The 72089-nt window shown below is 36.1% G+C and overlaps 1 protein-coding gene across 1 annotated transcript; it reads left to right on the top strand.

Annotated features, from left to right (window-relative positions):
- The first annotated feature begins 13257 nt into the window (after positions 1–13257).
- Positions 13258–34372, top strand: ATP6V1G3 (ATPase H+ transporting V1 subunit G3). The gene is made up of 3 exons (XM_005540334.5): positions 13258–13369; positions 25033–25133; positions 31258–34372. The coding sequence occupies exons 1-3, from the start codon at positions 13288–13290 to the stop codon at positions 31429–31431; spliced, it is 357 nt and encodes a 118-aa protein (XP_005540391.2). The 5' UTR covers positions 13258–13287; the 3' UTR covers positions 31432–34372.
- Positions 34373–72089: the final 37717 nt, after the last annotated feature.

The raw sequence follows: 72089 nt of genomic DNA, 5'->3' as shown, positions 1-72089 counted from the left end.
ATGGCAAAGTTAAATTTTATAAGAATTTCCTTGCTGAAACCAAAGCTAGGAATTTCTGGCAGAATAGTGTAGAAGCTTTTTGGAATCAGGAAGGCTTTTCAACTGTGGAAGTTCAGGGTTCACAGGGAGACTTCTAAAGCATGAACTCAAATTCTCAAGTCAGGCTCAAGACCACACTGTTTTCATTAATCCCTCAGATTGCAGATGAATGGACAGAGTCACCTGCAGTCCCTCCACTTTACATTAGATAGTTGTTTACTGGTCCCTAACAGCAGCTGCAGAAATTGGCCTCCTGGTAATTGGAGACACAAGAATAAGGGCAGGTAGTTGTATCTGAAGACTACGTTACAATTATGATAAGGACTTCGTTCTCTGTTACATTCTTAACACTTAGAACAGGGCCTGTTGTGTTGTAATAAATACCTGTTGAATGAATGAATAAATGTGGTGCTTACATTGTGATAGACACTTAACTACTTTTTGTATATCCCTGTATTTAAATTAAAAGTTTACAATCACTCTCTAGTTTAGATATCACACTACCCAGTTTACAGATAAGAAGATGAGCCTCGGAAAGGCTACGCAATTTGCCCATGCAAGAAATAGAATTGTTTGATTCTAAAACTCTTATAGCTATGCACTTTCATTGCACCTTATCCTCAGTCTTAAAATCAAGGGTTATTAAGGGACTATTTTATAATGGCTCCAATGGTCACAAAACTAAACTGACCTTTGTTTATTCATGCATTTAGGCACCCCATATTTATTAAGTGCCTACTAGTATATGTCAAGGGTATTGCCAGGTTCTGGGATGTTATAGAAAAATAAGTCATGAATTCCCATCCTTAAAGAGCTGGCAAGGACCACCCATAAATTAATAATGATAACACAGAGGGCTTAGCACCCTTTTAGAGAGATGTACATGGTGTTGCGGACATGCAGTCACAGGAGATCTATATCCTCTTTCTCCAAAAATGTCAAGAAAATAATATGAATTAAAATGACACAAGACTGAAAGTACTCTGATGGATTCTCATGCAGAGATTCAACTGAGATTATCAAATGATAATGTCTTTACTCACATATACTATTGCCCCACTCTCACTTGTCATTTCCAATCCTGGTAAGCTGTCATTCATCCCCTTTTCAGGTTAAAAACTGTGGTTTTGTTTCGGGTTTTGAAAATCGTGTGTTGAAATCCTCTATTCTCAGATCATTCATTTTCCAATCTTTTGATCATTTTTGTTGTTCCCTCTATATCCATCACATTCACTTTAAATTATGGAATCCAAAATTAGAAGCAGTTCTGTAAAAAGCATTGGAACAATCACACATATCACATAAAAGGGGAACTCTCCCACCATTCTACTCCTGTTTATGTATCCCGGGGTTATGTGAATGAATTGCTATTTGTATAAGCAATTCTTGAATCACATATAATATTTTTGATCCCTTAGCAATCCCTTAAATTACAGCAAGTATAACTTTACTATTTCCTCTTTCTCTTTTTAATCACAGTCCTCCAGCCTCATCACAGCTTCCAGATTTTCCCTGTCTTTAGAAGTGTCGCATGTTATAGATTTTAGGTTCACCTCTTAGAAAATCAAAAATAGTTTAGTAGAAGAAACTAGCAAAAGCAAACGCACAATCAAGCTGCAGTTTCTAATTAAACAAATCATTAATTCTGATGTATTTCCTTCTTATTTATAGTAAACAACCAACAACATTTATCTATCTATGCAAAAATACTTGCCCCACCTGCATTGTGCATTGTTTGCCTTGGCAGTCAAAAAATAAAGATGCGTTATGGGAGTTCAGAATTCTAAAAGACCATGATATTGTTTTCTAAAAATATTAAATTATTATTTCAACTGTCAGCAAAACACTTCAGAAGTTTTTCATAGTTACAAGAGTTGGCTAGAAGTACAGATACACATCTTTATTCAACTATTTTCTTAGGGTTTGTCTCTGGTTTGTAAATGTAGTTCACATAAATGTTTTTTCTAAATAAAGAAAGGAAGAAAAAACCTCTGATAAGAACACTTTATCATAGCCAATATTTTTGTATGTCACTTTGGTGCTACTGTAATATACAATATTTGCTACAGTTGTTAATTGTATGGCTAGATGGATAGGCGGCTAGATGGATAGGCAGCTAGAAAGATAGATAAAGAAGAACTAAATGTTTTATATCCCAGATATTTTTCTAAGTGCTTTTCATATGTCAAATAATTTCATCTTCACAAATCAATTACTTTAAAGTTCAGGAATCATAGACACGAGAAGTTAAGCCACTTCCACAAAGATGCAGGATAAATAAGTGGCAGAATTAGGTTTACGAGCAGAACTGTCAAATACAGTATGAGCCACATATGTGATTTTAAACTTAATAGTAGTCATACTAAACAAATAAATTGAAGGGTTGAACTGATTTACAATTCATTTATTTAGCCTAACATATCTAAAATATTATTATTTCAACATGTAATAAATTTAAAAAATTAATGAGATATTTTTACATTCTTCTATGCATGCTGCATTTTAAATATTCAGTGTCTATTTACACCTTATAGAACATGTCATTTTGCACCAGCCAGCTGCATTTCAGGAGCTCAGTATGCAGATGTTACTAGCAGCTACTATCTCGTATAACACAGCCTTGGAGCCTGAGCATTTGTGTTTGTGTGTGCCTGACATTAATCAATCTCAAGCTTTAAAATGATGAATGTTGCTTATTGACGTAGTGGACATTTGTTATACAAATACACATCAGATCTGAATAACAATGCACATGTTTATGTCTATCTTGACTTCAGAAGGTGCATCATAAGCACAAGCTGATAATTAATGATTGCCTACCTTTGACAAGACTGGGAACCAGGTTCACACAGATGAGCCCAGCCCTGGTCTGGCTGCCAACATTTCACCACGTACCATCATTTCACTCTGCGACATCAGGTTCCCTTCCTCCTCCTTCTCCAACTACTACCCATTTCCATCTGCTTGGATGTGCAGCCCCCCTACTCCAGGCTGTTCTTCTACCAACCTTTTTGTCTGAGCTCCTGAAGCAGACTCTCTTGAGTTTTAAGTGGCTCTGAATGTTCTCCATTCTCCAGTATGCTTTCATTTTCTTTTTTTTATTAGACGGAGTCTCACCCTGTCACAAGGCTGGAGTGCAGTGGCGAGATCTCGGCTGCCGCAACCTCCACCTCCCAGATTCAAGCAATTCTCCTGCCTCAGCCTCCCGAGTAGCTGGGACTACAGGCACATGGCACCACACCCAGCTAATTTTTGTATTTTTAGTAGAGATGGGGTTCACCATGTTGGCCAGGATGGTCTTGATCTCTTGACCTCGTGATCTCCCTGGCCTCGGTCACCTAAAGTGCTTAGATTACAGGCATGAGCCACCACGCCTGGCCCTAGAATGCTTTCTTACATCCACTGCTGTGACGTGTTCTTTGGCCATGAGGAGATGGCATCTTTGAGGCTAAAGTCACAAAACAGAAAGTATCCGAGAACATAGAAAGAGTATATGAGGACAGGGCTTATCCCAGGGAAAGGCTGTACTAAGTCTGACTCTTAGCACCTTCTCTTTGATGGCTTATCTCCCTTTTATGGACATTTCCTGAACATTTTCCAGGGTCATCAATGGGTAGCTCAACTGAATGTTCCCTCTTTCCCTTTCCCGTATACCCATAAAAAAACAACTAGGTTAAGGGAGAATTTTGATCTGTCCTAAAAGATCTAAAGGCTCATAAAAGGGTAGCCTGGGGGAAGGGTGAAAGGAAAGAGGAACACCTCCCGCTCCTTCCCTCCCTGAAAGAGTTTCTAGTGAGGGAGGTTATGGAAAGATGGTCATAGTCGAGCAATCTCAGTTCTCTATAAAGACAAGCTGGAAAACACCCTCTTCTCACCAGGATGTGAGACTTAGGTCTCACTTGACGAGCTAAGTCACCAAAGAGCAGCTCTTTCTCCAATTCAAGAGCATGGTGCCCAGTGGACTGCTTCAATGATACCTCAACAATGATTCTGGCACTGGGATGTCTCAATTTCATTTCACCTATAGGAACCATCTCTGAGTTTATGCAGTTTCAGATTCTATTTCAAGCTTATGTTCTTAGTTCTTAGCTTTGATAGAGGTAGTAAAAAAGCAGAGAGAAGATAACTCCAGTAGCTAATGATGATGGACACCCACCAAAAGTTTGGATACCATGGTTCACCTCCAACCACTCCTACCACACAGAAACACTCCAAACTAACTGCAGAATATCCGGTATTTTCCTGAGAAAATCTATAAATGCTTTATTCTTAAACTTCTTAAGGCATTGATAATTTTCTGAAAACCTGAAAGGCTGAATTTGTTTCTTCAACTTTAAAACTCATAAAATTACTGCATACAGATTTTTATAAGCAAATGCAGGTAAATCAGACTTTACAGAGCTGCTAAGGGTTTTCACTTGTATCTTCACACAGGCAAGCTATAGACTTCAGAACCTAACATGGCTTCATAAGTTATAAGTTGACCCCAGGACTATCAGTAAGACTACCTGTAGCAGTTCCTATTATTTTCTTTACTTCAACCACTCCAAAAACTGGCATTCATAACTACAATTTATTGGGAATTTTCACTATGCCAGTTATTACAATAGACATCTTTTATTTATTATCTTTGATACTGACATAAAATTTTAAAGGTAGGTATAACTATAACCAATGAAGATGAAGAAACAGACTCAAGACAAAGTAAGCAACATTTTGGAGGTTATGTGTCTACAATGCAATGTAGTCAAATCCTAAACCCAAAGTGAACGCAACATGAGTGACTTTTCTCCGTGATGCACCACAGTAATGATTATCTGAGTAAAATCTTCAGGAAGAAGTCCCTCCTGTGATAACTGGCCCAGACTTGTAGTGTTTTCTGTTTATTTGCCTGATTAAAGAGATAAGTGGGCCTGAAAGCATAAGAACCGTATTTGTTAGAGGATTGTGTTTATAATTATACTGGCAATGATTAAGGCCTAACATATGGTTTATCCTGGAAAAGGCTTCATATGAACTTGAGAATACATATTTTTCTGTTGTCATGTAGAGTGCTTTGTATATATTTCATATAATCAATCGATTTATGGTATTCTTCAAGTCTTCTATTTCCTCATTGATCTTCTGCTGGTTGTTATATCCATTATTGAAAGTGAAGATGAAATTGAAGTCCCTAAGTATGATTGTAAACTCTATTTCTCCCTTTAGTTTTGTCAATTTTGCTTCACATGTTTTGGCATCTATTATTAGATATTTATGTGTTAATAATTGTTATATATTCCTTATGGATTATATTACTTATCAATATATATAGTATCCTTCTTTATCTCCTATAACCTTTTTTCCTTAAAATTTCTTTGATCCAATAATATTAAGCCACTCTGGATCTCTTTTTGTTACTACTTGCAATGGAATAGCTTATTCTATCATTTTACTTTCAACCTTTTTTGGTCTATAGATCTAGAGCAAGTCTCCAGTAGACAACATATAGATAGATCATGTTGTTTATATTTTCTGCAACATCTGCCTTTTAATTGGAGGATTTTAATATGTTTACATTTAAAGTAATTACTGAGAAGGAGGTACACACTTCTGCTATTTATCTATATGTTTTCTGTATGTTTTATGGTATTTGTTCTTCATTTCATCCATTCTTCATCTCATCCATTTCAGATGTTTTTTATTTCTCATTTCTGTATAATTTTTAGTTATTTTCTTAGTTGTTACCTTAGGAATTAAAATTAATATCTTAAACTTATGACAATCTAGTCTGACCAATAGTAACTTAGTTTCAATTGTAAACATCCTGCTCCCATACATCTCCATGCCTTCCCCTTTACATAGTTACTGTCACAGAATGCATCTTTATACGCTGTATGCCCTTTAACATAGATTTATCTTGACTGATTTATGCTTTTGCTTTCTTTTAATCAAAGAGGAAGTAAAAGCATTCTAAACCAAAAAACAAACAAACAAACAAACAAAAAAAACAAAAAACAAAGGTTAAAGCTTTTGGTGGTGCTCCTCACAGCCTTCTAGCAAGAACTGATCAGGTAGTTACATGGTCAACATGAACAAATGAAGTGTTTAACAGGAAAAATCTTCACTGGCCCAGTAGGAATTTTCTTCTGTTTAACAGAACATAACATCACAAATGATTTTAGACTATAGGTCATTGACTTAGGGGAAAAACAACTGCACAATTCAGATGGTAATAGAAAAAACTTACTCAGTAATTGGTGCCATATAAAAGACAAGAAGGTTACACAATCATTTCTGGTATGATCTCGGCTTTATATAATGTCTAACAATAGCTAACATCCTTTAAGCACCTATAACTCGTATTTACTATATAATATATTTTTCATATTTGATCCAATTTAGTCTTCATGACATACCTTGACATACATACAGCTTTGTCTGTAACATTTCACAAATGAGGATAAAGCATTACCTCATGCATGAGATGGTCAGAGATGCCCTCTCTGAGTTAGAACACAATGCAGGGGAGGAAACAGGCTGTGTTGATATTAGAGAAAAGCATTGCTGCCAGAGAGAAGTCCACAAGTTTTAAGGCAGTAGCATGTCAGGTGTGTTGGAAAAAGAGCCAGGAGGCCAGAGTGACTTGAGTGGAACAAACAGTGGCAAACTTTGATGCCTTGGTAAGGATCTACCTAGCTGTTACCATAAGTGGGCTGGGCAATAATGATAAGACTTGAACAGAGGAATGACATTGTTTTGACTGTTTCAAAAAGAGTATCCTCACTATTACAATGAAAAAAGATTAAACTAGAACAAGAATTAAAATAGAACACGGGTTAGAAGACTATGGAAAATCATCTACTCAAGAGATGATAGTGGCTTTGACCAGGGTGGTAACAAGAAGATGGTGAGAAATAAAATTCTGAATTTATTTTGAAGGAAAAGTCAATAGGATTTTCTGAAGGACTGGCTATAAGGAACAAAAGACAGAATAACTTTAAGGTTTTCACTTTGAACAAGTGTATGAACAGAGTTACTATTTCCTGAAATTGGGGAAAACCGTGAGATGAGTCAATGTGTTGGTGCTCAGGAATTGAGACTGGGAAAGTTCAATGCCTTTCACATCTCCAAATGGATAAGAATCTGACATTCAGGGGACAGATACAAAATGGAGATTTAATTTATGAATCATCAGCACATAGATTGCATTTGAACCCATGAGCCAGGATGAGATTACTCAGGGAGTAAATTTAGATTAAAAATGGGAGTGATCCATAGACTGTATCCTGGGCAACTTCAAAATTTGCAGACACTTCTCAAAAGAAGACATTTATGCAGCCAACAGACACATGAAAAAATGCTCATCATCACTGCTTCACTGCTCATCTGAGAAATGCAAATCAAAACCACAATGAGATACCATCTCACACCAGTTAGAATGGTGATCATTAAAAAATCAGGAAACAACAGGTGCTGGAGAGGATGTGGAGAAACAGGAACACTTGTATATTGTTGGTGGGACTGTAAACTAGTTCAACCATTGTGGAAGACAGTGTGGCGATTCCTCAAGGATCTAGAACTAGAAATACCATTTAACCCAGCTATCCCATTTCTGGGTATACTCCCAAAGAATTATAAATCACGCTGCTATAAAGACACATGCACACATATGTTTATTGTGGCGCTATTCACAGGTAGTTACATGGTCCAAGTCCAAAGACTTGGAACCCAAATATCCTCCAATGATAGACTGGATTAAGAAAATGTGGCACATATACACCATGGAATACTATGCAGCCATAAAAAAGGATGAGTTCATGCCCTTTGTAGGGACATGGATGCAGCTGGAAACCATCATTCTCAGCAAACTATTGCAGTAACAGAAAACCAAACACCACATGTTCTCACTCATAGGTGGGAATTGAACAATGATAACACTTGGACACAGGAAGGGGAACATCATACACCAGGGCCTGTCATGGGGTGGGGGAAGGGGGAGGGATAGCATTAGGAGATATACCTAATGTAAATGATGAGTTAATGGATGCAGCACACCAACATGGCACATGTATACATATGTAACAAACCTGCACATTGTGCACATGTACCCTAGAACTTAAAGTATAATAATAATTAAAAAAAATAAAAGAACCAGAAAAGTAGACTGAATGGGAGTAGCCAGAGATGTAGAAGGAAAATAAAACATGTTGGTGTTCTGCAATGTATGTGAAAGAAGCCTTGCAAATGAATCAACTAGGAGTGGACACATTATATGGAATAACAGCAACTCCAGAGATGCTCACGCCTACCCTTCAAAACAACATTGTATATCTAGGATTACATATCCATTCTCTTGAATAAATACCCAGATACCTCAGTGGAACTTTTTGAAGCAAATTTGGTAGAACAGAGAGTAGAAAAAAAATATGCAATTAGACAAAAATCTCTGAACAACTTCCTTAGGATAGAACTGTATAGATTTCCCACAGAATCCATATCCCAAAAAGCAATATTAGTATTCACCAGAGATGGGGAAGCCATTAATTACTATAAAGGAAACACAAAATTGGCACCTAAAGTGACAGAATTCTCTCACTTTATGAAAATAATGAGGAAATATTGCCAGTTGAAGTGGAATCTCTCTATCACTTGCACAGTCCAACATTTCTATTACATTTGGAATGCCTCTTGTAATCCCTATAGTGTACATTTCATTATAGCTATTTTATAATGCTTCACGTTGAAGGCAATGATGGGAAGTCTTAATCAAGTTCATAATTACTAGCTATCCAGCAGAGTTTAGGTATTTAGGTATTTTTTGTGGAATGCATAAATGGGTGGTAGGTTTTGCAGATACTGAGAAGAAAAATACACCGAATGAAGATGCAATGTGTTCTTCAAGAAAAGTATAAGAAAAATAGAAGTCTGCATAATCCAATACTGGGAACAGACAATGGTAGGATCTATCTGGAAAGTAAGCAGCATAACCTCAGAATAGTTAGGAATATTTTCTTTCAACTCTAAGCAGTTACTATATTTAACTAAAATATTTTCACCATTATTATTTTTTACCACACTAATTGCTAAATACATCCCTGTTCCTTAGACAGAAGAAGTGTCCTGCCTTTCAAAATGACAGTTTGAGATACAGCAGAATCCTCATTTAAGTTTCTCATAACAAGTGGACTTCTTTGTTGTCCTTCAGCTGAAAGAATCAATGTAATTTTTAAAAATGATTTGTTGCCCACTATGTGCAAGGCACTGTTCCAGGGACAACCGCAAGCAAAGCACAATATTTATCCTCAAAGAACTCATAGTTTGTGAGTAAAAAAGCACAAGTGATGCTTGAGAAATGCCCTATGAGAGATATACATAAAGGATTTTGAGATGTATAAGCTAAAGAAGGAATCCAATAGGTCTGACAGGATCTAGAAAGTTTCATCCTTTAAAGTAGACATTGGAAATGGATTTTGAATGATTTATTTTCTAGGCAAGCAAGAGTCAGACAGGTGTTCCAGAGATAAGGAAGAGTCTGAGTAAAGGCATAGAGACATGTTTCTGATATTGAAGAGGCAATAAATAGTACGGTGAATGGCTGGAGGAAAAGAGGGAGAAAATCAGAGGATGAGAGGCAAAAATAAGGAGAGTCATTTCTTCATTTAAAATGGAAACGAAAGAAAATAAATGTTCAATATTTGATGTATACTTATTTTATGTATAAGAAAATTTAAAATGAGATAAGAAAATTTAAAATGTTCAATATTTAATGTATGTTTCTTTTATGTATTACTGCTCAGCTAAAATGAGTAAGTGAAGTGAAGAAGGATACCATGCTCAGTAGACACACCCAGACCAAGTCTTAGCGTTTTGTTTAAAGGTTGAAGTTTGCAGTTTTGAGATACCTAGAAGTTCCAGGCCTCCAGAAAACCGGTATTTAATCTACTTTTCACTATTATTCAGACTCAAATGCTAAATCAATGTGAGCAAAAGAAGCAAGGATCATATGATGAGCTAAAATATACAGGAGCAATGACAGAATAGATAATAAGAGGAAGTCTGAGCAGAAATGAAACTTAAAAAAAAAGAGAAATCAAAAAAGTATATACTGAACACATGCTAAATTTATAATTACAGCTATTCAAAACATTCAAGGATAAGTTGTCAAGTTAAGGACACGCAAAAATAAGAGGTATATTTCACTGTGATCTTTTAACATTCAATATTCAACATTTTTCCAAATGGCACAGATTTTATTTTTCAAGATTTTATTGTTGTTAGTAACTTTTTTATATTTTCACTGATAAAAGTGAAATATGAAGTAATTTAGGAGAGAGAATCAAAGAGCAGTGACCTAAACATACACTATACTGATACTTACACTTCCTTTTCATAAAGCGACTGTGACTAACATCCATTTCTCTATCTTTTCTGAAAAAACAAATCCTTTGTACATTGTGAGATTTTTATAAAAATGTATAACTTAATTCTCAGTTTATCATTGAAACTTAAATAATAAAATAACACCAATAATATACAATAAGTAATAATATTGATAAATTGTGTTTCTTAGATACTAACACATAGAAACTATCAACATTGCCATTTCATTAACATAGAAACAAAACATGACTTACAGTGCTCACATTAGAAAGAAATCTTATTTTTATTTCTAGGTATATAAATATACAAAATAAAATAGAGTATAATAAATAGTACGACCAGAACAAGTAGTACCAAATAAATGGAATAGGAAAAACGCTAGGTGTTAAAAATGTTAATTCCAATCAAGTATACTTAGGTTAAGTCAAATTTCATTTTGTTTTGATATTTTTACCATTAATTATTCAAGCACATAGTATTTAAATTGATTGATATATTTAATAGTTTTACACAGAGTGAAATGTCAATTGGTATTCTTTGTTTTCTTCCATATTTTTTATCAGGAAAACAGGAGAAACCTGGAAGAAAATTTTCCTGGAAAGAAAGAGAGCATTGTTCAGCAGCAAGAACACTGACCATGATATCAATTCAATTCTTTTATTCAGAAGCCACCTGACCTTGGGCCTGTCACTCAAGTTTTCTGAGCCACAGTTCCCTGACCACTCATCTTGCTTATTTTATAGGAGCTTTAGTTTCTTTACTGATAAAATTGGTGTGCTTTGTAATAATAACACCCATATGAGAATCAAATTAGTTAAACGTGGAAATACACATAATTGTAAATTATCATACCCAGTTTCTGGAACCGGGCTGATATTTTATTAGTGAATAGAAGAAGAAAAGCTTGTCCCATTGATGCTCAGTAATACAAAACATTTAAAGAATAAACTCAAAATCTTGACTATAAGTAGAATTTTTTTTAAATGTTATCCTTAAAATGTTTGAGTTTGTAAGTGAAAAGTCACATTAGGAATCAGCTTTGATTAAAACAAAGGAATAACTCTTATAGCAAGTAAACCATTAGTATGATAATAATCCATTGGATATATAATAAAGTTCAAATTTTCCAGCCAGGCTTTTACCTCTATCTATTGCTGCACAACCTACATCTCCTCAACTTTACTTTCTCATTTGTTTTGCAATTTAGATTGTAAGAGTGTGTTCAGTATGGTTTTATCTCTGCAGAAGGCTCTGGCAGTTCAAACTCACATGAGTTTGGGACTGTGATTCCTTCTTCTTCTTCTTCTTCTTTTTTTTTTTTTTTCTATCCAGAGCCCAGATTGAGATGAGAAGCTTCTTCTTCGTCATCTTTCTCTGCTCCTGGGTAGATATTTCTATCCCTCCTTTTCACTGAGAGAGTAATTTTTTGAGGGTCAGGAGAGGATGAAATTCATTCTCATTCCCCATTTTGGGTAATTCCCAAAGGCTTTTTCTGTTCCAGGACGTCTTCCTGTTAAGCCACCTTGTATCCTTTTGTCGGGAGGGATCAGACAAGCGTTGTGTTTGTTCGAAAATCGGTTTATCCCAGTTACACTAGGGATTGTAATTATGCAATACAAATTAAGTACTTTATAAGCTGATTAAATGTGACTGAAAAAAAAAAAAGTAAAAGTGATCCTGTGGAAAAGTTTTTCCTTTTGAAAATATTTGCTGAAGATAATGCACACATAATGTAGGCACATAGGTATGGATGAGACAACTTGAAAAGATTAGGAGAAAATAATCATTAAAACCTTAAAAGATTTAGTGCCCAGATTGTTTTACAATTATCTTTAAATCTAGACATCTTATTAAAGAAGATGAACCTGGCACTTATAGATGAGGCAATAGAGGTATAGTTTATGAGAGCAATAACATGTGAAACTCCAATCTGCAAATCATGTCAGGGGGAAAAGCCTTATTCTAAGTCAAAAGATTAGCCTTTCACCTGAAATAAAAATTTTAGTTACATATAAATGATACTTTGTGATTCTTCTCTGTGACCAATATTCTCATTTGTCCAATTGCTACTGGATCGAATCAAATCCAGTATGATGGATTTTATTGTACTGTCTTAGGACAATACCTATCACAAACCCTGAATAATATAAAATGCATGCTTAAATTATTTTAACCCCAAAACCTACAGTTATAATCTATCTCTATTACGATTACTACTGCTAAAATTACTAATTGTTTAGTCACAATACTAAGATCTCCCTGGAACTTCAACCTACAGCATTACTTAAGAGCAGCACAATGCCCAAAAGAAATCTTTTCATTCCTGTCACCTGAGACCTTGGGGGAAAAAAATCCTTAGTCCACTTTCTATGCGCAAAGCTAGGGAATCTCTTTCCTAACAAAAGATTAACACATTTTCTGCAAGCAGATAACCGAATCACTAGAAACAAAGAAAAAGACCTGAAACAAAGTACTGCAGGGACAAAGAACAAGAAAGATCTTGTTACTTAAAAGAAAAATTCAGTAAACATGTCAACGTTTCTTGGAAGATTAGGGAAATTAACATTCTTAAAAGGTCTCTTACTCATTATTTATAAGTAGATGCAACACCTCATCTATATCTCCTTATCTCATACAGAAGAGCTAAGATTGGCAGAAATGGTTAGGTTCTCAATTTATTCACATTGATTTAACTTGTTTTTCTAGATGCCACCTCGGGCTTTCCTTGGGACCCAGCTATCCAGGCCAATCAAGCCAGTTTGAAACAGCTGCATTTAGAACTCTCTGTTGACACAATAATCTGAGTCACATGTTAATTTCTAAAAGAATAAGTGAACCCATTACTTCCCAGATTTCACAGAAGCCACTTGCTTGGAGCAGACTACCATGACGAGCCAGTCTCAGGGAATCTACCAGCTTCTTCAGGCAGAAAAACGGGCCAAGGACAAGCTAGAGGAAGCCAAGAAGAGTAAGTCTCACTTGTGAGGGGTTTGTCACGAAATAAACGAAGCAGTGGAATGCAGGATAAGCGTAGACTTTTGGATTAGGCAGACCTTGTTTCAAACTTTGGTTTACTGTACTCCCTGTGAGACCTTCACCCATTCATTAAAATTACCCAGCTATATGTTCCTTATTTCTAGAGTACGGATGAAGTTTCCTCATTCAGATTCTTTTGAGAGGTCACGTGTTCATGGACATTAAGATTATAGAGATGTGGGCTTAAACCTTGGCTATGCCATGCCTCAGTTTTCTCAACATTGTTAAGAGATAGACAACTTCTGGATTTAATCTACTTATTAGTGAGTAAACCTGAGCAAATTACTTACTTTTGATAAGCATCAGTTTTCATTTCCATAAAATCAAAATAATAACAGCTCATTCTCAAACCTCTTGATAGCTTTTTAATATCTAATATTTTAAAATATTTTCATTTTATTCTCATTTTCTACCTCTCTTTTTATTTTTATTAATTTATTTTCAAGAGATGGGGGTCTCACTATGTTGTCCTGGCTGGACTCCAACTCCTGAACTCAAGAGATCCTGCTGCCTCAGCCTACTAAATAGCTGGGACTACAGGCACTTGTCACTGGACTCAGCTGTCTTTTCATTTAGTCATGCATTCATGTACTTACATATAGAATGTCCTCAATGAACTTCAACCCCTTTCCTATTCTCTTTGATACTCACAACAGCCAAATGAATAGGATATTAATATTATTCCCAATGTATGTAGAAACTGAGTCACTGATTTGTTCAAGGTTATATATTAAAAATAGAAAATATTGTGCCAGGCACCATGCTCATTGCTTATCTTTATTCCTCACAACCTTTACTGAAAAAGCAAAAGTGATGCTTAGAGAAATTGTACAACTTGTCCAAGGTCACACAGAGGGTAAATGGTAGAGACAAGATTTAGATGAGCTGTAATTTCCAAGCCCAGATCTTAACCACTGCGCTTTACAAAATTTACACAATTTGTATAATAAAAAAATTAATATGTCTCAGACCTACAACTGGAATTCAGGTTCCCAAAGCCAAGACTTTTTTTTTTCACTATCCCATTTCATATCACCTCATTATTCAATCTACAATAATTTGCAGTGTCATTCGCTCTCCTTGTGATTGTGTGTCCTGCCTCTGCAATTAGATTCAGTCTGGCAAAACAGGGGCCATATTTTCAAAATGTTACTTATGTAACTCTTGGGATGAATGTAGTGATGGGATTGGAGTAGGTACTGAATTATTTAAATGTAATAAATGAAATGAAGGAATACATGGACAACATAAGAAAGTAAGTCCAGAATAAGGCAGGTACACGAAGGTTTTAAACCACAGGTAAACTCATTTCCTTTTCTTAAGATAAATAGATTTCCTGAACATTCAGCAACATGGGCATCAACAACACAAAAGGAATGACTCCAGGTGGAGATGATAGAAGAGGAAAGGAAGAAGAAAGAGAGTGAAGGCAAACTTTACCTATTTCTCAATTTCTTTTCCTACAGCAAAGTGTGGAAATGGTTACAAGACGATATGAATGCAGAGTAATTTTATAGAAAACAAAGCAGTTCAGGACTGTGGTTGAAACAGCACAGAGAATTTTCTCTTTTTAAAAGTTTCAGGGTTTTCTTTCCTTCCCTTCCTCCCTTCCTCCCTTCCTCCCTTCCTCCCTTCCTCCCTTCCTCCTTTCTTTCTTTCTTTCTTTCTTTCTTTCTTTCTTTCTTTCTTTCTTTCTTTCTTTCTTTCTTTCTTTCTTTCTTTCTTTCTTTCTTTCTTTCTTTCTCTTTCTTTCTTTCTTTCTTTCTTTCTTTCTTTCTTTCTTTCTTTCTTTCTTTCTTTCTTTCTTTCTTTCTTTCTTTCTTTCTTTCTTTCTTTCTGCCTTTCTTTCTTTTCTTTTCTTTTCTTTTCTTTTTTTTTGAGACAGGGTCTGCTTCTGTTCCTAGGCTGGAATGCAGATGATCTGGGCTCCTTGCAACCTTCATCTCAGGCTAAAGCCATACCTCAGCCTATAGAGTAGCTGGGACCACAGATACACAGCACCACACCTGGCCAATTTTTGTATTTTTGTACAGATGGGGGTTTCACCATATTGCTTGGCTGGTCTCAAATTCCTGAGCTCAAGAGATCCACCTGCCTCTGCCTCCCAAATTACTGCGATTACAGGAGTGAGCTACCATGCCAGGCCTTTTAAAACACTTCTTTAACAATATTTAAAACTTTCAGAACAGAAGATCAGATAATTTAAAGATGTGATAGTTATGTTGCCTTTGCTTTCTTATTATGGAGGATACAAAATCAAATATTGACTATAGATTAATCAATATTATTGTATGACCCAAATAATTTTTACCAACTATTTCTCCTTTTTTCAAGTCCTTAAAGAATAAAAGAATTGCTAAAAATGCAAGTTGTTTTGGGGTGGGAGCCACTAAGGGCAACCTGGCTTCAAATTTCAGAATAAAGATAAAAGTCCAATTTCTTTTCCTTTTCTCTAGTGAATATGCTGTCCTTGGGCAATCTTTCCTCAGAATTCAGTATTGAAAAGTACATATTGTCTTATTTCTATACAAAAATGTTCATTTCATTTGCCAGTAACTTAAAATACCTGCATACTTTTTTCTTAGCCTGCCATGTCTTTGTTCATGAATATTCAAGGGGATATTCAACCAGTAATAATAAATACCCAGGCTTTAAAGACATGCTGGAAAATATTTTGACTTTCAACAACTAACCTCTGCACTCAGTTTTATGGAGAATGTCAGCCTGTCCTCTTTGCCTCAGAAGCCACAGGCTTTGAGGTCAGTTTTAACTGGATAGAAACTGTTTTCTTAAAGCTATCAGCAGGTATTACAGTTTATAGTTACAACAGCTTACTCACATAAGCAATCTATGGCAAAATAGAAATATTACCTTATATACTAGGTATGTTATAATTTCCCTAATGTTTCAGTGGTTTTTGTTTCATTTGTTTATTTAATTCAATAAGTGTTCATTGGGTATCTACTAATTCCAGGCCACTTTGACGTTTACACTGATGAATAAGACCTAGTTCTTCCTTAAAGAACTTCCCAGTGAGATAAATGCACAAATTACTATTTTAAAAAGGGAAAAGAGTCACGATGACAGGAGAGGTAAAGATAGTTATCATTTTAGTAAACCCATATACTTTTGCTTTATTTTTCCACAAAAAGATTCATTTGAAATTCTGACATATTAAGGCATAATGAGATTCAGAATGAGGACCAAGAAGTCACAATAGTGAACACCACTATTAGAAGGTCTATGGTCATTTTCTCTTTCTTAAATCTATTTGCAAGACTCTCAGAAACTTGGGCATAGAGAGCGAGAACAAGACTCTTGAATGTATTATTTTTAAGAAAAAGAAAGAGAGGAAGAAGGAAGGGCAAGAAAGAGGGAAAGATAAAGAAAACAGCAATTCACATGTTAATAGTTTCAGGAAAATACAAGATTAATACGGTTATTTTTATATTATGCTGCAAAAATATTAATATATTCCATTAAGGAGAACTGCCTCAGATCCTGGTGCAATTACTACATAATACAGTATATGGTCTATGTGTTTTGCCTTTAGGGATACAGATAAGGGATTATGAACTTGATGTATCAGGAACTCTCCAGAAGGCCATGAGGTCTATAGAAATTGAATATGCATGTCTCTGCTCTCAAGACATACACCAGCTACTGAGAGAGATGAAATGTGACAGGGACGTGGGCAGGAATGTGGACAGGCTTCGGAAGTCAGACTGGGAAGTAGCAGAGTATAAAAGCATTGGCTTGAGTTGAAAACCAATGATTCTTAATGTCATTTAACATCTCCAAGTTTCAGATTTTCTTTCTGTAAATAAAAATAGAAGTTATAATACACACAGACACACATACATATGAACAAGAGGTTGCAAGAATCAGAAAAATATGTGTAAGATAGTAAAGCAAAATACACACTAGAGTTATTTTTATTTTTAATATATGTCATGTATTTTTGTATGTTACTATAAGTAATAACAATAGAAGAAAGAAATAGACTAGAATGATCTCATTCCATTTGTTTTTACCCCTGCTGTAAGTTCTGGGTCTACTTTTCCTAAAACAAAGAAACTGGGACTGCTTCTGGTAGGATGACTAGAAATGTTCAGATATTTGTCTGTATTCACTGATTACAGGTTATATTTATTAGTTAAAGCTCTCACACATATTTATGTGTAAAATAGCCTTACTATTTTGGTTGAATTTAGATGAAATCACAGTAGTTTGCACTACTTTAAATTATCTTACCTAGATTCAATGCTCTTTACTTAATAAATTGTTCATTAATCAAAACATAGAAGTGGGTGTGTTGGTCCAAGACAAGTTACCTAAACATCAGAGATCTGCCCTGGAGATCCAGGTTGGGGTATTGACCTGAAACTTCAATCAAAATTAGATTAGAAATTCAAAGTACCATTATCAACAGGAGGAATAGAGACTTGTGTTTCTCTGAAATATGTTGCATTTTTACTTTTAGTCATGACCTTTTTTAAGAGAAGTATTTACTTCACTTACACCCATTGCAAACTTTTAAAACTCTATAGCTCTGTATTAACATCGTTCTGAAATACTCAAATGCATGCAATTCAACATCACATAAAGAACTCATATTCCAAATCATTTCTGAACATACATGGTAAACTCTCCTAGAAATAAACACTCAATTTATTTACTTTGGAAGCTGCAGAAAGTAGCATTTGTGCTTAACTAAAAATGACAAATTGCATTACAGGATAGAGATTGAAAGAAACAGCAAAAAAAAAAAAAAAAAAGGTAAATTTTCCAATCCGGAGATGAGAAAAATTGAACAAGCAGCTATAATAAAAATGTCTAAAAGCTGTAGACAATTGTAATACAAGTGAAGAACACACTCGTCTAGCTTTCTCTAAAAATCGTATGGTCAGTGCTCATCCCCTACAGCTGCTCTGCCTGGGTGCCTCTCTAACATCTGCTTCTTATTAGCTGTGTGACCTTGGGCGGGTTACCTCTTAACCTTGCTGTGCCTATTTCCTCAGCCTCAAAATGGAGATATTAACAGTACCTACCTCTTGGAGTTGTCATGATTAACTGAGTTAACACTTATGAAAGACTTAAAGCACCACTTGGCATATAGAAGTTGCTCAAGAAATTTTAGCTATTAATATTATTTTAATATCCAATAAAAAGAATTTTGTTGCAAAAACAGCAAAATAGTTAAGTCCTGGAGATTTCTTAAGCTGGTCCTCTATGAGGTCTTTCATTGAATTATACTTCGGTGCAAAATAAATACTTAAGAAAATATTTCTGCATTCTAGATAATACATCAGATAATACTATAATTCAGATTTATTTTTGTGGGTCTTTAGGATGCCAACCATCAATAATTTTTTAAAATCAGCAAATTTCCTATTTGCTTCCAAATATGCATATATTCTGAATTATTTAAACAAGCACCTCGATTTAATAAATTCTTCACTATGCAAGTGGATGCTTTTGTTCATAAAGACAAGACTTTTAATAAACTAATAAAATAAAAGTTGTTGTATAAGAATTTCATGGCCTGTCTTGCATGTTTTGTAGGCCTGTAAATACTTCCTCTTCCTTTATAGTCCACAGACTAACAGGGTATTTGTAAGTGTATTGGGCTTTCATTTCTTCAAGTAGGTAATATTAAAATAATAACCACAGAGCATTTTCATCTATTAATAGGATTTGGTTATATTCAGTCCAGGAGCTACACAAAACTATTTATTGCATTTTTAACAAGGACAATACAAGTAGAAGAAAAGCAAAAGAAAATATCCAGGAAGTGGAGATCTGACAGGCAATAGATTTAGTGTAAGAGAAGCTCTAGCAGTGACAGTCACCAAAGGAGAGGTTGCCTCTTTGTTTTTCTGGTGACATTTCTTTCCCAATGTTTGTAGTAGCTGGGAAAAGTAAGAGCATTCTTTGAATCAGGTTGGTTTCATCTTAATATTGACAACCCCCTAAAGCCAAGAAGTTTTGTTTGGTTTGGTTTTGCTTTGTTTTCTGAGTGGTAGAATAGATCAAAAATTGTTATCGCTAACAGAAATCTTCAAACATTACCAAAGTACCCTTTGTTTATACAGCAAATAAAAATGGCTTCTGAACTGTTTATGCATATTTTTGTCAGGTGGCACATTCATTTCAATATCTACTCTTTTCACCGCACTAGGGTATCTGGCTTTGGCTCCAATGCTCAACTAGCATTGTTTTCTCTATGCTCCTTGCTGATTCTCTGCATTTGTTTCCTAGAGATGCTGTAACAAACTACCATATACTAGGTGACTTTAAACAGAAATTGATTATCTCAGAGTTCTGGAGGCCAGAAGTCCAAACAGAAGGTTCCAGCAGGGTTGGATCTTTCTGGAGGAACTAAGGGAGAAACACCCATACCTCTTTCCTGGTCATTGTGGTAGCCAGTCATCCTTGGCACTCCTTGTCTTGCAGCTGCATCGTTTGAATCTGTATGTCCATTATTACATGGCCTTCCTCCCTGTGTGTCTGCTCTGACTCTATGCCTCTGTATTCAAATTTCCCTTATAAGAGAACCAATTATTGGATTTAGGACCCATCTTAATCCCTTATACCTCATTTTAACCTGATTACATCTGCAAAGACCCTATCTCCAAGTAAGGTCACATTTAGAGGTACCAGGAGTTAGGACTCCAACATATCTTTTCGGGGGGCACAATTAAACCCTCTAACTGTCAAATCCACTTGACCACCTTGAGCCCTTATTTTATTTTCTTTGTTCTGCTTTGTTGGTTAAAACTTCTCAAAGAAATTGCCTATATTCCCTGTGTCTACAATTTTTCATTCCATTTTCTATTGAACATTTCTTCGTATAACTCCACCAATAGCTCCTCTTGCCAAGATCACCAGTCTTGCTAAACCCAATGTTAATTCAATATCTCATTCACAATTAGATCCCTCTTTCATCTTTGAAACTCTTTCTTCATTTGACTTTGGAACACTACTCTTATGGTTGGCTTCCTATTGTCTTCTCAATCTCTAAAGTCGGGACCCCAATTTGGACCTATTCTCTTATATATCAGCAGATACTTCTGAGGTGGTCTCATCTAATCTCATGGCTTTACATACCAGCTTCATGTTGATAACTCCCAAACTTGATATTCCCAGCACTCGTTGCTTCCCTGATCTCTAAGTTCATGTAAACATCAGCCTTCTCAGCGTCACTATTGGATATTGAATAGGCATATCAACGAAATTGCAGTATTGACTCCATCCCCAAAATAAAATGTTGGTGTCATCATTGACTCGTACCTGTCTCTCATGCTCATGTATCAGCTCCACCTCCAAAATATATCTACCCTCTTCTTGCCAGCTCCACTACTACTTTACCATTTCCAGCAATTATTAACATTTGCCTGAACAATTGCAACAAATTCCAAACTGATCTTTCTGCTTCTCCTTTACCCCACAGTGTATTTTCTATTTTCACCACACCAGCCAAAGAAATTTTTTTTTTTTTTTTGAGACAGAGTCTCACTCTGTTCCCAGTGGCGTGATCTCGACTCACTGAACCTCTGTCTCCTGGGTTCAAGAGATTCTCCTGCCTCAGCCTCCCAGGTAGCTGGAACTACAGGCATGCACCACCATGCTCATCTAACTTTTGTATTTTTAGTAGAGACGGGGTTTCACCATGTTGGCCAGGAGAGTCTTGATCCCTTGACCTCATGATCCACCTGCCTCGGCCTCCCAAAGTGCTGTGATTACAGGCATGAGCCACTATGCCCAGTCAAGAAATACTTTTAAATCACAAGTAGTATTGTGTCAAGCCTTGGCTAAGAACCCTTCATGAATTTAGTATTCCAAAGACCAAAATTCTTACCATGCCCTGTGAGATCAATATGACCTGGTCCTGCTACTATCTAATACCATCTCCTAACATTCAACCATCCTCTTCTCTTTGCTCCAGCTATGATGGTATTTTTGCTCTCCCTTCAGCATGGCAAACATCCTCCCACCTCAAGGCCTCTGCACTTGCTGTTCTCTCTGCCTGGAAGACTTCTCCCCTTCAGATATCTGCATGACTAGTTGCCTTATTCCTTTAGGCCTCTGTTCACATACTGTTTCATCTGAGAGGCCTGAGCTGTCTAAAGTAGAATCCACCACCATGTTTCTCTACCCCTTATTCTCCTTTCTTCTTCATCATCATCCCTGACATATTATATACTTATTGTCCATTTTCTATTTTTATCTCCCCAACTACATTCAGAACACAAACTCCATGAAACAAAAAGTTTGCAGCTTTCACTGCTATATCCATAGATCTACAATAGTGTGTGGTGCATAATAGACATCTAGTAACATTGATTAAATATCTCTTATTTCAGTTCTCTGTGTCAGTTCTCTGTGTCATTTGATACTGCTGGCCATATCCTTCTTGGAATGTTCTCTTCTGTCTTTTGGTTTCTCCTACTTCTCTGACTACTACTTGCTCCTTCCAAGCTTCCTCCTCCTTTTTCTTGAAGGTTGAGTGTTAATATTCCCCCAAGTTGAGACTTTAGCCTTCTTTTCTCCTCATTCTGTATACTCTCCCTTGACTTCTGTCTAAATCCCATTGCTATAACCAGCACATAAACAGGCCCCAATGACTAACATGCAAATCTCTGTCCTCATTTCAGACCTTCCTCCTGCATCCCAATCTTGTCTGCCCAGCTGTCCTCTGCATACCTCCAATTAAATATCCTAGAGAAAGCTTCCAGAGGCTTCTCTAGTGACAGCCTAAGGACTTCTCCTCAAACTCATGCTTTACTCCTTACCTTCTTTTTTTTTCACTCCTTGCCTTTTTTTTTTTTTTTTTTTTTTTAGCAAAAGGCCCCTAGGAATTGGACCTGTTTTCCTAATAATGATTTAAAATAATTAAATAACTACTTTTGTCAAGCATTTTATATACATTTTTAATAATCCCTCCAATAACTTTTTATAGTACATTATTAACTCTGTCTTATAGATGAGAAAACTCAGTAACCTGCTAAAAGTTACAAAGCTTCTAATGTTTTATTGCAGTGATGCCTAGTGCATGATTCTGATTGCCTTAGATGATAAATGAAATCCTATCTTCTCTATCAGGAAGAGTCTAGAACAAATTTAGCAATCAACAGAATTAGGTTTATCTGTACCTCACGAACTTATCACCTCTGGGAACAGTCAGTTCACCTGGCCTGTCCTAATGAGAAGGCCAGGAAGATTCCATCTTCGAGCATTACCCTTTGTCTCCTACACAGAGTTCAGTGTGTAAAATTGCTGCCCAAAATTGATTTTCTTAATCCTTTTCCCACAAACCACCTGAAAATCAGTCCAAATGTCTTTTCTTCCCACTTTTGGTCACAGCAGCCATGTTTTTAATGCTTACAAAGAAATAAGTATAATTTCAGAATTGCCATATTCTTACACAGAGAGAGAAGCAAGTTAGAGGTTAGTATGAGTGGATTTGATGCATGCATTTTGCTTCACCTCTAACAGAACAGTGGGCTTTAGGCTCCAGTTTTTTTCCACTGGATTAAATCAGGTGGAGCATATGCAGGCTCTCACACAGCAGCAGCTGCTGAGTCTATCCAGAAAATTGCTGTGCCAGCAACGATTTCCCTGTGGCTCTCCCATTTAATTGAATGAGAACCAGCAGGTGACTGGTGCCATGACAAGGGAATCACAGACACACTCTGAGCCTGTCACCGTGTGATGGAGCTAATATACAGCCTCTTAGTGGAGTGCTGAATTCTGCTCAAGGGTAGGGCACACAGAGCCTTTCCTATGATTTTTTTTTTAATGTGCTAGAGAGGCATAACTTTAAAACCACTATTTTTAGATATTATGCAATTAAGATGGAGAGTAGTGAGGCATGTGATTTATTTTGTAAAATAATTATGTATCCTACAACCCATTATTACTAAACAAAAATCAATACATTAACATTCTGTATTTTTGTCCTGATGTAAATGACAAACAGATAGAAGAAAGCAGGTTGGAGATCAAGGAATAGTTTTTCCTACCAACATATCATTGATTTATTCTGTTCACAGAGAATCTCTGTGAATAACATACGTGTAGTTGTCACAAAATGGTTACAACTATAGAGAATGAAGGAATCGGTATATACAAAATGGTAATGAGCATTAATTAAGATAAAGATAAGCATTGCTATTAATGTTCCATTAAGCCTCAAGCAACAGAAGAGCAGCAGTTTTCAGCAGACCTTGGATTTTAAAGAAAGTGTAGGCAGAGCGAAATGTCTGTCCTGAATGAGGACTTCCCAGTTCCATTCAAGGGTGGTAGACATTAAAAGAGACACATTTCAATACGTAACTCAGTGACTCTTTTTATTCCACATACATACAGTGACTAGTGAAGCAACTCAGAAGAGAAAGAAATTGAGAAATAATCTCTGTGCAAATGCTGCAAAGGTAGATACATACATAGGTAAATGGAAGACAAATAAAAGTTTACACTCGGATTTTCTTTCATGCTACCTGAGAACACATTTTTTTATAGTTCAAAGTCTTTACAATATAACAAATGGTTGACAGAAATTGTAAACAATACTTAAGAAACATTATCAGAGGAAAAATCTATTAAATGGGCAAAAGAATACAGGTATTTTACTGAAATTGAAAGACAATAGATTCATAGAAAAAAAGAATTTTAATGTAGTTCAGAATTTCTTTAAAGTTTTAATGATCATGAAGCATTAGTAGCTAAGCCCCAAGGTGGTGGGTGGAGAGAGCAAAGCACCAATTAATATTAGTCTATAACCACGCCCCCCCACCAAACTTACTCTTGTTGTCAGAAAAAGTCATGTGCTCAGCTAATGATTACCACAGCATTGTATTCGTCTAAAACTTTCATTTATGTTGTCTGCTAGCCTAAGGCTTACACCTTTGCTCTTAATAAAAGAAAAAAGGCTACTTAACTAAATCTCCTAATCATTAAAAACAATTGGTTTTATAGCCACTTTCAAGCAAGTTCCCCTCAGAGAAAGTTACCAAAAAAAAAAAGAAAAAAAAAATTGCTTTGATGTATTGTGAGGCTTAATCAGACATTGTAGAGTCAACAAACGGTAAGGAAAAATCCCAGTAAACCGTTTTTAAAAATTGTAAGTTTAGTTTGATAGAGTCTGAGTTGCATGTTTGTAGCGATTTTGGAGATCTGCCAGTGTTAAATAGGATCCAGTTGGTGTGGACTGAAGGATTCTGGCAGCAAATCAAGACCGAAAATCTGACCAAATAATGTCTTTTTGAATAAGTGACAGCTAAAATCTGTTCTCTGGCATTACTGCTGTGAGTAAATGGGCAGATATTTTATTTAAACATGTAAGTGTGAAAAAAAAGTTGTCATTTACGTGCCCTGAAGAATCCAATAAAAAATAATAAAATTTTCAATATCTATTGTTTTTTAGTAAAGTTTGCCATTCTAGAAAAAATAATCAAAAAATAATGAGGAATGTATCTATTTTTAAAAAACTAAGTTTGCAGTTCCATATGCATATGTGTGTAACATATATATACAGTTATTTATATATATCCTTGTTAATATATGTATATATATATAATTGTTAATTTTCAGGAAAAGGAAAGCGATTGAAGCAAGCCAAGGAGGAAGCAATGGTAGAAATTGACCAGTACAGAATGCAGAGAGATAAGGAGTTTCGATTAATACAATCTAAGGTGAGTAAGAAAGTCAGCACTGGCCGGGCGCGGTGGCTCACTCCTGTAATCTCAGCACTTTGGGAGGCTGAGGCGGGCGGATCACAAGGTCAGGAGATAGAGACCATCCTAGCTAACACGGTGAAACCCCATCTCTACTAAAAAAATACAAAAATTTAGCCGGGCGTGGTGGCGGGTGCCTGTAGTCCCAGCTACTCGGGAGGCTGAGGCAGAAGAGTGGTGTGAACCTGGGAGGCGGAGCTTGCAGTGAGCCGAGATCGTGCCACTGCACCCCAGCCTGGGCGTCAGAGCAAGACTTCGTCTCAAAAACAAAAAAAAAGAGAAAGTCAGCACTGTTTCTTATGCAGAATAGATAAGACGCATATTCATAAGGTGTAATATAGAATACTGAGAGAAAAAAATATGCTGTAATTGAGAAGATATAGTTCAACCAAGCTGAACATCAAGCTAAATCTTAAACATAATAATTACTGATATTACGTTTTCACTTTCAACGCATTTTTAATTTCTCACACAAAGGGTCAATCAGTAGTTATTACGTAATATATAGTATATGTTAAAAATCATATTCACAAATATACAAGTTGAATGGATTGCTTAAAGTCTCATTCCTACCACTGATTGTTGACTAACATATTTTAGTAAGAAAAAACTTGAGAGAACCTGTTTTTATATAAATATATATGTTTAGTTACATAAATAACATTTCCAAGATTTACAAATGACCAAAGTAGATATTGCTGCAAATTGCTGAAAAGCTTTCTGGTATTTCCTGATGTTTCCCTTTGCAACTGGCTGACTCATTCAATAAATCTTTCATTTAGAGATAAAGAAATGCTTTTTCCTACACTGGCATATTTTTAAATATCTGCAGCTTACTGTAAATCATAAATGCATGAAATCTTTGGAGCCTACACCTTCCTTTCCATGTTGCAACATGGGCTAAAAGAAAGTGCTAAACTCCATGTATCATAACTAAATTTTTTATGACATTTTATTTTGGCCTCAGTAAAAATATAAACAAAGCTCTGTGCAGAAGCCTGACATTTCAAATAAATTATTAGCGATTTGGAAATCTTCTTTATTTACAACTTTTATTTTAATGGTAATGGATAAGGAGTTCATGTAGGATCAGATAAATTGGACTACATAATAACAAAACCTTTTTTGTCAAATAAAAAATGTCCTTTCTAGGATTAAGTGGACCACTCAGCAAACACACAAATTTTTATCAGTGTTCAAAAATAAGAAATCCTAAAGTCCTAAGTTCATACAACCCTCCATGACTGGCCTTTGGCTATCTCTCTCACCACATTTTCTACCACCCTAGACTCTATTAGTTCTGTTCTATCCATATTGGTCTTTTGTTCTTCCTCAAACAGATAGAACATGCCCCTACCACAGGGCCTTTGCATGTACCATTCTCATGTCCTACATTTTTTTTCTTTAGATACATTCATCTTTCTCTGATCTCAATTCAATTGTTAGTGCCTCTTCCTGATCACTTTATCTAAAATTGTGTCTGTCATAAATACATATTGTAGTCCATTCTTTTTCCTCATACACTTAGCATTATCTGATATATTTTATATTTACTTTTTTTGCATATTGCCTATCTTTCCTTCTGGGGCTTTAAACACCAAAAGAATCATTTCTTGGTTTTGGTCTCTATTTTCCTAGACATTAGAACAGTGCCTGCCACACAGTAGACATGCAATAAATATTTGTTGAAAGAATGAATAATATTTTTTTCTTTGATTTTCTTTCTTATTGAATCCTATCATAGCCATAATCTATTAGGACCTGAGAAAATAATCATCCTTAACATTCTCCAGCTTTGATTATCTTATATAGGATATTTCTGATATAATTATTTCCATTTTTTTTAAGTAATAACAGAACTGATCACAATTTCAGAAAGTGCTGATGTTAAATCTCTTCAAATATCATTTCCCCAGAGGAATCTTATCAGATATATATCTTGTTCTGGTTATTTGTTTTCTGCTTTAGTTCATAATTAAATAATTAAAACTCCTCATCGCTCTCATAATTAGCACTCCAAGCCAATTTCACAGTTATTTGATCAAAAGCTCACATAGAAAGGTCAGCATATTTAAGCCTCGGCTACTTCAAGCATATTGTAAAACCATTAGCACAGATCTTCTCTCCTTGGCGTGACCTCCATATGTCAGGCATATTGCTATTCCACTTAAATCTCATCCTCATTAACCCAGGGCAATTAAGAGGTCTGGGAGGAGACTCAAGAAACCAGCCTCCTGTCTGCTGTGGGTGTTGTATCTTGATGTTACTTTTTGTTGCTTTTTAGCTCTTGTTAATATATGTGATTTTTCAAGTTCCCTGACTTATCAACGGAAGCAGGTATCCCAATGTGGGCTGTACATTAGCAAATATTGTTTCATCAAAAATCTATTTATCCCTTCCTTAGTGCTACCCTATCTAAAGAAGATATTACATTGCTAAAAAGAAATCTGGACTATAGTAGAAAAATTAAATCTGTTGTTAATACAAGTAAAAGTCAGATAGATCATGAATCTAAATAGAAAATCTGAAAATGGGCCGGGCACGGTGGCTCACGCCTGTAATCCCAGCACTTTGGGAGGCCGAGGTGGGCGGATCACGAGGTCAGGAGATCGAGACCATCCTAGCTAACACGGTAAAACCCCATCTCTACCAAAAATACAAAAAATGAGCCGGGCGATGTGGCGGGTGCCTGTAGTCCCAGCTACTCGGGAGGCTGAGGCAGGAGAATGTTGTGAACCCGGGGGGCGGAGCTTGCAGTGAGCCGAGATCGTGCCACTGCACTCCAGCCTGGGAGACAGAGCGAGATTCCGTCTCAAAAAAAAAAAAAAAAAAAAAAAAAAATCTGAAAATGGTTGCCTTGGGCATACTGAAGACCTTTATATCTTTACTCTTTCTTCCTGAATTTATATCCCAAGAGCATTTTGTTTGCTGGAGACAGTCACAAATTGAGAGCATAAAATTGTTTTTCTTGTGACGATGGGACCTGAAGCTCTGCTTTACCTTAAACTGGAACATTTAAACAACTTATAAGGAAACGTATTGAATATTTAAAGATCTTCCATCACCATCAGTCATTATGGTGTAAAGCTATACATCAGTTTCAACACTGACATTCTGAAAATTAAAATGGAGAAGTCCTCACATGTCACTCTTAAACCTATCATGACATGTTACAGATTTATCGACTACTAACTTATACATTCTTCCAAACATTCAGGTAACAGGCTTCCACCAACATGAGCAACAGAACATAGGTAATGAGTTCTCTGTAATATCAAGAGATCTGATCATTCTACTCAATACGAATGTATATTGAGCATCTATTAAGTGTCAGATAGTGTTTAAGGCACTTATAATACATCAAGGAACATGATTCTTGCCTTTGTGCCACTTACCTTCATTCACTGAAACTCCTACATGAGTTAAATCAATACTCAGCCTGCAGATATCAAGATATGGAATTCTTCCCTAGGAAAACCATTTAAAATAGTATATGACTAGTCATTGTTATAGTACTGCATAGGAAACACTGCAGAAACTCAAATCACTGGGCATCAAATAAACTCAGAAACAATATTTTGTTTAATTATGCAGGATGAGACACAGGATTATGGGATATTACAAGGGTATTACAATGTTTCTGAAAATACAAAACAGATTGGAAAAATTTGAAAAGTATAAGTAATCAGTGAAAATTATACTAGTAATCACTAACATGTACTGATTACTTGTTCAGAGTTAAACTTCTGTGCTAAGAGTCATCTTTATAAGTCTGTCTGGAAAATGATTAGGGTGTCTTGAAAAGCCACATTAAGAATTCAACTAATATTAACAGCTGTCATTTATTGCTGCACTGTCCAAAATGGTGACCACTTCACATGTAGCTACTAAGCACATGAAGTGTAGCTAGTCCCAATCAAGATGTGCTTTAAGTGTAAAATACATACCATATTCCAAAGACTTAGTATGAAATAAAAGAATGTAATAATTTTTATATTGATTGTATGTCAAAATATGAATATTATTAGGTTAAATATATTATTAAAATAACTGCACCTACTTCTTTTACACTTTTAATGTGGCTTCTAGAAAATTTATAATTATATATATATATATGAGCTGCCTTTGTGGCTCATATTACACTTTTGTTAGACACAACTGCTCTGCACACTTACCAATGAATCTGGTTTGCATTTTATAGTATCTTATCAAATGGGTGATATTATCCCTATTTAAAAAAATAGAGAACCTGAGATTGAGATTAACTTTTCCAAAGTCATTCGCAACAGTTACACTAAACCAACCCAAAGACAACTATTTTTAATACTGTTCCAAAGAAAAGTAGGTAATAGTTTCACAAGTTTGTTTTTTATTTTTTACCACTAGAAGACATTGAATTTAGACAATTTTTTTTAATTTAGTAGAATCCCACTTAAGACACTAAATTTAGAGGAAAAATTTTGAGCTTGGTAGAACCATTTCAATAAGTAGATCTCTTCTATTTTAAAATTTCTTCTTAGCAAGGGAAATTCGATCCATATGTTTCTGCTTCTTGTATACTCACTTATCAAAATGTTATTCTGCAAAAGTTATTTGATGTCTTAGAAGCTGTAACTTTTCAAAATTATTTTCTTTGAACTGAGAAGACCCCATTGCCTGGACTGTAAACAGAAAAGAACTCGAACCCAAGCACTTCAGTGGCATTTGATTTCAAGCCTAGGACTCAAAAAGATCATGCAGATTTTAGAATTTAGAATAGTCTAACCACCCTGAAGTAGAAGTCAATCATTACTGGAGTATCTTGGATTAAATTAAATGCATACTTTTCCTAAACACTCACAGAAGGAAAAAGCAAACAAACATAAAACAGTCTTCTTGTCTTTAAAATGCCATGTTTAAGAAAGGCTGAATTTACAAAGGAGATACATTAGGAGTTGATTTTTTGCTTTAGTAAAGGCTAACTTTCAAAGTGTTTCACTGCAGAATTCCTTTAAATTGTTAACTCCTCTGATGAAATTATATTTTGGTCAAATCATTCCTTGATAAAGAAGCTACATGGAAAGAGAAGATAATGGAAAATAATGGGAATCTCTGGCAATTAAAGAGCAATTAGAAAGATATATTAAACTGTGTCTACAATTATGATGTAACTAAATGAACAAGCATATTCAATTTGAAAGAAATACTACTTACACTAAATTTTTCAAGATAATATCTATTACCCAAAGAAACACACTTCAGCAGCTGGGTGCTGTGACTCACGTCTGTAATTCCAGCACTTTGGGAGGCCAAGACAGGCAGATTATGAGGTCAGGAGTTTGAGAACAGCCTGGCCAACATAGTGAAACCCTGTCTCTACTAAAAATACAAAAATTAGCAGGGTGTGGTGGCACATGCCTGTAGTCCCAGCTACTTGCGAGGCTGAGGCGGGAGAATCGTTTGAACCTGGGAGGCGGAGGTTGCAGTGAGCCAATACCACGCTATTGCACTCCAGCCTGGGTGACACAGTAAGACTCTGTCTCAAAAAAAAAAAAAAAAGAAAGAAAGAAAAGAAATACATTTGTGCACATAAAGGTATCTTACAGGACACATTGTGAATGTCTTCCTGATAAAAACAAGACACAATTCAGATAATGTATTTTAAAAATAGAAAAACTAGTTATTCAGTCTTTAAAAACCAGCAAAAGTGGGTTTAATGGTGTCTTTCAACTATGTTTTCCAGACTTATAACTCGGAAGGTAAACAATAGGGAATATATGGGAACTAAATGGAAACGATTATAAATACATGAAAAATGTGATGGAAAAGAACTTCTGGGCACGGTTTAATGATTACAAATGTGTATTCAATTTGTAACATGTGGAGGTTGGTTAAAACTGAAAGTAACCTGCTATGACCAGTTTCAATATTTTATGAAAGTTCATCCTTCCCACTCATAGCATTGGTGATCCTGTTGGTTCTCCGAAAAAAAATCTACAAAAATTGTGCATCATAGGACAATCATCAGTAAACAGGCTAGGACAAATTTAACTTGTAAAACAATTGTATTATGATATGAATTCTGTCTGTTTTGTTTTGGTAGATAATGGGCTCTCAGAGTAATCTCTCAGATGAAATAGAAGAACAAACATTAGGGAAGATACAAGAACTTAATGAACACTACAATAAACATATGGAAAGTGTGATGAACCAGCTCTTGAGTATGGTCTGTGACATGAAACCAGAAATCCATGTGAACTACAGAGCCACCAACTAAATGTACAACATAGTTTTCAAGAAAAAAAAAAAAAAAAAGGTGTGTGAGTGCCACCTGGTTGCTTATGGCTTCATGTTTTTATATTAAGAAATTTGAAATGCGAACCTTAAATTTACATTTACAGGAAATGTGACATAACTCATACATCAGCACTGAATTAAACAAAACAAAATACCACTGTTGCTATATCTTTTCTAGTAATAATTATGACCTTATCATTTAACTTGGAGTAAGTCAAGAATGCAGAAGAGTAACACTTGAAAGAAATACATGGTCATGACAGCTTTTTAGTGGGCGTGGGTTTTTTATTCCTTCTCCTTTTCATCGATTTAGAAAATGTACTCTTAATTGTGTTAAAAGGTAATTTGCTAAAAGATCATCTTTAAGCAAGATATAATTATGACTCTTCAACAGATCTAAAAATGAACATGTCAATGGTTTTATTTAATTCAGTAATCAATGAGGAAACCAGTAAAACAGAGAGACAGAGACAAAGAATGATGGGTTATATAGCCATTTTTAAACATAGATGGGTTTTATAATCATTCTGTCTGTCTGATCTCAACTAAACAGATACTATTTTAAAAGAAAAAAGTAAATGATAAATAAGCTAGTAACAGATTTTGGAACTTTGAAAAAAATTAAAAAAAAAAAAAAAAAGAAATACAAAGAAAACTCCCAGGGGATATATTAGGTTAGTGTACCACTAGCCCAGTCAAGAATTTAGCTAAGCTAAATTCTTGTTAAATACTAAGTACTTTGTTAGCAAAATGTATATATTATCTCAATCCTACTGTGTAAGCAGTACTAGTGCTCTTGTTTTACAAAATGAGAAGCAAAACAAAGGAACTTGCCTGGAGTTGTTTGTATAACAGTGGCAGCACTGGGCTTCGAACTGGGCAGTGTGACTCCAATGTTCACACCCTTCGCTTCTTACCAAACTGCTTACCTGCACAGCTCCAGTATTTGCATTAGTAAGAAGCATGGGTACTATAAAGTCTTTGATTTTCAAGTAATAGATGCAGACAAATTTTAATTCCAGTCTAAACAATAGTTAATTATTGTCACCAAACTATTCATATAATCTTCAAATATATGAATCTCTGACTATATGTATAGTTTGGTAACAATAATTAACTTTTGTTTAGACTGGAATTAAAATCATAAACTGAAATGATTTTAATTGATCATTGTTTTAGATCAGTGGTCCCCAACCTTTTTAGAACAGGGACCCGTTTCATGGAAGACAATTTTTCCAAGGATGGAGGGGTAGCAGGGCAAGATAGTTTTGGGATGAAACCGTTCCACCTCAGATCATCAGGCATTAGATTCTCATAAGGAACATGCAACCTAAATCCCTCACATGTGCAGATCACAATAGGATTCGTACTCCTATGATAATCTAATGCCACTGCTGATTTGACAGGAGGCCAAGCTCAGGTGGTAATGCTTGCTCAACTACCACTGACCTTCTGCTGGGTGACCCAGTTCCTAACAGGCCACGGACAGATACCAGTCTGTGGCCCAGGCATTGGGGATCCCTGTTTTAGATTACTAGTATCATTGTTTCTTTTTAGGAGAAAAACTTAAAATTTTATCACATATCTTAGTATCTCAGAAATAGTCAATTTTATATGCATGTTAGGTAAATGGAGGAAAATTTGAATTCTATTTGTTTCTCCATTTTCCCAACTTTTGGGGCAAGGAAAACCAAACCAGTTTATTGGTTTTACAAGGTATAATTCCCCATTTATTAGAACGAAAACTGATTCCCAGTTAAAGAAGAGAAAGATATCAAACGTTCCTAGAAAAACTGGCTCCCATTTTTTGAGGGAGTGGAGGGAAAGGCATCAATTAAAGTTGTGTCTCCCTGACATTAGGACAGCATTGGAGGATTTCTACTCAACACAGACTTGGAGAATTCAATTTCTCTACCCTGCAGAGCTTAGATAAATAAAATAATGACTAAAATTGCACATTTGGAGAGTTATCATGTGAAAAGATAATTCCGAAAAACAAAGCATTGTGATTTGCCTTATATCGTAAGATGTAGTCTTCTGTCTTATCTCATGAAAACCATCAAGACGCCAGTTTTCTGGATGTGAAAGCTTGAATATGTTACATGGAGCACTCAAGTTAATAATAAATTCCTGAGCCTGCACAAAAGAAAGGATAATCTTTTAGGCCCTAAATACTGTAGAAACACATTAAAGTCAGTAGAGGATTTTTCTCAGAAGTAAAGTGGAGCCAGGCCTAGAAGCAAAAGATGAGACTTGGGTGTCAGCACACTGTACATCCAGTCCTGCCAGCACCACCAGCTTCCTATGTCCTACTGGCAACTCAGTCAACCTCTCTGGGCCTAAGATTCTTTTTTAGTGCTGTAATCCGTAAAATGGTGTTGAAATAAATGATCTCTGTAGGCCCTTTAACACTTATTTTTACATACTAAGATCAATTTTTCAAAAGCAGTATTTGTTACTTTCAGTTTTTTCATTCACTATTGTAGTATTTGTCAATTTCTCAACAATCTCACATCTATTCTAAACACTCTATTGTTAAGAGCATGTGCTGTTGCTGTCCCCAGTATCCTAGTTTCTATGTAGTTTGCATATTTTTACATTCAAATATGGTTTCACATCTTTGCCTAACTGAATGAGTCATTTTCCAAGAACTCTCACACCCTCACAGATGGTAGAGCTGCCAGGTTTTACTTTATTTACATATGAAAAGGTTTTATGTATTTCAGAGCTAGCTCACTTATCTATGAGAGCTTTCTCAGTCACACACAAAAAGCTGACTTTTGTGCACATGTACTTACATTAAAAGGCTTTTTCTGTTCCTGTAGATGTTTACACAGAAATAGAATAATGTTAGCATGTTTTTAATTGTTCTTTACCCTTGTTTTGATCCTTTGCACAATCAGAAACTACAAAATGAAAAATTATTCCATTCAGTTCTTACTCATTTCCATTGCACTCAAAAACAAAACCATGCAATTTACAGGCTTGCAAAGGAATGCAGGGATTTTGGTTTTTATTCTTTATGTTAGCACACAAATACAAAGTCAGGAATTGTAATCAATGTATCACAGCCATTACTTTCTAGATGGATAGAGCTAGTAGAAGAGAGTTGGCCTGAGTGTGCAGAAAGCTGCCACCTTTGAAATATCCCAGCTAAGGCCATTCTAGGTCTTGCCAACCCCCAACATGTCGGAGTCCAGCCTAAATCAGCACAGCCACATTACCTGCCGCCAACCATGAATGTGGGCATGAGCAAAGAGGACGTCATATGAGCCACCCGGAACACTCATAGACTCATGAGCAATAATAAACATTTTAAGCCACTGAGTTTGAGGGTGATGCGTTATGAAGCAATAGCTAACTGCTATACCGATTGAATACTGCCTTGAAGAGGAGAGGGTGACCACCTGTCTTGAATGCTGCTGAGAGTTCAAGTAAAATAGGACAGAGATGTGACTGTTAGATTTACGTATGTGGAGGAGGAGTTTGAGGAGAGAAAGTGTGGTGAGAAAGCTAGAGATAGCAGTTATAGATAACTACAAAACTATAAAAATGATCAGAGAAATGGGGCTGCAGCTTGAGACAGATGTGTGTCAAGCATGTGTTTCTCGTCTGGAGTAAGAAATGTTATCGCATATTCATATGCTGATTGAAATTCCTCTAGAGGAGAAAGAATTTCTATGAAGAATAGAGAGGGGAACTATTGCAGAAACAAAGTCTTTGAGAAGGCAGGAAGCCTAGAATTCAGATCCCAAGTAGAAGAATTGGCCTTCAACAGGAAGACGACCATGGGCGTGGATTGACATACCAGTAGGTATGTAGATCTAGTGGTAGGAAGATGAGAAAGTTCCTGACTATGTACTGCTATTTTCAAACTAAATTCAAGGAAAATGATCAGCTGGGAATGAGAACTAATTTTAGGGGACTTATCAAACAAGAGAAAGGGTAAAATGGTCATTTTAGAAAGTAAGAAGATTACTATGCTACGAGGTGTAATAGGATGATCAAGCAGCATTGTATGTCTAAATGAGGTTTACTGTCATACTTTTAAAATGAGATTAAGTCAGTAGTGTGTTTTTCTCTGGTTATGGTGAGTTGCTCAGCTGCAGGAAGAGAGTAGACAGGTAGTCTGATTTCACCTCTAAACTCATCATCAAAGACGTGAGATCAGCTCCCTTGTCCTGCATCTTTTAACTCTAAAGTTGAACTGAAATAATTCTTCTTGAAAGACTACTATGTCCCTAAACTTAAAGAAAAGAAAATTCTTGGAAATAAAGCACTTAAAAGAAAGATAGAAATCTAAGCATAGAGTTCATTACAAAAATAATGATTCCATTTTATCAACTTGAAGAAATATAATTGTGATAACTGCATGTTTCTCCTATTTCCTGTTCTTCCATCTCAGCTCTCTTGGGACTAATATTGGCAATGCAAGGAGTTACTAGTGTAGTGGGTTTGCTTACTTCTAAGAGTCACCTGAAAAAGCTACTTATCAATGACATAAATGACTGGAGGACTTTATGTCCCATGCAATGTTAATTATTCATTTACTCACTCATTCAGCCATAATTGTTGAATTATGTGATATCATACATTTGAGATTGGTAGTAGAAATACAGACATGGCTATTACCAAAAGTGACAAGTCCTGTATTCTTACTCCTACCACTTCCAGTGACCCAGCTCCTCAAGTCCAGTTTAAGATAAGGTACATTTTGAGTGAACTGAGGTTCTCTGTGTCATCAAATAAACTAAACTCCTGCAATAGGTATTGCAAACATAAAGAATATTTAATACTGTGTAGTTTAACACAGTAATTAAGATCACCATCCCTTAGACTAGACTATTTGGATTCATATATAAGTAGTAAATATAAATGTCTATAAAATGGTAATTATTATAATAGTTGAAAAAGAACTAAATCAAATAGGCTGATATAAAGACAAAATGAGTCTATGAAAGAAGGTTATGAGGTAGAGAATGCCAGAAAAATCACTGTAACTTCTTTTGCAGACAGTTTAAATAGACCATTATGAAATTCCCTTGTTTTTAAACTATAATAACTAAACTGTTTCTTCGTGTTCAGTTAAGTAGAATCCAATGGAACAGAAGTTTCACTGAGCTTGTTTTATCATGCTAGCACTTCCATTGAAAAAGTGTCTACAACTGTTAACTCGTTATCATTTTTATTAATGTGTAATCAATTAATAAGAACATATGTGTTCCACAGACAAACTCCAAAGATATTTAAATAGAGATACCAGTGAACATGAGAACCTTGCCAATATTCTGAAGACCTGTTTCCTAGTGGAATTCACAGTTTGTAGTCACAGTTCAGAAAGATGCTTTCCTAAGCAAAAATGTAAATATATCCAAACACTCCAAATAAAACCACAAGCACTGAATATTATATACATTTACATCTACAAAGGAAGCAAGAAGCTTTTCATGGTGACAAACCAGAATCAGCAAGGTTTAATAGAGCTGTGATTTTGCTGATTGAAACTTGCATAGACCACTGCTCGTGAAAAGACTTTCAAAATTGTGTGTGACCACACAGAAAAAGGGACCATCAGGCAATGAATATAAAGCAACACAACACCAGCCATGAAATGAGTAAATGTGTCTAGTAAAAATGAACAAACACTACTTCTATTAAGTCAAGTTAAGGCCTTGCTAATAATGGTGAGAAAGTTGAAACAACAGTGTTAGCAGCAGCATTCAAAAATAAAATAATAATACTAAGGCTGATTTTTACAATATGCTAATTCCCTTTGCCTGAACTTTCCTTTCTTCCTTTTCTGCCTGACAAACCCTACTAGTTTTTTAAGGCAGGTGTGATGGTTAATATTGAGTGTCAACTTGACTGGATTGAGGGATACAAAGTATTGACCCTGGGTATGTCTGTACGGGTGTTGCCAAAAGAGATTACCATTTGAGTCAGTGGGCTGGGGAAGGCATATCCGCTCTTAATCTAGTGGGCACCATCTAATCAGCTACCAGAAAATATGAAGCAGGCAGAAAAAAAGTGAAAAGGACAGACGGGCCTATCCTCCCAGCCTACATCTTTCTCCCGTGCTGGATACTTCTTACCATCGAACATCAGACTCCACAATCTTCAGTTTTGGGACTTGAACTGGCTCTCCTTGCTCCTCAGCTTGCCGACAACCTATTGTGGGAACTTGTGATTGTGTGAGTTAATACTTAATAAACTCATATATATATATATATAAAAAATGAGTATATATATATATACTATGAGTATATATACTATGAGTATATATGCTATTAGTGTATATATGTACTATCAGTATATGTAAATATACTAATAGTTCTTGTGATTGTGTAAGTTAAAACTTAATAAACTCCCATATATATAATATACTGTTATACTAATAGTACTTGTGATTGTGTAAGTTAATAAACTTGTGATCGTGTAAGTTAATACTTAAACTCCCATATATGTGTGTGTGTATGTGCATATATACACACTATTAGTTCTGTCCCTGTAAGAGAACCCTGACTAACATGGTGGGGCACAAGGGCTTGTCTAATTTGTGAAGTCATGTCCAGCTCCCTAGGAAACCTGGCCATTTCCTCCTGTGTGATTTTAGAGCCCTGTTGTAGCCCTAATCATGTTGTGTGACTTTTAGTCATATTCATCACCCCTTCCTACTGTGATTTCCACAAGGGTAGAACCTATCTGTTGCTCATCTTTTTCTCCAAGGCCTAACTCAATGCTGAGCACACTGTATTGATTAATGATTAACAAACTTAACGTTAACAGTAATCGATAGTTATTATGATATAAGACTAGCTTCTCATAAACATGCTAATAGAATCTCACAGAGTTAGAACTTAACGCATTTCTTGGAATCTCCTATTGGTTTTCCAGAAAGGCAAAAGAACCCAAAATATGAGGCTAGGGGTTCTCCTGTTGAATAGTGGAGAAGGGTGTGTGTTTACAACCAGCCAGAAGAACATGCACAAAGGCTCAGAGGTGGAGAGAATATGATGCAGATGTAGAAAGTTAGAGGATTGCATTTAGGGAGAAGACTAAAACTGCTGCTGGAGAGGTTAGAAGAGTGACTTGTGAAAAGCCCTTTATGCCATACTAAGATGTTTGTTATTTAATTGAAATGAGTGGGAAGCCATTGATCGACTTTACGCAGCAAACTGACGTAATGACAATTGTGCATGTAATGATCAGACACCATCCAGTGGAGAGAAATAAGGACAAGACTGGAAATGAGGGAATCTGTTAGGACCTATTGTAGTAACCCAAGTGGGCAATTAGTAGGTCTTTATCTATAGAAGGAATGGAGATTAGAGAGTAGAAGGAGATAATAAAGAGGTGGAACTGACCTGACTGAGAACTGGCTGGATATAAAAAGAAAAGGGAACCTGACGGAAGGCTGAAGAATACAAAATATGAATGAGAAATAGGAAGAAAAAACAAAAAAGACTGTGGGCACTCTGAAGAAACAGTCCTTGAGGACAAAGAGAGAACCAGAAGTCAGCTGTCCTGCAGAAGCAGGCTGAGCTTACATCTTGGTTAGCTCACACCAGCAGCCAGTCCAGTTTGTATCCATTTCTTTGGTTCAACTATTGTTAGTTCCATCTTTCACTTTACAGTTGTTATCCTCTGCAGAAACCAAAACTAAGTTGAGATGTCTTTAATTTAACATCAATGAAATCTCATTGAATTTAATTTTGTCTCTGCTTCTACCTTACACAATTAAAACCTCTTCTTCCCACCAGAATTTTGACCATAGCTCCCAATTTCTGTTCAGATATCTTCCATCTCAATCCTTTTATACCTTCTAGTCCAGGCCACTATCTCCTTCTCATCCCCCACCCTCAAAATACAAAACAATACAGATAGCTTGGAGATCTGGAAGGGTTGGTAGGTGTATTAAATATTCTCATAGCTTCTATATATTGATCATCCCCCGGGATGTACAGCTGCCATCTCACATATGCAGGTGGACTCTGTTTTGACTTGTAACAACCTGGACAGAATCTTATACCATCATCAGCTTTCTCAAAAGAACTTACCTCTTCAAGTGAATTATGGGCTTTATACTTTTTCTGAATATTGATGGGGTCAAAGCAATTATTCATACTGTAACATGCAGCATCTCACTTGAAAGTACCCTTTTGCAACAGTCTCTCCCCAGTCCCCTGAATCTCTTCGGCTATTCCATCATTCTTTGCTACCCTCAATAACACAGAGACGGACCACCTACTCTCTTTCCTCTTGGAGAATTGTCTTCCCTCCCCTCTCTGCCTGCCTACTCCTCACCCCAATATATGCACAGTATCAGAAGGATCATTAAATATAGCACCAGCTTCTATCTCCAAAACTAACATTTCCACAACTGTCACTTTTCTCAGCAAACGAAGAATCATCCAGCTACCTGGAGTCAACTTTTAACAAGGCAGTGGGGGATTTTAAATAACCAACTCCTAACCTTAAACTACTTACACTACACAAGTTCTCAGGATAATATACAAATCTCCCCTTCTGCTGAAGTTATTCTTAAATTCTAGGAAGGAATGGAAACACTAGGTTTTTATATTTATCTTCTTAAAAATGTAGATTTAGGAACAACATCCACAGAGATTTTAATTGGGTAGGTCTGGGATGAGGCCTATGAACCTGCTTCCTTAATAAGCACCCTTGGTGATTCTGATGCAGGAATCCATGCTTTGAGAAATGGTTGTAAGACTCAATAATATAACTACCATTTAAGTGAAGAATTTGAATTCCAACTCCAGATGCTAGGGACAGTCTGAACAAATCCAGCCCTACAGATGTGGCAATGAGTTCTTCCCTTTCCCTGTATCAGGCCAGAACAATGGCAGCAAGGTTTCTGTGCATCAGAGGTAGGAGGGAAAGAAGTGAATAGGCGAGAAACATTTCTAATTTAAGTAAAGAAGGTTCTGGTTTAAGAACATAGAACACTACAGAGGACCGGTGGAAAGTAAATAAATACCTTCAGTCTAAAAGTGGAGGGGGACGTCAATCCCATATGGAAGATTTCTATATATCAAGCAATTTTAGTTCATGGAATATGTATACCGGGATTAATTTTTTACATTATAACACTAGGAGTTGTCATCTTAAAAAGAAGAATAAAGTTAAAGGAAAATTAGAGAGCATATGATATCAGAGTAAATAATTTAAAAATCATAGATCAGATACAAATGTTTGTTAAAGTGGACTGAAAACAAAGACAGGTTTTGTTGATTTTGTTTAAACTGAACAAGGATAATTCTCAATATCTAAATACATGAGATCAAAATAAAGTGAGTAAGGGAAAATGCTGGGAATGTACACCCTGGAGCTGGACTTTGCATTCGATTCTCAGGTCCAATGCCCAAAACAATGAGAACATAACCCTTTGGGTCTTTTATTTATAAAATAGGGCTAATGGTGTGCTTTCTAAGACTGTTGTGATGAGTTATTGCATTTAAGGTACTTAGTGCCTGAACCATAAAATGCCCCTTAATTTGATAAATGATAGCTATTAATATTAAAAAGCTGAGCATATTTTGACTATCTTTATTTAACTAATGTAAAGGAAAGAAGTGTAGCAAAAGAAAAAGGAGGTTAAATGGGTAGAGATTATGGAATTAGAGGGAAAACCATAAATATTCTGAGCACCTACAGAATGTGGTAATAGCTATGCTAAGAAACTTTTGGAAAAATTTTACTGTCTCCTTGGATACCACAAGGGCTCACTTCCCAAAGGCTTCTCAAGTCAGAAGTCCAATAGTTTCTTTGCTTAGCAAAAGTATGGAAAAGTGAGGTTGGGTGCAGTGGCTCACACCTGTAATCCCATCACTTTGGGAGGCCGAGGCGAGAAGATCACCTGAGGTTAGGAGTTCTAAACCAGCCTGGCCAACATGGTGAAACCCTGTCTCTACTAAAAATACAAAAATTAGCTGGGTGTGGTTGCAGGTGCCTGCAATCCCAGCTACTCAGGAGACTGAGACATGAGAATCACTTGAAGCCAGGAGGCAGAGGTTGCAGCGAACCAAGATTGTATCACTGCACTCCATCCTGGGGAACGGAGTGAGACTCCATCTCAAAAAAAAAAAAAAGTATGAAAATGTGTTGTTTATTTAATTTTTACATGAACTGTGCATGGTAGTTGAGTAAAGGGCTCCTTCAACAAGGATGGGACAAGAAGAGTTTACAATTTGGAAAGCCAGGAAGATGGCTTTCCCTTTTCATTTTAATTAAATGTCATAGAAATTTTCAATAAAATGACAAGATGGAAAAAAAAGAGGAAAAAATGATGATGAAAACTGGAGATGTACAAAATCTGTGTTTGCCTATTCTTATTCACCTCCTAGTGGGCCACCTCATTTCATATCAATTTGAATAGTTTTTATATGTACTGTCATGCATATAATCTTTCTCTTTCCTGATCCTTGTCTTCAACAATCTTTTTTTCTTATTTGTCAAGTGTTTATTTAATAAACTATAAGTTCCATGAGGGCGTGAACCATGTCAGGCTTGGTGAAATTTGAAGCAATATAACTTTGGTTATAGTTGAAGCAGGATGACAGAATTTGAAGCATATTAGTTATAATGCTTTGGTTTGGTGGCATTAAATCCCATTCAAATGAGTTCAAATGATAAAAGAGACTTGTTGGCCCAAGATAACTAAAATTTCCAGCAGTTAAACTCAGTTTAGATGAAGCTTGATCCAGTGATGACATCAAGACCTGGTTTCCAGTTACCAAGATCAGATTTACCATTTTTCTATTTCAATAGAACCTCTAACTCTCTTTCTCCTTATAAAAATGTGGAAAATAGTATTTACTTTATCAATTTTTTGTGAAAGATAATGATACATGTAATACACTCAGCAAAGTGCCATATATTGTATGCAGTAAATAAAAATTAGCCCTTATGATTAGGTACCTAGTACCCCTCAGAACAGAGCCTAACGTAGTATTTATTTTAAATATAGAAAATATTTATTGAATGAACAAATGACTAAATTAATGAACAAATGCTTGTTCACACACATAATTTTACTTGCTTCACCAAACAAGAGAAAGAAAAGCCAAAAAGCAGTGAAACTAAATAAATATTTGAATAGGCTGCTTTTTATATACTTAGCCAGTGCACATAAGCACAGTTTATAAACATTTTCCAGGTCACTGATTTCCCACAAAGACATAAAGGTCTAAATTAAGCTATAAATTTCAGATATTTTTAATGTAAAAAACATAGATGCATAAGGAGGCAGAGGAAGATGATCAAATAGAAACCTCTGACAATCACCTCCCCTGCAGGGACACCAGACTGAATATCCACACAAGAAAGCATCTTCATAATAACCAAAACTAAAATAAGCAATTACAGTACCTGGTTTTAACATGATGTCAAGGAAAGAGGCACTAAAGATGGTTGGAAACAGTCTTAAATTGCTGACACCACCCCTCCACCATCCCTCAGTAGGGACCACATGGTGTGGAGAGAGAATTTGTGTGCTTGGGGGTGAGACAGCACAGTTATAGTGAAGTATTGCATTGGAACTCAGTGCTGCTCTGTCACAGCAGAAACCAATATGGGGCAGAATTCAGCTGGTGCTCATGGAGGGAGCATTTAGACCAACCCTAGCTGCAGGTGTATCACCCACCTCAGGGGTCAGAACTCAAGTTCTGATTAGCCCCAGCACTGCAGGCTAACGTGCTCTTGAAATGTATTAAGGGCACAAGGACCGCAATTCCTGGACAAGTCCTGCTGCTATGCTGGGCCCAGAGACAGTGGACTTGGAGTACACAAGACCTAGTGAGACACCAGGTGGGGTGGCCAAGTGAGTGCATGCATCATTCCTCCCCCAACCCCAGGCAGCACAAACCACCGCTCTGGGAGACATTTCTTCCCTCTGCTTGAGGAGAGGAGAAGGAAGTTTAAAGAGGATTTTGTCTTATAACTTGGTACCATTTCAGCTACAGTAGAATAGAGCACCAGGCAGAGCCCTAAGGCTCCTATTCCAGGCTCTAGCTCCTGGTCGACATTTCTAGACATACCCTGGGCCAGAAGGAAACCCACTACCTTGAAGAGAAGGACCAAGTCCTGGCAGGATTCATCACCTGCTGACTAAAGAGCCCTTGGACCATAAATAAATATCAGTGGTACCCAGGCAGTTATCACCACAGGTCTTGGGTGAGACTCAGGATGATGCTGGATTCAGGTATGATCCAGTGCATTATCAGCTGTGATAGCCATAGGGAGAGATGCATTCTGTTTGAGGAAAGGAGAGGGAAGAGTAAGGGAGACTTTGCTCTGCAGCCTGGGCAACAGCACAGCCACAGGGGTATAGAGCACCAACCAGGCTCCTGGGGTTCACAATTCCAGCCTTGGGTCCTGGATGGCATTTCTGGACCTACCCTGGGCCAGTTGGGAGTCCACTTTCCTGAAGGGGGAGACTCAGGCCTGGCAGCATTCACCAAAATGTCTGAAGAGCCGTAAGGCCTTAAGTGGACATCAGTGGTAGCCGAGTAGTAAGTGCCATAAACCTGGAGCAGTAGTGACCATGGAGTGAGACTCCTTCTGCATGAGGAAAGCAGAGGGAAGAATGGGTAGGAACTGTCTTGCAGTTTGGGTGCCAGCTCAGCTGCAGTAGAATAGAGCACCAAGTAGATTCCTGTCGTTCCCAACTCTAGGTACTGGATCCTGGACAACATTCCAGGACCTGCTCTGGGCCAGTTGGAGCTCATCATGCTGAAGGATAGGACACAAGCCTGGCAGGATTTATTACCTGCTGAATGAAGCTGTGCTTGGGCCTTGAGTGAACCTAGGTGGTGCCCAAGAAGAGGTCATTGCAGGCCTTGGCCAAGACACAGAGCAGTGCTGGCTTTGGATTTCACCTCATGCAATCCCAGTGTTGGTGGCCAGTGGGGGTGTTTGTGTCACCCTTCCACTAGCTCCAGGCAGCTCAGCACACACAGAGAGTATCTGTTTCATTGGCAGAAACTAAGGGAAGAGAACAAGGGTTTCTCCCTGGTAATCCAGGGGATTTGCCCAGATCTTAGCCATACCTCTATGAGTCGACAAATATCACAGTGTTACTGGGTATGGGAATGCCCCAAATGTAGATACGGCTGCAGTGACCAAAGATTTAGATCACAACATTCAATTCACTTTGAATAATTGAAAAATTTCCCAGGAAGAATGGATATAAAAAGCCCAGATTGCAAAGACAATAATGAATACCTAATTCTTCAATGCCCAGACATTAACAAATGTCCACAAGACTCAAGACCATCCAGTAAAACATTACCTCATCAAACCAAATAACGTACCAGTGCCCAATCCTAGAGTGACAGATGTGTGACCTTTCATGAAAAGAATTCAAAAATCACTGCTTTGAGGAAGGTCAGCAAAATTCAAGATATCACAGAGAAGGAATTCAGAATCCCATCAGATAAATTTAATAGAGATTGAAATGATTTTTAATAGTCATTATTATTCACCATGCCTGGCATGGTTCGTGTTCTCACAGAGCTTACAGTTTATCAAAAATAAAAACTGATAATTAAGAAAAAAGAAATTTTGCTAAAGACTAGGATCAGGAAAAAGCAAGATAATATATATGACAGCATATATAAAAATATTCAAATAATAACAGAGAACTTCCCAAACCTAGAGAAAGATATCAATATTCAAGCATAGGAGGTTTATAAAACACCAAGCAGATTTAATCCAAATAAGACTACCTCGAGGCATTTAATAATCAAACTCCCAAAGATCAAGGACAAAGAAACAATCTAAAAGCAGCAAGAGAAAATAAACATGTAACATACAAAGGAGCTGAAATACATCTGGCAGCAGACTTCTTAGTGGAAACCGTCCAGGCCAGGAAAGAGTGGAATGGCATATTTAAAATGCTGAAAGAAAAAAACCTTTATCCTAGGATAGTATATCCAGCAAAACTATCCCTCAAACATGAAGAAGAAATAAATATTTCTCCAGAAAACAAAAACTGAAGTATTTCATTAACACCAGGCCTGTCCTGCAAGAAATGCTGAAGAGAGTTCTTCAGTCTGAAAGAAAAGGATGTTAACAAGCAATAAGAAATCATCTGAGGTACAAAATTCATAGGTACTAGTAAATACACAGACAAACACAGAATATCATAACACTGTAACTAGAGTATAATCTACTCACACATTGATTTGAAAGACTAAAAATGAACCTATCAAAAATAATAACTACAACAATTTGAAAACATAGTATAACAAGATATAAACAGAAACAACAAAAAGTTAAAAAGTGGGAGAGAGGAAATTAAAGTGTAGAGATTTTATTAGTTTTATTTTTGTTTGTTTATTAGTGTGTTTTTGCAATCAGTTTTGTCATTAATTTAAAATAACGCGCTGTAAGATGTTACTTACCTCAAATGATCTGTCCGCCTTGGCCTCCTAAAGGGCTGGAATTACATGCATGAGCCACCACACCTGGCCTGACCAACATGGTGAAACCCTGTCTCTACTAAAAATAAAAAATTTTAGCCAGGCATTGTGGCGCATACCTGTAATCCCAGCACTTCAGGAGGCTGAAGTGGGTGGATCATTTGAGGTAAGTAACATCTTATAACTCATTACTTTAATGACAAAACTATATAGATAGAGAGAGAGAGAGAGAAAGAGATCATTAACACCAGACCTGTCCTACAAGAAATGCTAAGGAGAGTTCTTCAGTCTGAAAGAAAAGGATGTTAAGAAGAAGTAAGAAATCATTTGAGGCACAAAACTCATAGGTGCTAGTAAATACACACACATACACACACACATACACACACACACACACACATACATATATACATACACATATCATTATATATATCCTATCAGTTCTGTCCCTCTTGGGAGCCCTGACTAATACAATGATGACACTGCCAAAAGCAATCTACAGATTCAATGCAATTCTCATCAAAATGCCATCATCATTTATCACAAAACTAGAAAAAACAATCCCAAAATTCATATGGAACCAAAAAAGCGCCCACATAGCTAAAGCAAGACTAAGCAAAAAGAACAAACCTGTATATATCACATTACCTGACTTCAAAATATACTACAAGGCTATAGTTAACAAAACAGCATGGTTCTAGTATAAAAATAAACACATAGACCAATGGAACAGGATAGAGAAACCAGAAATAAAGCCAAATACTTACAGTCAACTGATCTTCAACAAAGCAAACAAAAACATAAAGTGGGGAAAGGACACCCTAGTCAACAAATGGTGCTGGAATAACTGGCAAGCCACATGTAGGAGAATGAAACTGGATCCACATCTCTCACCTTATACAAAAATCAACTGAAGATGGATCAAAGACTTAAATTTAAGATCTGAAACTATAAAAAATTCTAGAAGATAACATCAGAATAACTATTCTAGACATTGGCTTAAGCAAAGAGTTTATGAACAAGAACCAAAAGCAAATGTGACAAATATAAAAATAAATAAATGGGATGTAATTAACCTAAAAAGCTTCTGCACAATAAAATAAATTATCAGCAGAGTAAACAGACAACCCACAAAGTGGGAGAAAATGTATGCAAAGTATGCATCTAACAAAGGACTAATATCCAGAATCCACAATGAACTCAAACAAATCAGCAAGAAAAAAATAATAATCCCATCAAAAAGTGGGCAAAGGACATGAATAAAAACTTCTCAAAAGAAGACATGTAAATGGCCAACAAACATATGAACAAATGATCAATGTCACTAATTATTAGGAAGATGCAAATTAAAACCACAATGAGATACATTACTCTCATAAGAATGGCCATAATTTAAAAACAAACAAACAAAAAAAGATATTGGAGTGGATGCGGTGGAAAGGGAACACTTTTACACTGCTGATAGAAATGGAAACTACTACAATCACTATAGAAAATGGTATGGATGTTTCTTAAAGAACTAAAATTAGAACTACCATTCAATCCAGCAATCTCACTACTGGATATCACCCAAAGGAAAATAAGTCATTAAATGAAAAAGACAAGACACTTGCACATGCATGTTTATAGCAGCATAATTTACAACTGCAAAAATACGGAACCAGCCTAATGTGCATCAACCAAGGCAATAAAGAAAATGTAGTATAAATACTCCATGGAATGCTACTCAGTCATAAAAAGGAAGGAAATAATGGCATTCATAGCAACCTGGATGGAGCTGGAGACTATTATTCTAAGTGAGGTAACTCAGGAATGAAAAAACAAACATTGTATGTTCTCACTTATAAGTGGGAGCTAAGCTATGAGGATGCAAAAGCATAAGAATAATGTAATAGGCTTTGGGGACTCAGCAGGAAGGGTGGAAGGTAGGTGAGGGATAAAAGACTGTACATTGGATACAGAGTACACTGCTCGAGTGACAGTGCACCAAAATCTCAGAAATTACCCCTAAAAATCTTTTCCATGTAACCAAAACCTACCTGTTCCCCAAAAACTGTTGAAATAAAAATATAAAAAGACAGAGAGAGAGGCTGAATTTAGATAAAAACAAAAACATTCAATAATCTGTTACCTACGAGAAACACACTTCACCTAGAAAGACACATATAGACCAAAAATAAAGGAATGGAAAAGTATATTCCATGTCAAAGGAAAACAAAAAAGAGCAGGAGTAGCTGCAATTATATAAGAGAGAATATATTTCAAAATAATAACTATAGAAAGAGACAAAGAATGTTATTATATAATGATAAAAAGGTCAATTCAGCAAGGGAGTATAACAATTATGAATATACATATGTACCCAAGACTGGAGCACTCAGATAAATAAAGCAAATATAATTAAAGCTTAAGAGAAGGATAGACCCCAAAATAATAACAGCTTGAGATATCAATCCCATACTTTCAGCACTGGAAAGATCACTGGGGCAGAAAATCAACAAGCAAACATGGGACTTAGTCTGCACTATAGCCTAAATGGACCTAATAGATAAAACAGAACATTTTATCCACTGGCTGCAACATACACATTCTTCTCCTCAGCACTTAGATAATTCTCAAGGATAGACCATATGTTAGGCCATGAAACAAGTCTTTACAAATTCAAAATAATTACAATCCTATCAAGTATCTTCTCTGACCACAATGGGATAAAACTAGATACAACAACAAGAGAAACTTGGAAACTATGCAAATATATAGAAATTAAACAATATGCTCCTGATTGACCATTGGGTCAATAAAGAAATTAAGAAAGAATTTAAAAATTTTTTGAGAAAAATAAAAATGAAAATACTCTGTACCAAAATGTATGGGATATAGCAAAATCTATATGAAGAGGAAAGTTTATAGCAATAAGCACCTACATCAAAAAAAAGTCGAAAAACTTCAAGAAAAAAAGAATCTAATGATACCTCTTGACATGAACAGACACTTCTCAAAAGAAGACACACATATGGCCAATAATCATATAAAAAAGCTCAATATCACTGATGATTAGAGAAATGCTTATCAAAACCACAATGAGATACCGTCTCACATCAGGCAGAATGGCTATTATTAAAAAGTCAAAAAATAGCAGACGTTGGCAAGGTTGTGGAGAAAATGCTTATACATCATTAGTGGGAGTGTAAATTAGTCCAACCATTGTGGAAAGCAACGTGGTGATTCTTGAAAGAGCTAAAATCAGAACTATCATTTGATCCAGCAGTCCCATTACTGTGCTGTGTATATACCCAAAGGAATATAAATCACTCTACCATAAAGACATGCATGTGAATGTTCATTGCAGCACTATTCACAATAGCAAAGACATGGAGTCAACCTAAATGCCCATCAATGTTAGACTGGATTTTTTAAAAAAATATAGTACATATACACCAGGGAATACTATGCAGCCATAAAAAAAGAATGCTATCATATCCTTTGCAAGAACATAGATGGAGCTGGAGGCCCTTAGCCTTAGCAACCAAACACAGGAACCGAAAACCAAATACCTCATGTTCTCACTTATAGGCCAGAGCTAAATGATGAGAACACATGCACACAAAGTGGGGAACAACAGACACTGGGGCCTACCTGAGGGTAGAGGATGGAAAGAGGAAAAGGAACAGAAAAAACAACTATTGGGCACTAGGATTCACACATGGGTGACAAAGCAGCCTGTACAACAAATCCCCATGCCACAAGTTTACCTCTATAACAAACCTGCACATGTCCTCTGAACCTAAAATAAAAAGTAAAAAAAAAAAAAATCATTCTCAGAGAGGGATTATTAATGGAAGGTAAATAGGGAGAAGTTTTCATTTTACATACGGTGCATTTCCTCTTGAATTTTCTGACATGTATTACTTTTTTCTGAAATATTAAAAGTGGTCAACTGGGTGGTGAGCTCATTGGTCATTCTGATGTACTTTTCTTCATTTTTTTCTAGATTAAATATTCTACTCTATGTTATTAAATGAAGCTATTATGTGTTAACAAGAGAAAAAAACAGAACTAGAAAAAAGCAAAGAAAACTCAAAACTTGCAGAAGAAATGATGAAGACAAGAGCAGAAATAAATGAAATTGAAAAAAAAAAAAGAAATACAAAAGATCAATGAAAGAAAAAGTTGATGATATGGTTTGACTCTATGTCCCCACGGAAATCTTACCTTGAATTATAATCTCCACATGTCAAGGGAGGGAACTGGTGGGAAGTGATTGGATCATGATGGTGGTTTCCCCATGCAATTCTCATGATACTGAGTAAGTTCTCACAGATCTGATGATTGTAAGTTTCCTGAGGCCTCTCCAGCCATGCAGAACTGTGAGTCAATTAAATCTCTTTTATTTATAAATTACCCTGTCTCAGGTAGTATCTTTATAACAGTGTGAAAATGGACTAAAAGAGTTGGCTCTTTGAAAAGATAAACAAAATTGGAAGTCATAGCCAGACTGACAAAACAAACAAACAAAACAGAAAAAATCAAATAAATCAAATCAGACATAAAAAAGGACACATTACAACTGATACTGCAGAAATTCAAAGACTCATTAGAAACTCCTATGTGCAACTATATGCAAATAAATTGGAAAATCTAGACAAAATGGACAAATTCCTAGACACAAACAACCTAGTAAAATTGAACAATGAAGAAATCCAAAGCCTGAACACACCAATAACTAGTGAGATTGAAGCCATAGTGAAAAAGTCTCCCTGAAAACAAAATCCTGGATTTGATGGCTTCACTACTGAATTTTACCACACATTTAAAGAAAAACTAATACCAATCCTACTCAAATTATTACAGAAAATAGAGGAGGAAAGAATATTTCCAAACTCATTCTATGAGGTCAGTATTACCCTGATACCAAAACCAAAGACACATCCAAAAAAGAAAATTACAGGACAATTACAGATCATTCATGTAAAAATCCTCCAACAAAATACTAAAAAACTGAGTTTAATAACACATTTAAAAGATCATTCATCATGACCAAATGGGATGCAAGGATGGTTTAACATAAACAAATCATTCAATGTGATACGTCAAATCAACAGAATGAAAGACCAAAACTCTATGATAATTTCAATTGATGCTGAAAAGGCATTTGATGAAATTCAACATCGCTTCATGATAAAAACCTTCAAAAACCTGTCTATAGAAAGAAAATATCTCAATACAATAAGAGCCACATATTACAGACCTGCTGCTAGTATACCAAATGGGGAAAATCTGAAAGCCTTTCCTTTAATAGCTGAAACATGGCAAGAATGCCCATTTCACCACTGTTATTCAACATAGTACTGAAAGTCCTAGGTAGAGCCATCACACAACAGAAACAAATAAAGGGCATTCACATTGGAAAGGAAGAAGTCAGATTACCCTTGTTGGCAGATGATATAATCTTGTATTTGGAAACATGTAAAGAATCCACCAAAGACAACTGAACTGATAAATAAATTAAGTAAAGCTGCAGGATACCAAAGCAACATCAAAAATCAGTTGCATTTATATATGCCAACAGTGAACAGCCCAAAAAAGAAATCAAAAAATTCATCTCATCCACAACTATGGATAAAATTAAATATCTAGAGATTAACTTAACCAAAAAAGTGAAAAATCTCTACAATGAAAACTATAAAACACTGATGCAAGAAACTGAATAGGACACCAAAAAATGGAAAGATATTCCATGTTTTGGACTGGATAAATCACTAATGATAAAGTGTTCCATAGTATCCAAAGCAATCTAAACATTCAATCTAATCACTGTCAAAATACCAATGACATTCTTCACAGAAATAGAAAAAATATCCTAAAATTTATGTGGAACAACAAAAGACCCAGAATAGCCAAAGCCATACTGAGCAAAAAGAACAAAAGTAGAGGAGTCCCATTACCTGACTTCAAATTATACTATAGAACTATAGTAACCAAAAAAGCAAGGTACTGGCATAAATACAGATACACAGAACAATGAAACAGAAAAGAGAACTCAGAAACAAATCCATGTCTTTATGGTGAACTCACTTTCAACAAAGGTGATACACTCCATGGACATACACTGGAGAAAAACATTCTTTTTAATAGATGGTGCTGGGTAAACTGGATATCATATGCAAAACAATGAAACTAGACCGCCATCTCTTACCATATACAAAAATCAAACCAAAATGGATTAAAGATTAAATCTAAGGCATCACGCTTACAATAAACATTGGAGAAACTCTCCAGGACATTGGTTAGGTAAAGACTTCTTGAGTAATACCCCACAAGCACAGGCAATCAAAGCAAAAATGGAAAAATTGTATCACATCAAGTTAAAAAGAGCTTCTGCACAGCAAAGGAAACAATTAAAACTAAACGAAGAGACAACACACAAAATGGAGAAATATTTGCAAACTATCCATCTGACAAGGAATTAATAACCAGAATTTATTACCCCCAAATCCAAACAACTCTATAGGAAAAAAACATGTAATAATCTGATTTTAAAAGAAGCAAAGTATCTGAATAGACATTTCTTAAAAGAAGACATACAAATGAAAACCAGATATATAAAAAGTACTCAATATCATTGATCATCAGAGAAAGGCAAATCAAAACTACAATGAGATATCATTTCACAACCGATAAAGTGGATTTTATCCAAAAGACAGGCAATAACAAATGCTGGTGAGGGTGTGGAGAAAAGTGAACTCTCATACGCTCTTGGTGGGAATGTAAATTAGTACAACTACTATGGAGAACAGTTTGGAGATTACTCAAAAAACTAAAAATAGAACTGTTATATGATCTAGCAATCCTACTGCTCAGTAAATACCCCAAAGTAAGAAATCAGTATGTTAAAGAGATATCTGCACTCTTCTATTTATTGCAGTACTATTCACAATAGTCAAGATTTGGAAGCAACCTAAGTGTCCATCAGCAGATGAATGGATAAAGAAAATGTGGTGCATAAACACAATGGAGTACTATTCAGTCATAAAAAAGAATGAGATTCCGTCATTTGCAACAACATGAATGGAACTGGAGGACGTTATGTTAAGTGAAATAAACTAGGCATAGAAAAACAGAGTTCACTTGTTCTCATTTATGGGAGCTGAAAATTAAAACAATTGAACTCATGGAGATGGACAGTAGAATGATGGTTACCAGAGTTTCAGAAGTACAGTGGAGATTGAGGGGAGTGGATATAATTAATGGGCAAAAAAATATAGTTAGATAGAATGAATAAGACTTAGCATTTGATAGCAAAATAGAGTGACTATAGTCAACAATAATGTAAGTACATTTAAAATTAAGAGTATAAGTGGAATGTTTGTCATACAAAGAAATTATAAATGTTTGAAGTGATGGATACCCCATTTACTCTGATGTGATTACTATGCATTGTGCATTGTATGCCTGTATCAAAATATCTCATGTACCTCATAAATATATATACCTACTTTGTACCCATAAAAATAAAAAATTAAATTAAAAAATATATAGATGCCAGAAAAATGAATTTTATGTTTAAACACGTTGTAAAATAGTTATAAATTTAACTTACCTAGCAGGAAAAGTAGACATTGCCCTTTGGCCAACCAGTACCTGAAATGTAGGAGGTCTTTATCTGAGCTTTTGTTACTCAACATTAAAAAACTCTCTCTTGTTTGAGACATGGCAGGTTGCATTGCAAAGAACCTTGGCAGTCATACATCTAGTTCAACTTTTTAACTAGCACAGAGTATCACCCTAATGCCCTAATTCCATGCCTTCATCATTTCCATTGTTTTCAAAGGGTATATATAAGAATTTCCCTTAAAAGCTTTGGGCTTCTGGGAAATGGTACTATAACAAAAGCATTGTAATATTATTTTGTTCATCATAACTTTTACATATAGGATGATATTTAAAAACTTATGCTCATCTTTTTAAACCTATAGATGTGAGTATCTTTTAGAAATGCTTTTTGCTATTGCTATAATTAAAGAGTTAATCCACAATTTTTTGCAGCATCTATTTTGAAGTACAGTTTTCAGTACTATTGCCCCATTCATCATCCGCAGCAGTCTCAAGAAATACACTACTGATGTAAGAAATAGCTAAGAACAGCAGTAGGGAAAGAAAGAAACTTCAAATATACATAATATAAAATATGTCTTTAACATTCAGTGTTTACAAACGGATCCTGTCTTCATCTGCTCAGGCTGCCATAACAAAATACCATATACTGTATAGCCTAAATAACAAAATTCATTTCTTAGAGTTCTGGAGGCTGGGAAGTCCAAGATCAAGGTGCCAGCAAGGTAGCTTTCATTCTGAAGCCTCTTCTCTTAGCTTGCAAGCAGCCCCCATTTTGCCGTAAGTTCAAATGACCTTTTCTTTCTTCACATAAAGGGCAAGCTCTCTGGTGCCTCTTTTCTTAAAAGGATGTTAATCTTATTGTATCACAGCCCCACCCTCACTACCTCATTTAACTTTAATTACCTTCATATAGGCATCATCTCCAAATACAGTCACATTGGAAGTTAGGGCTTCAACATATAAAGCTTGAGAGGACACGATTTAGTCACAGTAGATATTTTAAACAAAGGTATTATGCATACAAAAAAGCTTTTATAGCATTAGGTATTTTTAAAACAAAAAGAAGCATTTTATATAAGCGAACAAGCTTCATTTACTTACTATTCTGCTATGTTTCACTCATGACAATTGATACTGCAGAGAAATCAATCAATGATAATTTAAGTGTCTCTATTAAATGATTCACTTTAATTGAGAAAGATACTTAAAATCTGGCCGGGTGCAGTGGCTCACGCCTGTAATCCCAGTACTTTGGAAGACTGAGGTGGGTGTATCACAAGGTCAGGAGATTGGGACCATCCTGGCTAACATGGTGAAACCCTGTCTCTACTAAAAACACAAAAAAATTAGCCATACTTGGTGGCGGGTGCCTGTAGTCCCAGCTACTTGGGAGACTGAGGCAGGAGAATGGTGTGAACCTGGGAGATGGAGCTTGCAGTGAGCCGATATCGCACCATTGCACTCCAGCCTGGGCAACAGAGGGAGACTCTGTGTCAAAAAAAAAAAAAAAAAAGATACTTAAAATCTAATAAAACAGGGGTGTGGCACCAAGATGGCCGAATAGGAACTGCTCCAGCCTCCAGTTCCCAGTGTGAGCAACAAAGAAGACAGGTGATTTCTGCATTTCCAGCTGAGGTACCAGGTTCATCTCACTGGGGTGTGTCAGACAGTGGGTGCAGGACAGTGGGTGCAGCCCAATGAGCAAGAGTCAAAGCAGGGCAAGGCATCGCCTCACCCAGGAAGCGCAAGAGGGAAGGGAATTCCCTTTCCTAGCCAAGGGAAACCATGACACACAACACCTGGAAAATCGGGTCATTCCCATCCTAATACTGTGCTTTACCAAGGGTCTTAGCAAACGGCACACCAGGAGATTATATCCCGCACCTGGCTTGGAGGGTCTCACATCCATGGAGCCACCCTCATTGCTAGCACAGCAGTCTGAGATCTAACTGCAAGGCGGCAACGAGGCTGGGGAAGGGGCACCCGCCATTGCTGAGACTTAGTAGGTAAACAAAGCAGCCAGAAGCTCAAACTGGGTGGAGCCCACCGTAGCTCAAGGAGGCCTGCCTGCATTGTAGACTCAACCTCTGGGGACAGGGCATAACCAAACAAAAGGCAGTAGAAACCTCTGCACATGTAAATGTCCCTGTCTGACAGCTTTGAAGAGAGTAGTGGTTCTCCCAGCACAGAGTTTGAGATCTGAGAATGGACTGACTGCCTGCTGAAGTGGGTCCCTGACCCCCAAGTAGCCTAACTGGGAGACATCCCCCACTAGGGGCAGACTGACACCTCACACCTCACACAGCCAGGTATGCCTCTGAGATGAAGCTTCCAGAGGAATGATCAGACAGCATCATTTGCTGTTCAGCAATATTCACTTTTCTGCAGCCTCTGCTGCTGATACCCAGGCAAACAGGGTCTGGAATGGACCTTGAGCAAACTCCAACAGACCTGCAGCTGAGGGTCCTGACTGTAGAAGGAAAACTAACAAACAGAAAGGACATCCACACCAAATCCCCATCTGTACATCACCATCATCAAAGACCAAAAGTAAATAAAACCACAAAGATGGGAAAAAGCAGTGCAGAAAAGATGAAAATTCTAAAAATCAGAGCGCCTCTCCCCCTCCAAAGGAACGCAGCTCCTCGCCAGTAATGGAACAAAGCTGAATGGAGAAAGACTTTGACAAGTTGAGAGAAGAAGGCTTCAGACGATCAAACTTCTCCTAGCTAAAGGAGGAAGTATGAACCCAGTGCAAAGAATCTAAAAACCTTGATAAAAGATTTGACGAATGGCTAACTAGAATAAGCAATGTAGAGAGGTCCTTAAACGACCTGATAGAGATGAAAACCATGACACGAGAACTATATGACAAATGCACAAGCTTCAGTAACTGACTCGATCAACTAGAAGAATGGGTATCAGTGATTGAAGATTAAATTAATGAAATGAAGCAAGAAGAGAAGTTTAGAGAAAAAAAGAGTAAAAAGCCTCCAAGAAATATGGGACTATGTGAAAAGACCAAATCTACGTCTGATTGATGTACCTGAAAGTGACAGGGAGAATGGAACCAAGTTGGAAAACAGTCTTCAAGATATTATCCAGAAGAACTTCCCCAACCTAGTAAGGCAGGCCAACATTCAAATTCAGGAAATACAGAGAACACCACATAGATACTCTTCAAGAAGAGCAACCCCAAGGCACATAATTGTCAGACTCACCAAAGTTGAAATGAAGGAAAAAATGTTAAGGGCAGCCAGAGAGAAAGGTTGGATTACCCATTAAGGGAAGCCCATGAGACTAACAGCTGATCTCTCGGCAGAAACTCTACAAGCCAGAAGCGAGTGGGGGCCAATATTCAACATTCTTAAAGAAAATAATTTTAAACCCAGAATTTCATATCCAGCCAAACTAAGTTTCATAAGTGAAGGAGAAATAAAATACTTTACAGACAAGTAAATGTTGAGAGATTTTGTCACCACCAGGCCTGCCCTACAAGAGCTCCTGAAGGAAGCACTAAACATGGAAAGGAACAACCGTTACCAACCACTGCAAAAACATGCCAAAATGTAAAGACCATTGATACTAGGAAGAAACTGAATCAACTAACGAGCAAAATAACCAGCTAACATCATAATGACAGGATTAAGTTCACACATAACAATATTAGCCTTAAATGTAAATGGGCTAAATGCTCCAATTAAAAGACACAGACTACCAAATTGGTAAAGAGTCAAGATCCATCAGTTTGCTGTATTCAGGAGACCCATCTCACATGCAGAGACACACATAGGCTCAAAATAAAGGGGTGGAGGAAGATCTACCAAGGAAATGGAAAACAAAAAATGCAGGGGTTGAAATCCTAGTCTCTGATAAAACAGGCTTTAAACCAACAAAGATCAAAAGAGACAAAGAAGGCCATTACATAATGGTAAAGGGATCAATTCAACAAGAAGAGCTAACTATCCTAAATATATATGCACACAATACAGGAGCACCCAGATTCATAAAGCAAGTCCTTAAAGACTTACAAAGAGACTTAGACTACCACACATTAATAATGGGAGACTTTAACACCCCACTGTCAATATTAGACAGATCAACAAGACAGAAAGTTAACAAGGATATCCAGGAATTGAACTCAACTCTGCACCAAGTGGACCTAATAGACATCTACAGAACTCTCCACCCCAAGTCAAAAGAATATACCATCTTCTCAGCACCACATCACACTTATTCCAAAATTGACCACATAGTTGGAAATAAAGCACTCCTCAGCAAATGTAAAAGAACAGAAATTATAACAAACTATCTCTCAGACAACAGTGCAATCAAACTAGAACTCAGGATTAAGAAACTCACTCAAAACCACTCAACTACATGGAAACTGAACAACCTGCTCCTGAATAAATACTGGGTACATAACAAAATGAAGGCGGAAATAAAGATGTTCTTTGAAACCAGTAAGAAAAGCACCCAATATACCAGAATCCCTGGGACACATTTAAAGCAGTGTGTAGAGGGAAATTTATAGCACTAAATGCCCACAAGAGAAACAAGGAAAGATCTAAAATTGACACCCTAACATCACAATTAAAAGAACTAGAGAAGCAAGAACAAACAAAATCAAAAGCTAGCAGAAGGCAAGAAATAACTAAGATCAGAGTGAACTGAAGGAGATAGACACACACAAAGCCCTTCAAAAAATCAGTGAATCCAGGAGCTGGTTTTTTGAAAAGATCAACAAAATTGATAGACCGCCAGCAAGACCAATGAAGAAGAAAAGAGAGAAGAATCAAACAGGTGCAATAAAAAATGAAAAAGGGGATATGACCACTGACCCCACAGAAATACAAACTACCATCAGAGAATACTATAAACACCTAGAAAACCTAGAAGAAATGGATGAATTCCTGGACACATACACTATCCTGAGACTACACCAGGAAGAAGTTGAATCCCTGAATAGGCCAATAACAGGCTCTGAAATCAAGGCAATAATTAATTGCCTACCAACCATAAAATGTCCAGGACCAGATGGATTCACAGCCAAATTCTACCAGAGGTACAAGGAGGAGTTGCTACCATTCCTTCTGAAACTATTTCAATTGATAGAAAGAGGGAATCCTCCCTAACTCATTTTATGAGGCCAACATCATCCCAATACCAAAGCCTGGCAGAGACACAACAAAAAAAGAATTTTAGACCAATATCCCTGATGAACATCAATGCAAAAATCCTCAATAAAATACTGGCAAACCAAATCTAGCAGGACATCAAAAAGCTTATCCACCATGATCAAGTGGGCTTCATCCCTGGGATGCAAGGCTGGTTCAACATATGCAAATCAATAAATGTAATCCAGCATATAAACAGAACCAAAGACAAAAAACACACGATTATCTCAAAAGATGCAGAAAAGTCCTTTGACAAAATTCAACAGCCCTTCATGCTAAAACTCTCAATAAATTTGGTATTGATGGAAAATATCTCAAAATAATAAGAGCTATTTATGACAAACCCACAGCCAAGATCACACTGAATGGGCAAAAACTGGAAGCATTAACTTTGAAAACTGGCACAAGAGAGGGATGCCCTCTCTCTCCACTCCTATTTAACATAGTGTTGGAAGTTCTGACTGGGGCCATCAGGCAAGAGAAAGAAAAAAAGAATATTCAGTTAGGAAAAGAGGAAGTCAAGTTGTCCCTGTTTGCAGAAGACATGATTGTATATTTAGAAAACCCCATCTTCTCAGCCCAAAATCTCCTTAAACTGATAAGCAACTTCAGCAAAGTCTCAGGATACAAAATCAATGTGCAAAAATCACAAGCATTCTTATACATCAATAACAGACAGAGAGCCAAATCATGAATGAACTCCCATTCACAATTGCTTCAAAGAGAATAAAATACCTAGGAATCCAACTTACAAGGGATGTGAAGGACCTCTTCAAGGAGAACTACAAACCATTGCTCAATGAAATAAAAGAGGACACAAACAAATGGAAGAACATTCCACACTCATGGATAGGAAGAATCAATATCGTGAAAATGGCCATACTGCCAAAGGTAATTTATAAATTCAATGCCATTCCCATTAAGCCACCAATGACTTTCTTCACAGAATTGGAAAAAACTACTTTAAAGTTCATATGGAACCAAAAAAGAGCCCACATTGCCAAGACAATCCTAAACCAAAAGAACAAAACTGGAGGCATCACGCTACCTGACTTCAAACAATACTACAAGGCTACAGTAACCTAAACAGCATGGTACTGGTACCAAAATAGAGATATAGACCAATGGAACAGAACAGAGCCCTCAGAAATAATACCACACATCTATAACCATCTGATCTTTGACAAACCTGACAAAAACAAGAAATGGGAAAAGGATTCCCTATTTAATAAATGGTGCTGGGAAAACTGGCTAACCATAAGTAGAAAGCTGAAACTGGTTCCATTCCTTACACCTTATACAAAAATTAATTCACGACGGATTAGAGACTTAAATGTTAGACCTAAAACCATGAAAACCCTAGAAGAAAACCTAGGAAATACCATTTAGGACATAGGCATTGGCAAGGACTTCATGTCTAAAACACCAAAAGCAATGGCGACAAAAGTCAAAATTGGCAAATGGGATCTAATTAAACTAAAGAGCTTCTATGCAGCAAAAGAAACTACCATCAGAGTGAATAGGCAACCTACGGAATGGGAGAAAATTTTTGCAATCTACTCATCTGACAAAGGGCTAATATCCAGAACATACAAAGAACTCAAACAAATTTACAAGAAAAAAAAACAAACAACCCCATCAAAAAGTGGGTGAAGGATATTAACAGACACTTCTCACAAGAAGAAATTTATGCAGCCAACAGACACATGAAAAAATGCTCATCATCACTAACCATCAGAGAAATGCAAATCAAAACCACAATGAGATACCATCTCACACCAGTCAGAATGGCGATCATTAAAAAGTCAGGAAACAACAGATGCTGGAGAGGATGTGGAGAAATAAGAACACTTTTACACTGTAGGTGGGACTGTAAACTAGTTCAACCGTTGTGGAAAACAGTGTGGCAATTCCTCAAGGATCTAGAACTGGAAATACCATTTGACCCAGTCATCCCATTACTGGGTATATACTCAAAGGATTATAAATCATGCTGATATAAAGACACACGCACACGTATGTTTATTGTGGCACTATTAACAATAGCAAAGACTTGGAACCAACCCAAATGTCCATCAGTAACAGACTGGATTAAGAATATGTGATACATATACACCATGGAATACTATGCAGCCATAAAAAAGGATGAGTTCATGTCCTTTGTAGGGACATGGATGCAGCTAGAAACCATCATTCTGAGCAAACTATTGCAAGAACAGAAAACCAAACCCCGTATGTTCTCACTCATAGGTATGAATTGAACAATGATAACACTTGGACACAGGAAGGGGAACATCATACTCTGGGGCCTGTTGTGGTTTGAGGGGAGGGAGGAAGGGATAGCATTAGGAGGTATACCTAATGTAAATGACCAGTTAATAGGTGCAGCACACCAACATGGCACATGTATACATATGTAACAAACATGCACGTTGTGCATATGTACCTACAAAATAAAGTAAAATTTTTAAAAAATCTAATAAAACAGAAGATAATGAAACGGTATTAGGGATTACTAAACTGACATATTTCAAATAAAATATAAAATAATTGTGTAAACTAAAGATACAACTATAGGTATCAGTTCCAACAACTCTCTAAAAGGTACAAAGATCAAGTCAGAAGATAACGTGATTTTTAATTACTGACTTTGGCTGTTTGTCATACTTTGTTTCCCTAAAGAAGCTTAAAACAAGAGAGTGATGTCAGCAAGATTCAGAGTAGGAGGCCCCAGACTCTCATTTCCTCAATGAAGACACTGATTCAGTAATAACAGTAACAGTAATACAGAGACCATTTCTCTTTGTGAGAAATCTAGAACCAGTTAAGAGGCTCATGCATCCCATGCAAGTGCAAAACCAACCACATTGAAGCCAGTAAGAAAATCTATGGCATTTATTTGCAATAGTTTTCCCTTGTGACAATGTAGCACAACTGGAAAGAAATGCTTAGTTCCCAGCTTCTCCCTAGGAAAGGAAAGGGAAGACTGAACTGTACACCCATCACTGTGACTTTTCAAGAGTGCTGCCTTAGAATCTACCTTCTAACTTGCCTAAATTTAAGTGCTGACAGAAAACGGCATCTTACTGGAGGCCCCTGAGAACAAATGCAATGGTTTAGACTAACCTGCATTCACTTGTCATAGTCCCTTCCCAAGCTGAGCATGGAATTTTTCCCCACTTAAGTGAGGGGAAAAAAAAAACCTTCCACTTCTGGCTTCTTTCTGTAGAGGGAAAGAGTTGAAGTATGTTTCCAACATAGCAATTTTTTAGGGGACTACCCAAGGGACTAGTTTTTGTCTCACCTATCTTGGGATGCTGATAGGACCTGGCATATGCTAGATGCCTGGGGCCTGCTAAGAACAAAGAGCTGACTGGCTTGTAATAGCTTCAGAGAATCTGCAGTACTGCAGACAGAATTCAGAGAGAGCAAGTGAGTATGAGTTCCTGAAAAAAGAAATCAACAAATCACTTTAATTGGGAATTAATGCACATAAATTTAGAGAAGATGCATCAACAGAAAATATTTTAGCAGCCTTCAGCATCTCTAGCTAAACTGATTGGTGAAGGTCTTTCCCTGTGTAAAGCCAATCTGTAAAGACTGAAAGAGGTGGCTATTTTTATTAATGTACAAAACCAACACAAAACTACAAGGCATTCAAACAACTAGAATCATGGCCCAATCAAAGAAGCAAAATAAATCTCTAGAAACTGTCCCTAAAGATACATGAATTACCTGACAATGAATTCAATATAACCATTATAAAGATGCTCAATGTGCTTAGGGAGATGATGAACAAACAAAACGAGAATATCCACTTGAACCCGGGAGGTGGAGGTTGCAGTGAGCCAAGATCGTGCCACTTGTGACAGAGTGAGACTCCAAAAAAAAAAAAAAAAAAAGAAAGAAAGAAAGAAAAGAAAAGAGAAGAAAAAAGAATATCAACAAGGAGATAAAAAATATTTTTAAAAAAGAACAAAACAAATGTTACAGCTGAAGAATACAATAGCTAAATTGATAAATTCACTAGAAAGATTCAATAGCAGACCAGAACAAGCAGAAGAAAGAATCTGTTATCACAAAATAGGTAATTTGAAACTATCTAGTCACAAGAGCAAAATGAAAATAAAATAAAATCAGAATAGTAAAGCTTAAGGACTTATGAGACATCATCAAGCAAAAAAGGTATACATACTACAAATTCTCAGAAGGAGAAGAGAAAGAGAAAGGGGAAGAAGGTTTATTTGAAGAAATAATGGTGGAAAATTCCCCAAATCTGGGGAAGAAAATGTATATTTGGATTCCAGACAGAATGAACTCAAAGACATATACCTAAGCACATTATAATCAAATTGTCAAATATCAAAGACAAAAGAAAATTTGGAAAGCAGAAAGAGAAAAGCAATTCATTATGCACAAAAGATTCCGTGTACATCTATTAGCCAATTTTTCAGCATAAACATTTCAGGCCAGAAATATTAAGGGGTTACAATGATATATTCAAAGAACCAAAATAATATAATCATAAACCAAGGATACTAAATCCAGCTAAATTGCCTTTCTAAATTGAAAAATAAATGAAGACGGTCCCAAATAAACAAAAGCTGGTAGGAGATTGCGGGGTGTTATTGCCACCAGATGTGCCTTAAAAGAAATGCTAAAAGGAGCCCTTCAAGTTGAAATGAAAGGATGCTAAACAGCTACACAAAACTATATGAAAGCATAAAGTAAAAGTAAATACATAAACAAATGCTGAATACAGTCATACTGCATTGGCAATGTATAAATAACTTTTAATTATGGTGTAGAAGTTAGAAGAAAAAGGTATAGAAAAACAGCTGTAACTATTAAAATATGCTAATGGGTCCGGGTGCAGTGGCTCACACCTGTAATCCCAGCACTTTGGGAGGCCAAGGCAGGTGGATTACCTAAGGTCAGGGGTTCAAGACCAGACTGGCCAACATGACGAAACCCCGCCTCTACTAAAAATTCAAAAATTAGTCAGGCGTGGTGGTGGGCGCCTTTAATCTCAGCTACTCAGGAGGCTGAGGCAGGAGAATCGCTTGAACCCCGGCGGCAGAGGTTGCAGTGAGCCGAGATTGTGCCACTGCACTCCAGCCTGGGCCACAGAGTGAGACTCCACCTCACAAAAAAAACAAAAAAACAAAAACTGTGCTAATGGATACACAACATAAAAAGTTGTAATTTGTGACATCAATAGCATAAAGTTTGTGCAGGTAGGAGAAGTTGAGTTTGGTATATGATTAGAGTTAAGTTGTTATCGGCTCAAAATAGATTGTTATAAGATGTTTTCTGTAAGCCCCATGGTAATCACAAAGAAAATACCTATAGAAGATTTACAAAATAATACAAGAGATGAATCAAAGCATGTCACTACAAAAAATTAACAAAATATAAAGGAAGACGGCAAGAAAGAAAAAGAGGAACAAAAAAGTACAAGAAAAAGAGAAAACAATTAAGAAAATAGCAATATAAGTCCTTCTTTATCAGCAGTTATTTTAGATGAAAATAGTTTCAACTAGCCAATTAAAAGACAATGACTAGATAGATAATAAAATAAAATAAACAAGATGAAACTGCAGGTTGAGTATCCCTTATCCAAAATGCTCAAGACCAGAAGTGTTTTCAATTTCAGATTATTTTGGATTTTGGAACATTTACATTATACTTACCAGATAAGCATCTAAAATTTGAAAATACCAAGTCTTTAATGCTCCAATTAGCACTTTCTTACAATATCATATCAGCCCTAAAATAGTTGAATATTTTGGAGCATTTCAAATTTTCAATTTTTGAGTTGGGGATGCTTTTACTGTAAATGTTGTCTACAAAAATCTCACTTTAAATTTAAAGACATATAGGTTGAAAGTGAAAGGATGGAACAAGATTCTATGCAAATGATAACGAAAAGAGGGAAGGAGTGACCATGCTTATATCCAACAAAATAGACTTTAAGTCAAAAACCGTACAAGAGGCAGAGGAGGGAATTATATAATGATAAAAGGGTCAACTCACCAGAAATATAAAACAACTATAAATATATATGCAGTCAATATCAGAACACTCAAATATATGAAGCAAATATTCACAGAATTGATAGGAAAATTAGATAACAACACAATAACCGTAGGATATTCCAATACCCCACTTTTAATAATGAATAGAACATCAAGGATAGAGAGCATTAAGGAAACACAGAACTTAACAGTATACCAAATGGATCTAATGGATATATACAGAGCAAACCATCCAACAGCAGCAGAATACGCATTATTCTCAAGTGCACATGTAACATTCTTCAAGAAATATCATGTGTTAGGTCACAAAACACGTCTTAATAAATTTAAGAAGGTAGAAATCATATCAGGTTTCTTTTCCAACCATAATGAACTAAAACAAAAATCAAGAGCAAAAGGAAAACTTTAAAAAAATCACAAATATATGAAAATTAAACAACACACTCTTGAGTAAGCAACAAGTCAAAGAAGAAATCAAAAGGGAAATTGGAAAATATCCAAGACAAACAAAAATGAAAACACAACATATCAAAACATATTGGAAGCACCAAAAACAATACTAAAAGGCAAATTTATAGCGGTAATGCCTATGGTAAAAAGGAAGAAAGAGCTCAAATAAGCAACCTAATTTTATATCTCAAAGAACTAGAAAAAAGAAGAAAATAAGCCCAAAGTAGCAGAAGCGAGAAAATAAAAAAGATTAGAAATCTGTGAAACAAAGAAAAGAAAAGCAATAGAAAATTTCATAACTAAGACTTGATTCTTTCCAAAACATCACTAGATTGTCAAAGTTTAGCTGGACTGAAAACAAAACAGAAGACTCAAATATACATAATCAGAAATTTAAAAAGAAGACATTGCAACTGATGCCATAGAGATAAAGAGGGTTATTAGAGATGACTGTAAATAATACACCAATAAATTGGATAACCGAGAAGAAATAAATTCCTGGAAACATACAAACCACCAAGACAGAATGATGAAGAAATAGAAAATCTGAACAGATCTATAACTAGTAAGAAGATTGAATAAGTTTTCCAAAAGCTCTCAAAAACCTAAAACCTAGGAGCAGATGGCTTCACTGAGAATTCTGTCAAACATTTAAATAAAAATTAATGAAAATCCTTCTCAAACTTTTCCAAAAAAATTTAAGAGGAGGGAATACTTTCAAATGTGTTTTATGAAGCCAGCATTACCCTGATACCAAACTAAGACAAAGACAGTACAAGAAAAGAAAATTACAGGCCAATATCCCTGAAGAATATAGATGCAAATGATCATCAACAAAATATTATTAATAGCAAATGAAATCCAAAAGTATATTGAAAGTATCATGCACCATGACTAAGTGGGATTTATTCCTGGAATGCAGGGATAATTCAGCATACAAAAATCAATCAATGTTATATACCATCTTAACAGAACAAAGGATAAAAATTACATGATCATCTCAACTGATGCAGAGAAAACATTGGATCAAATTTCACACACTTTTATCATCAAACACTCACTAAACTATGAATAGAAGGAAATTATCTCAGTGTAATAAAAACCATATATAAAAATCTTATAGCTAACACCACATTCAATGGTGAAAAACTGAAAGCTTTTCCTCTAAGATTAGGAACAAGGCAAGGATGCCCATCTTACCATTTGTATTCAACATAGTACTAGTAGTCCTAACTGGAGCAATTAGGCAACAAAAATAAATAAAATGCATTCAAATCCAAAAGAAAGAAGTAAAATTACCTTTGTTTGCAGATGACATGGTCTTATATGTAGAAAATCCTAAAAATCACACCAAAAAACCTGTTAGAAATAATTAAAAAATTCATCAAAGTTGCAGAATACAAAATCAGCATACAAAAATCAATTGCATTTCTATACACTAACAATGAGCAGTCCAAAAAGGAAATGAAAACAATCTTATTTACAATAGCATTAAAAAGACTAAAACACTTAAGAATAAACTTAGTCAATGAGGCAAAAGACTTGTGTACTGAGAACTACACAACTCTGCTGAAAAATTAAAGACATAAATAAATAGAAAGATATCCCATGTTCTTGGATTGGAACACTTAATATTGTTAAAATATCAATACTATTCAAACTGATCTACACATTAAATGCAATCTTAACCAAAATTCCAGTGGATTTTTTCAGAAGTAGAAAAACCCATCTTAAAATTCATATGGAATCATAAAAGGCCCCTGAATAGTCAAAATAATCTTGAGAAAGAAGAATCAAGCTGGCAGACTAATACTTCCTGACTTCAAAACACATTACAAAGCTACAGTAATCAAAGCAGTATGACACCAGCAAAAATGCAGACATGTAGATTAATGGAACTGAATACAAGCCCAAAAACAAAATCACACATATACAATCAAAAGATATTTTTGCAAGGAAGCTATGATTACACAATGGAGAAAGGGCAATCTCTTCAACAAATGGTGTTGGAGAAACTGGATATTCATATGCAAAAGAATAAATTTGGACTCTCATAGCACACAAAAAAATAAACTCAATAAAGGATTAAAGACTTAAATGTAAGAGCTGCAACTATAAACCTCCTAAAAGAAAACATAGGAGAAAACTTCATGATATTGTTCTTGGTAAGAATTTCTTAGATATATCACTAAAAGTACAGACAACAACAACAAAAAATAAACAAGTAGGACTATATCAAACTAAAGAGCTTCTACACAAGGGAAACAATCAACAGAGAGAAAAGGCAACCTATGGAATGAGGGGAAACGTGCAAATCATATGTATTAGTCATGGTTCCCCAGAGAAACATAATCAATAGGACATACATAGATAGATATTTGAAAAGTGATTTGTTACGTGTATTAGCTCATGTAATTAAGGAGGCTGTGAAGTCCCACAGTATCCTGGCCTGAAAGCTGGAGAGTCACAGAAGCCAGTAGCATGGCGCCATTCAAGTCCAAATGCCTGAGAACAAGAGGTGCCAATGGTGTAATTCTGTCTGAGACCAAAGCCCTAAGAAACTGGTGGCTCCAGTGCAAGCTCCAGAATCCTAAGGTAAAAGAACCTTGACTTCTAGTATCTAGGGCTGAAGAAGATGGGTGTTCAGTTTCAGAAGAGAGAGAGAGCATGAACTTGCCTTCCTCTGCTTCTTTGTTTATCTAGGTGGCCTCAGCCAAAATTGGATGGTGCCTGCCAAAACTGGGTGAGTTCAGATCTTCTTTATTCAGTTTATTAATTGACATGCTAATCTCTTCTAAAAACACCCTCACAGACATACCCAGAAATAATGCTTTACTAGCTACCTGGGTATTCCTTAATTCAGTCAAGTTGACATCTAAAATTAAACATCACATCATATATCTGATAAGCGGTAAATATCCAAAATATATAAGGAATGCCTACAATTCAATAGCAGGAAAAAAAAAGCCAATTTTAAAATGGGCAAAGGATTTAAATAGACATTTTTCTGAGACTACATACAAATGATTACCAGGTATATGGAAAGATTTCCAACATCATAAAGTATTAAGAAACTGCAAACAAAACCACAATCAGATATTACACCACATTTGTTAGAATGAAAAAAAAGCTGAAAATAAAAAGTGTTGATGAGGATTGTTAGTGGAAATGTAAAATGGTGTGGCCACCATAGAAACTGTATGGAGGTTGCTCAAAAAATTTTTAAAAGAACCAAAATACGATCTAGCACTCTCACTTCTTGGTATTTATCCAAAAAATTGAAAACGGGATCTTGAAGCAATATTTGTACTTTCATATTCATTGCAGTATCCTTCATAATAGCCAAGAGGTATAAACAACCTAAATGTTTATTGGTGGATAAATGGATAAAGAAAATGTATTATATACCCCCAATGGAATACTAATTAGCCTTAAAAAAGAAGGTAATGCTGTCATATGCTACGACGTGGCTGAACCTTGAGGGCATTATGCTCAGTGAAGTAAGTCAGTCACAGAAGGGCAAATACTGCATAGTTCCACTTATATGAAGTAAACAAAGTAGTCAAACTTATAGAAATGGAAAGTAGAATGGTAGTTTCCAGGGTCTGGAAAAGGAGGAAATGTGCATTTGCTATTCAATTGGTATAGAGTTTCAGTCATGCAAGATGAAAAAGTTCTAGCAATCTGCTGTACAACAATGTGCATAGAGATAACAATTCTGTACTTAACAATGTCTAAAGGTAGTAAATTTCATATGTGTTTTTTTTTTCTTTTTTTGAGATGGAATCTCATTCTGTCACCCAGGCTGGAGTGCAGTGACACAATCTCGGCTCACTGCAACCTCCTCCACCTCCAGGGTTCAAGGAATTCTCCTGCCTCAGCCTCCCAAGTAACTGGGACTACAGGAGCATGCTGCCATGCCCAGCTATTTTTTTTTTTTTTTTTTTTTGTATTTTAGCAGAGACGGGGTTTCACTCTGTTGCCCAGGATGGTCTTGAACTCCTGAGCTCAGGCAATCTGCATGCCTCAGCCTCCCAAAGTGCTAGGATTACAGGTGTGAGCCACCATGCCCAGCCCAATGATATGTATTTTTAACCACAGTAATAACATAAAAAGTTTAAGACACTTTGGTGAAGGTGGATATTTTTGTGGTTTTTGAGACAGAAAAGAAAAGTACATGAGATTCATGTCAGATGCGAGTATGTCCTGAATGGGACATTGAAAGGAAAAAATTACATAAGAATGAAATGGAGATGATATGTAGATGTAGATTCTACTGAATTATTAATTATAAAATAAGTAGCCCAACTTTTATATTTTAAAGCTTAAAATTTCCTACTATTGAAAATATTGCTACTAAGATTTATTATAAATTATTCTTACATGTTTCTTTTCTGCTGTATCAATCCATTTTCATGCTGCTAATAAAGACATACCTGAGGACTGGGTAATTTATAAAGAAAGAGAGGTTTAAAGGACTCAGTTCCATGTGTCCCCTGGGGAGGCCTCACAATCATGGCGGAAGGCAAAAGCGTGTCTTACCCAGCGGCAGACAAGAACAAATGGGAGCCAAGTGAAAGGGGAAACCTCTTATAAAACCATCAGATCTCATGAGACTTATTCACTACCATAAGAACAGTATTACAGGGTGTTTGCCCCCATGATTCAATTATCTCCCACTGGGTCCCTCCCACAACATGTGGGAATTCTGGGAGCTAAAATTCAAGATGAGATTTGGGTGGGGACACAGCCAAACCATATCACTGACCAAATAAAACCAATAAAATTTTCACAGGACTTACTTATTAGTTGATTCCTCTTCTTCTACAATATATTTTTATCCTTTGGTCAGTTATTCATTTGTGTGTGTATGTGTGTGTCTTTATTTTTGGCCATGTCTCTATTCTTAATATTCTCAATCTTTGCCATTTTTCTTCCTCTTCACAGATCCTTTACAGTGTCTCTTTACTATATATTTGAAAACAGTGTCTTTCATCCTTGGTGGTTCCAGAAGCCTTTCTCATAGTCTGTTATAAGGCCAGAGCAGAGGACTGGGAAGCAAAGTAGATGTTTAAGTCAGACATCTCTTAGTTGAAATCCAGGCTCTGTTACATCACATAAGCTAGCCCTCTGTAAGTCACCATACTTCTCCAAAATTGAATTGGTTCATTTTAAAAAACAGCATAAATACTGCCTAACTCACAACTTTTCTATAAATATAAAGTAAAAAGTAAATAAAGAGCCTAGTATTAACCCTATTGAGGAAGCAACTTCTCTTCTACTTTAGAGCTCTGCTGGTTTACATAAGATCAATTTACATAAGATATTCCACAAGCCGGTTCTGCTTTCTCCACGTTCTATTTCTGGGAACCTTTCAAATATCTTGAAATTCTCAAGTCCTACATACAGAGTTCCTCTATGGGTCTCCAGATTTTCCTTTTTAAGTTGTTGACTTTCATCCTCCACTATTCCGTCTTTGTTACCGTGTCCTTTTCTTGGGTTGCCAAGTATTCTTTTCTTTTTTAAAATATTATTTTTGTTTCAATGGAATACTGTATTTCCACTGGTCATATAACACAGAAAATAAAACACAAAATTTAACCTTGGTTTGTTGGGATCCTCTCCTTTCTTAAAGAAGAACCACATTATAACATAAGGCAATTGTAGATTAGTCCTGCTCATCATTTCTTCCAGATTTGTACTCCATTTTCTCACTTAGACATTCCTGTGGCTATGTAGGATTACCAACATATTCCCAGCCCTACATCAGATGCAACAATAGTAGGAGCTAGCCACACACACACACACACACACACACACACAAATTACAGGAAAATCTCCCTCTTCATCGCACAAAAAAGAGCAATTGTTTTTTTATTTTCTATTTTTTAGTTTCATCTTGTTATATTTTTTTCCTTTTTTAAAACTGTATTCATCTGATATTGGTTTTAAATCTCTGGAGTCTTCTCCTGATTACAGAAGTAATATGTACTTGCTTTATTTTAATTTTCTGATTTCCTTTTGCATCTTATTTCCCCCTAATTCAAACGGTCAAAAGTCTCACTAAATGCCTCCACAGATACCTTTAATAGGATAATTCAATTTCTCCCTATTTTCATGCCTTTAATAATACAATATATAACTTTAACAATCAAGTCTAATTTTAATAACTTTTTTATTTTTCACCATTTATTTGGTTTTATACATTTACTAGATTTTCTTTATTTCCTCTTAACAGCTTTACATGTTTGCACCTCATCTTCTGTTTTTGCTAAAGAAGTGTAATCTTCTATTTATGAAGTTATTATTTTCTCTGTTTTACAGAACAAAAAATTGAGGTCTCAAAAGGTTAGGAAAAAACTTTCCCAAGATTACATAGCTAAATTTGTGGAGCTGGAATTTAAGCCCGTGCCTGTGGATTTCATAACCCAATATCTACTACACTAAACAGCCTCATACAGGCAACTCCACCTAAAGCAAGCCTGGAGCACAGGAAAGAGGAATGCTGTTACCAGAAGGGTTTCTAAAGCATCTACAGGAGAATGAAGAATGTGCAACACCTTATCTTAGAGATTATTCATTTACTGAGTTCAGGTCAGGGCTGAGAGCCAGGCATAGCAGCTTCCTGGAACTTTTGAGAAAGAGTTGGAGTCATTTTAAATGGAGGAAGTAAGTACCATAAAAAAACAGAAAATACAAACTTTGGCTCTAGTCAACCTACTGTGAACCTTAGAATATTCATGATTCTGGGCACATAAAATCTGGCTTCCAGAAACATATCAGAAAAGATTCACACCTCTTTTTGACTAGATAAAATTAAATTTATTTCTTGCAATTTTCCCTTTTCTGTAACTTTTTGTTTGGAAATGCAGCCATGGGCATAAATTTTCATATCCCAACAGGCTCCACAAACTC

The sequence above is a fragment of the Macaca fascicularis genome, chromosome 1 (assembly GCF_037993035.2).
Source record: "Macaca fascicularis isolate 582-1 chromosome 1, T2T-MFA8v1.1".
NCBI classification, from domain to species: Eukaryota; Metazoa; Chordata; class Mammalia; order Primates; family Cercopithecidae; genus Macaca; species Macaca fascicularis.
The sequence above is the reverse complement of the archived record's forward strand: the minus strand, read 5'-3'. Positions and strand labels throughout refer to the sequence as shown.

Bases quoted from the DNA above. Each gene is read 5' to 3' on its own strand.
- ATP6V1G3 (XM_005540334.5), top strand. From the start codon at position 13,288: ATGACGAGCCAGTCTCAGGGAATCTACCAGCTTCTTCAGGCAGAAAAA. The intron at 13,370-25,032 runs GTAAGTCTCACT...GTTAATTTTCAG, and splicing joins GCTAGAGGAAGCCAAGAAGA to GAAAAGGAAAGCGATTGAAG. The intron at 25,134-31,257 runs GTGAGTAAGAAA...TTGTTTTGGTAG, and splicing joins TTCGATTAATACAATCTAAG to ATAATGGGCTCTCAGAGTAA.